The 62,301-nt window shown below is 46.7% G+C and overlaps 1 pseudogene; it reads left to right on the top strand.

Annotated features, from left to right (window-relative positions):
- Positions 1-4,844: 4,844 nt before the first annotated feature.
- LOC100770496 lies at positions 4,845-37,051 on the top strand (annotated as a pseudogene).
- The last annotated feature ends 25,250 nt before the right edge of the window (positions 37,052-62,301 follow it).

Raw genomic sequence — 62,301 nt, 5'->3', positions numbered from 1 at the left:
CACCCAGACCAGTGAGTGACTCTTCTTCTAAGTGAGCCTTCCGGGCAGCGAGCATCCCTAGAGACTCCTCATTCTTGTATTTAAATGATAGTATACACTTGCGGCCAACATCTCTACTTTCCAGAAAACGCAAAGCAATTTATTTAAGAGATGAATTCAAGCCCTTGAATAAACCACATTCAAAATCATGTTTGACTCTAAAATTCAAGAAATAAAATAAGACAGTGAATTGAGTTCTGTAGTTCTGGGTCTGTGTGTGACTCCTCCCAGGAAGACGACAAGCACGGCCTGTGAAATCAGATCCCTGGGTGACTAGCCCATCCACACCAAGCTCTGTCTCTCACAGTGGATGAAGGCAATGTATGTGATCAGTCAGCAGAAACAATCAGCAGTTTTTAAGTCATTCACTCCGCTGTGAGCAGGTCTTTGGGTGACTACAGATGGCACCACTGGGTCACCTAAAATCTATACTCTTGTTCCAGGAGAGAAGGCTCAGCACCCTCTGTAAACATGAGGACCCAAGTTCAATTCTCAGAATACATAAATTGCTCCAGCATGGTGTTAAGCCCTAGATGGGGTGGTGGAGACAGCAGGATCCTGTGGACCACTGGCCAGCCAGCCTATCTTACGTGGTGAGTTCCAAGCCAGTGAGAGTTCCTGTCAAAAACTATAGGTGGCACCTGAAAGGCAATATCAAGGCTGTCCTCTGGTCTCCACATGCCCAGGCACATAGGTGTGAGCATGCCAGTACTCACATGGGCACACACAGGGGCACACACATGCAAGAGACACACTCCAGTTAAGTCCTAGTGTCCCTGAGTTGCTTAAGAGAGGGCACCAGCATCTGATCACTAACGCCACAACAGACCCGTTAGATTCCAAACAGCATTCAGGAGGCTCTCATGTTTATCACACCTGTTTTTTTATTTCCATGGCACAGTCTGACGTCATCACATGCTAAAGATGAAAAAGGGCAAGCGGATTTTTGAATCCACCAGGATAACTTGGCTCACAAGAGTGCGGCTGCCACAATCTCAGCAAAAAGATGGAGAAGTCTTTAAGCAAACTCAAAGCTGTTTCAAATTTGACTTTAATTCAGCTCTGTAGATTTGGGGACAATGGAAGGAGAAGATGGGGTCACATCTGTTTCATGACTAGACGGGAGGAGAGGAACGCTTGGAGGGAGGCACCAGCTGAGCCCACGGATGCTGCTGTGAACAAATGCCAGGATAATCCAGGCACCAGTCAGGTCAGGTATGGTGAGGCCCAGCAGTTACTGCTTCCTCTACTATCTGGCTTCTTTAATGGTGGGCTGTGACTTGTTCATGCAGCTGAATGCAAGGACTGTGGAAAGATTGTCAACAGTAAAAGGTCTCTGGGTATGAGCAACCGAGAACTAATTAGAAATAGAATTTTCACAAGTCTAAGGCTATGTCCTGTGACTTCATGCTGGCTTTGGTTCTGAAGACAGAGCAGGTTCACTTCGCTGTGCATCTGCCAGCACACGGCCCTACACCAGCAGACACTGCCTGCAAACAAGGCTCAGACTGCAGATCGCTGCTTATCATGGACAGCACATACTGGTTTTCTGCTCCTATAGCAACGTGGTCGTTTGATTACGGAAAACGAAGACATTCAATATTTTATTCTCAGGAAGTAAGCACCAAGTCAGAGTATCATCTTGTTAGAATGTTTGATTTTTAATATTTCTATTTGAGTTAATAACTTGAGTTTCACTTAAAAAATCATTAGACAAATTTTGGTTTGGGATTAGGACAGAATTTCCAGCCATCTCCGAAGTGGCTCTAAACATACTTCTGCCATTTTGTACTATGTACTTATGCAAAGCAGAATTTTCTCAGAATTGATTATTATAAAACCAAAATATCAATAAGTTCTTTTTAAAAAAGTGGATATACTCTGCATCCTGCAGGATCAAATATTCAGCCAAGATTCAATTTCTAGGTTAGAGAAACATGCCCATCTCATCGGTATGCAAATTTGCTTTCATCTTTAATAAATGATAACCTGGCATGTATGCTAAAGAGATGTTTTAAAATAAAGTTGCTTATCATTTATTATCAGTAAATCTTCAATTTGGATACCCGGTTTATCTACCTGGAAGTTGTATGAAATTTCTCACATGAAAAGGGGTGGTGATTGGAAAGTTAAGGAGACTTTCTCTCCGAGCTGGTGAAATGGCTCAGCAGGTAAAACATCTGCTTCCCAGCCCCAGGGCACCTCCAGCCCCAGGACCCGTATGGTAGAAAGGGAGGGAGAACCAGCTTCTACAAGTTGTCTTGTGACCTCCACATGTTCAGTGTGGCATGTCACACATACAGGTGTGCACATGCACACAATAAACAAATAAATAAGAACAAGGGAAGGCCAACTCTAGGGAGATGAAAGCATTTCTACATGGAACGAAAGCTTGTGAGAAAGTACACATACAGTCCTCCTCTAAAGGCCTCTCTCTCTCTCTCTCTCTCTCTCTCTCTCTCTCTCTCTCTCTGTGTGTGTGTGTGTGTGTGTGTGTGTGTGTGTGTGTGTGTGTGTGTATGCTTGTAGAAGCCAGAGGCCACTGTCAAACATCTTCCTCATTTACTGTTCACTTTAATTTTTGAGACTTGGTTTCTACTGAACATTGAGCTCACTAGTTATGCTAAACTAGCTGGCTGGCCAGCAAGTCCAAGGATCCTCCCTGTCTCCACCTCCCCAGGTCTGGGTTAAAAGTTCATGCCTCTGCACACGGCTTTTCATGGTGTTGCTGAGGACTGAACTTGTGTCTTCATGATTGCAAGACAAGCACTTTAATGACTGAGGCATATGCCCGGCCCCGATTAAGTCCCCACTCCTGTGTTTTGGATTCATTCAGAGCTCAGCATGTCCAGAATAAACATGCACTGTCGGCTCTCTCCTGCCCTCAGCTTCCCTTCACATCAAGGGCCAGGCTTCCAAGCAGCTTCTCTGAGAATAAAACCCTGAGACTGTAAATGTCTCCCTGTCTCTGCCGTAAAAGGCCACCGCAGACTTAGCGCCCCAGACCCAACAGTTCACCTGTTTCTAGAGTTGGAAGCCATAAATCTGAAGCCATCACCCAGAAATGAAAACCAGGGATTGCTGCCACATGAACTCATGGGCATGGACTCTTTCCCATGTGTTCAGTGTCACGGACTCCGCGAATTCCTTGGCTGGCGTGTCCTTCCTCCTCTCTGCGGTCTTTTTCTTTTTTGTTTTGTTTTGTCATTGTTGTTGTTTTGAGTCAGGGTTTCTCTGTGTAGCCTTGGTTATTCTAGGACTTGCTCTGTAGACCAGGCTGACCTCAAACTCACAGAGGTCCTTCTGCCTCTGCCTCCCAAGGGCTGGGATTAAAGGTGTGCACCACCACCAGGCATCTGCAGGTTTTGCCTCCATGAATGCATCCCTTACTGCTGTGTCTTTGGTATGATGACACCCATGGTCCCACTAACAATGCCATCATGACCACTAACAATTTTGTCTGAGAAGTCCCATTTGCACTGGAAGTGAAAATGTGTCTGTGGGGCTCTTACTCAGAAAGGAGACTCTTCTGCCTTCTGTGGCTACATTCTGTCCCATGCAGATCCCCCCTGCTTCTACTAAGACCTGGTCCCATGCTCTGCATTTTGGGGACAGTGCTGTAACTTCTGCCCCTCTGTGAATTCACTTGAGCATCCCAAGTTGTAAATTAGTTGCCAAGTTGTGCAGGTGTTCCTGGGAATCAGGCAAGACTTCAAAGGCTTTGATAATGTTCCAAGCAGCCCCAGAAAACTTAGGTGGGTAGGAAGTCAGGGAGCAGGCTATTGGTGCTGCTGGCTCCTGTGGAGGGAAAGTGACCCGGGCCAGTAATTAGGGACATGGGTAGAGGGGAAAGAGACAGGATGTCGTCTTTCAGGAATAGAGGGGACACAGGAGGCATGGAGAGCAACGTTCACTTGATAGGTTCTGTGACTTTGTCAGGGCTGGCTTCTGAAGTGTCTGCTGTCATGAGGGTTGTCTTACAATCAGAGAGGAAGGGTCTTAGAGAATATTCCAGGATATGATAAATGGTGTAAGGACAGTATTAACAGGAGGACGGCCATGAAAGTCAGGGACCCTAGACTGGGTGGCATATGGGACAGAAAGGGTACATCTGGGAGAGGGCCCAGGGCTCTGACTGACTGTGGAGCCCTCGATCAGGGGTGTGATGCAGAGGACAGTCCCTGCAGCAGGGCCCAACAGTAGACTCAGCCAGATACAAAGCCCCAACACTGACTTGTCCATACACAAGCTGGGTGACCATAAAGTGTGCACACCCTGATTGTGGAGTGACCATTAGGAGGGGCTGATGGGTAGTTAGGGATTCCATGTACAAAACGCCAGGCCTGGGTGACTTTGTAGAAGACAAGCAGCCATCATTGAGTGGGGAAGTGGGGGGTGTCCCATCATCCCAACTCACACACACAAGGAAAGGGACTTTATTTTTCTATAACTCACATTATGTTGGCAACAAGCAAATATAGGAGAGATTCAATAATATTGGGTTTAGGAGTTAAGCCTACAAGCCCAGACTGATGAATGTAAGGGATAAAAAAGTCACATAATGGAGCTGGGAGACGGCTCAGTTGGTAAAGTTCCTGCCATGTGCACATGAAATCTCAAACGCTCACATGAAAGCAGGCACAGTGATGAGTGCTGTAAACCCAGCCTTTGGGGGTGTTGGGGAGGGGCAGAGTTCACTGGCTAGCTGGACTAGTTTTCTCCATTTGGTTCAGGTTCAGTGAGAGAACTTGTCTCATAAATTAAGATTCAGTCTTTCAGCTGAACTTGCCAGCAGAACTCTCACCATGGGCCACATGGTCTGAGGTCAGAGGAAGACACCAGGGTTCTGTATTTGGTATACAGGCACACGAAACATGTTGAGTGCACCCGGTTGCCTGCTGTGGACTTCGCTGAACAGCATGGCTATATTAAGTGCATCATAAAGGACACCATTCATGACCCTGGCTGTGGCGCTCCCTGGAGAAGGGCATCTCTCATGATCCCTACTTAAGAAGCAAATGGAGATGTTCATCTTTGCAGAGGGAATCCACACCAGAAAATGTGTGTTCTGCAGAAAAAAGGCCCACTCGATATCAGTAATGTTTTGCCCATGAGCACCATTGTAGAGAGACACTGTAGCCCCGCCTCCTAGTAGCCACTACAGGTGTGCCTGGCCACGCCCGTGAGGGCGTGGTCAGGGGAGGTGCAGGATGACATGGGGGGGCTGCGGGGGGGGGGATTCTTAAGGGACCTCAGACACGTGGAGAGCCCTTCTCTCTCTGGCCTTCCTAGCTTGCTGCCTCTGGGAAGGCTCTGGCTTACATTTGGCTGGTGTTTATCTGAATAAAGAAATCTTAGCCTTACGGACTATGGATCATTCTTTGAGCATGCTATACCTGGCACGCTATACACCATGCCTGAGGATACAATGGTGTGTTGTCTGGAGGAGAAGCCGGGAGAAGTTTGGCAAGCGGCACAAGCCTCCAGGAACTATATATCCACAGCCATCCCCTGTGACCCCAGAGACCAAGAAGACCCAAGTGAAGCTGCCTTCAGGATCAAAGGAGGTCATCTTCTCAACCAACAGAGCTATTGTTGGTGTGGTGGCCAGTGCGTGCAGAACTGACAAACCTAGCTTAAAGTCTGGTGGCTGTGTGTTTCACAAGTACAGAAACAGCTGGGCGTGCATACACGGCCTGGCCACAAAACTGTGGAGAATCCCTTTGGAGATGGTAACCACCAGCACATTAGCAAGCCCTGCAGTATTTGAAGAGATCCTCCTGCTGGGTACAAAGTGGGTCCCATTGCATGCACACCACAAATATGTACACACACGTGCATGCATGCAGCACGTGTTTTATAAAGCTGTCAAAAGAGAACTGGGAAACATTAATGGCTGTTTTATTACTCTTTACTCCTTTGGAGGGCCTGCCACAAAGGTCCCAGATAAATCACACAGCAGTTTATTCTTACTTATGAATGCCCAGCCTTAGCTTGGCTTATTTCTAGCCAACTATCCTTAACTTAAATTATCCCATCTACCTTTTGCCTCTGGGCTTTTTCCTTTTCTTACTTCTGTATATCTTACTTTCACTCTTACTCTGTGTCTGGCTGTGTGGTTGGGTGGCTGGACCCTGGTTTCCTCCTCTCCTCCTTTTCTCTTTCCTGATCTCTTTTCTCTCTTTTTCTCCTCCTCTTTATTCTCTCTGCCAGCCCCACCATCCTTTCTCCTGCCTTGTCACTCATCTCTTTATTAGCCTAAGCAGTTGTTTTAGACAGACACCTTCACAGATTTAAGCAAATGCAACATAAAAGAATGCAACGAATCTTTGCATCATTAAACAAATATTCCAAAGCATAAACAAATGTAACACATCTTAAAATAATGTTCTACAACAAACATAGTAACTCTTAGAAGAAATGCAGCATAGCAAGGAAGGAAAGCATGTAAGATTGACTATATCCTGGGGACTTTCCAGCGGGAAGGAGAAGCCTGGAGAGTCCCACCAAAGACAGGTTGGGTCACATTCAACATGTGAACAACAATACATGTCAGTAAGCAGTATGGTTCAAAGCTGACCCCAATGCCTAGCTGCCCTGACATGCTTCCTTGGACCTCACTGGCAGATAAAGCTGTGACCACAGAACCAAGGCAAGAGGAGGGAAGCAAGCCAAGTCCTGAAGGCTAGGAAAGTATGCTACCCTGGTACATTCTGGGAAAATCACATTACTGTATGCTTTAATGTTTAGTGTTCAGAATGTTAAAGTGGATTACCCTACTAGCCAGAGAACCTGGTTTGCACTGGCATTGTCTGTAAGTAATGCACTGTGCACTGATGAGCACTGGTTAATAATGACCAGCTCTCACCGTCTACTGAAACCTTAGGGAGCATTTAAGCCCCAACAAGTGAATCTTCATTCCCCAGGTTCTCTGCCACATCGGTGTCTCCTAAGGTTACCAGGCTTTCCTTCCTGTTTTAACCGGGAACTGAGTCTGCTTTTAGGGAGCTGAGCCCCACAGCTGTAATGTATCCAAGCAGATGTGGGACTGAAACCTGCATCAGGGCATGCGTGCTGATATGCTTGTCCCTACTGGCTTCCGGCTGTGGCTTGTGGTGCTCACCCAGGTAAGCCTGAGCCTGGCTCTTCCCGTAGCTGTCCCTTGGCCTCCCCACTAGCGAGGCCTGTCCCCCGGTGTCACCCATATATTTCTCCTAGTCTTGTGGTAGCATTCCTCCACATCCCAAGCCCGGGCTGAAGGGAGTTCAGGCATTCCACATCTCTGCTCTCACATCCTGAAGCTGGGACGGGTGCCTCCCAGGCCCAGAACGGGAAATACTGCCACCTTTCACTCTCAGTCTGCTGACTGTGAACCTCTGGGCTCCACACTGCATCTGCCCTCCACCATCAAGCAAGGAGAGCTCTTGTCGCGCCTGGAAAAAAGGCAGAATATGAGTCTGGTACAAGACACTGGCTATGCATCAACCCAGAGCTTCTGTTCTTGGGGTCCAGAAGGCTTTCAATAGCTTGAGAGCAACACCATGCATTTACAAAACCTATTTTGAACCTCAACAGCCAGGTATAGGCCTCTTTTTCAATACATTTCCCCCCTAAGAAGCCTGTTCCAAGACTCCTGTGTGAGATTTGGGACAGGTGAGCAAAACTGAGGCACAGCAAAGCATTCTAGTGAACTCTGTATTTACTCTGAGTCCTGGCACGGCAGCTATGACAGACCACTGCAGAATGGCAGTATATAGCAATGGAGGTGTGTTTGGCTCACAGCCTGCAGGTCGGCAGCGCCAAGATCAAAGAGCCACGTGTGAGGAGGGCTTCTTTCTTACATCAGAGATGATAGAACCAGAGAAGCATGAAATAGCAGAGGGAGCCGAGCTCAAGGGTTAGCACACATGACAAACCTATTCCCATAGAAGGGACAGGAATCCATGCAAAGGGGAGAGCACCTGGCCACATCACAAGGTCCCACCATCAACACTGTGGCACTGCAAATTAAGTTCCAAGCTGTCTTTGTTAGGGTTTCTGTCGACACAATGCAACACCATGACCAAAGGCAAGTTGAAGAGGAAACAGTTTATTTTGCTTACACTTCCACATCGTCATAGTTCATCACTGAAGGAAGTCAGGACAGAAAGTCAAACAGGGCAGAAACCTGGAGGCGGGAGCTGATGCAGAGGCCATGAGGAGTGCTGCTTACTGGCTTGCTCCCCATGCTTGCTCAACCTGCTTTCTTACATTACCCAGGACCACCTGCCCAGGGATGGCACCACTCATAATGGGAGGGGTCCCCACACACACAAACACTAACTTAGAAAACGCCCTACAGGCTTGCCTACAGCCCATCTTATGGAAGCATTTTCTTAACTAAGGTTCCCTCCTTGCTGATGGATCTAGCTTGTGCCAAGTTGACATAAAAATAGCCAGCACACCAACACCTGAACTTTGAGCCACCTTCAAACTAGAGCAGCAGGGTTCACACATGGGCGCCCACTTTATGCCAGTCTTTCAGCATCTGCTTCCGGCTGGGCTGTGCCCCAGAAACTGAGAAGCCTTGCATCTGTAGACCAGATACTGTAGACCAGTAAGTAGTTTTCACAATGTTCCGTCAGAACCGCCCAGAACAATTTCTAAAACATGATGCTCAGACCCTTTCTCAGCATTTTGTGGGGCTGAGCTCCATTTGTCCAAGCACTCAACAAAGGATCCCATGCCACCAAATTGGGAATCTCTTGTAGGGAAAGTTCAATTTTCTAAAAATTAGCTCTTTTACCTTTGAGTGGAAAAAAACCACCTCAATTTCTGCAAATAACGTATTATATTGCCAAAGCAGAGGAAAAAATAATAAGACTGTAAGTCAGAAAGTGTTTTGACTTTTGGCAATTTCTAAGGTTTAGAGAACTAGCCCATTTGTCAGAGATGAATGGCGTATTAATCTCCAGCCTGGCTGAGCTCCTGTTGGAGACTAACAGGTCTGTTCTAAAGGCATTCTTAGTGAGTATTGACAGGGCTTCTCAGCTTAAGATAAAAGTAATATAATTTCAAATGCAACAGAACATGGGAAAGGAGGGAAGAATGAATGTGAGAGAGTTAGACAAGGGATCCCCCCACACAGCATCATGGTCTATGCTCGGTCTTCATCTGTGCTGATGTGTATGTACACATACAAGAGCGTCAATGAAGTATGTAGGCACCCGACAGAACTCCGTCAAAAGCTCCCTTTCATGCCAAAAGGCTTCTCAATGGACTTGGGATTTTCATTTATTCGTTCATTTGTTTTTAAAGGCAGTCATAAGTTATGGGTGATGCAACTAGAAAAGCATGGGTGCAGAGCCAAAATGGAGAGTTTGTATCTCAACCAAGAACACGAGGCAGAGAGAGAGAGAGAGAGAGAGAGAGAGAGAGAGAGAGAGAGAGAGAGGTGGCTGAAGGGTTTTACTCTCAAAGAAGAAATGTGTTCCTAAATGCCCCCACCCTCAAACCCTGTAGACTTGTTGCTTTACAGGTTCTCAGCCTGTGAGTTGGGACGCTTTCATAGGATTCCTATGTCAGATACCCTGCGTATCGGATATGAACATTGCAATTCATACCAGTAGCAAAATTGCAGTTATGAAATAGCTACAAAATAATGTTATGGCTGGGCGTTACCACAGCATGAGGAACTGTGTTAAGGGTCACATTAGGAAGGCTGAGAACCACTGCCTTGCGAGGTAAGATGACTTTGCAGGTGTGACTCACTTAATGATTGTGAGATGCAAACCTCTCTTGAGTAGCTATGGACCCAGGACTTCCTGCACGCTAAGCAAGCATTCTATTAGCTAAGCGTCACCCCAGCCCACCCCAGCCCACCCCAGCCCACCCCAGCCACAATGATTAATGTTGCAGTCACATGACTTGGAGAGCCATTATAGCCAGGGCTGCAGGCTGATGGTGCAGGTGCGATTTGACATGTTCCTCATGACCTTTCCAGTGTAGAAAAGCAGAGTTCTCACGTGACCCTTTCCACATGTGCATGGGTGTCTTTACACACGACTGTGTAAGCAGATGTGGTCGGAGGTTCAATGTCCCCAACCCAATGAAAGGGGGTCAGATCAATAATGAAACCAGAGACCGGCGGAAGCCAAATGTCCACATTCCACAGGTTGGAGGAGGGCAACTGCTCACACAGTCTCTTATTTTCAAAAGCACAAATACAGTCCCCTGCTCAGAGACAGCGTGTGTATCTTCTCCCTTGGTCTCTCCACCCCCCTGCTAGGCTTGCTCCCTAGTTAACACAGGGCAAGTGTCACCTGGCCACACATGGGACCTCAAGATGGGAGGTTTTGTAATCGATTAAAAAAACTCGACCTGAATTCGCATTTGACTTTTCCTTATGTTTAATTAAGTCTAATTAAACAATGCTGACATCTTCCTGGCACCTGTGGTGCAATTACGTTAAATATTTAATGCTTGTGAAGGATTAGGCTGCGCTCCTAATCTATAGCTGCAATCTGTTTCCTCTCTGGAGTGCTTTTAATTTAGTTCTGTCTTCATAGGATGAGTTACGTGGAGGAGGAAATTGTTAAGGACTTGGGCACTGGACAAACAATCTGTGCTCCTGGACTGGAGGGTTGAGATGCCAGGCCAGTGCTGCTCACATTTGGGTTCCTGCCCAGGTGTGTGCTCCCAGGGAGAACAGCAAGGCTGAAGGCATCAAGGATCATCAGGAACCTTTGCAAGTTCCAACAAGTCACGTGCTATGGTGACTTGGATGAGAAATGTCCCCCATGGTCTTAGGCAAGTGGACACTTGGTCACCAGTTGGTGGTACTTACTGTTTAAGGAGGTTTGGGTGGTGCTGCCTTGCTGGAGGAAGTATGGCATTGAGGGTGGGCTTTAAGATTAAAAGCCTTAAACCACCTCTCTCTCTCTCTCTCTCTCTCTCTCTCTCTCTGCTTCATGTTCTTGGTTGAGATGTGAGCTCTCCACTTTGGCTCTGCACCCATGCCTACCACCCACTGCCATGCTAACCTGCCATGAACCATAAGCCCAAATAAACTCTTCCTTCCAGTTCTTTTAGGTCATGGTGTTTTATCACAGCAATGGAAAAGAAACTAAGACACCTGGGAAATAGCTGGAACTTCTGTGCATCTCTCTGTCCACTGCACAATGATAACAATAATAAACTAAACAACAATAATGATGACAGAAATAATACAAAAAATGCATCTGTAGGTCTCTATCCCTCCCTCCCCTAACTCTCCATGCTCCCATGGGAAATCAAGGCCCAGGCAACAGAGCTGAGCACCAAGTTTAAGACACTCCTGTCAAAGAATAGGCCATGGTGGTTGAGAATGTTGGTAACATGTCTTGCTCCTCCTGTGGAAGACAATATAATTCTCGTTACTCCTATGGGCAGGAAAGGCTTCTCACAGAAGAGATCCCAAGTGTCCTTCACATGGGTAGCAACTGGCACAAGACCCTGAAGATCTGAAGCTTTGCTTTGCTTCTCTAACAACATTTTAAGTGAATTCAGTAGCAAAAGGTACGTTCAGGTGGTGGCTTCCCCAGTCAGAGCCTATCATAAGTTTCCAGGTCTTTTATTTTTTTAAAAAAAAAATCTGTTTAGATTTATTTATTTTGTGTGCATGAGTGTTGCCTGAATATGTGCACCCCATTCATATAGCACCAAAGTTGTCAGAAGAGGGTATCAGATCCCCTAAAACAGGAGTTACAAGCCACCATGCGGGTGCTGGGAGCCAATCCTAGGTCCTCCGAAACAATGGCCAGTGCTCTAACCACTGAGCAATCTCCCCATCCCAAGTTCCTAGGCCTTCCTTCCTTAGTAGGATCTAGCCAATACTTCCTGCCCAGAAGCCAGACAGAACACCCAGGTATCCTGTACTTGGCACTGAGTGCCTTGTCTTCTCTCTTCATATTTGTGGGCAGAAATCAAAATGGACTCCACTCCTTCAGGCTCATCTCCAACTCCCTGGAAGAGATTCAAGATCAACCAAGACAACAAAGGATAGTTGTAGCTGCTTCGGGGTCCATCTAGGGGTGGAGACAAGGCAGGCTGAGGTAGAGGGCCAGGTACATGGGCAGGATGCAGGCTCCATCAAGAACCTGGGGACATCACCTGGAGAGAGGATGAAGCACCCAGGTTGAGGACCTGCAGGGTAGTTCAGTCCTACACAATCAAGAGGAGACTCAGGGGTAACTGCTGGGAGAATGCACCCCCACGTCAGCTGATGCCTGCTGGGCCAGCCATGAGAACACAGACCCAGCAGGCAGCTGCTCCCCCCACCTGTTGAGGAGGCCGAATGTGCTTCTGCAGGATCTGAGCCTGGTTTTCCAAAGTAACTTTCCACTTATGTAAAATTAATAGGGAGTTCATTACGAAATCCGTGTGGCTCCTTATTAAACTCTTCCTGTCACTGGAAACAGAAGGTGGAGGCTCCTTAAGCTGGGGTTTTGTTGCCCTCTAGTGAGAGAGGTCAGCATTATGTATGCAAAATTATTTTTGCCACTGCATAATTAATGTTAGCTGAGGGGGTGGGGGAGAGAATCCAGCCTCAGCTGGCTACTGATGGTGTGTGTACACCCAAGCACAAACTTCTCCCTTCCCTAGCCCATCCCCCAGCTTGACTTGGGTAACATATGGAAACCACTACTTCTCTCCTGTCACTTTTGTTCCTTGGCAGGGAAGTTGAGTTTTATATGGCTATCAACAGGCAAAGATCCAAGCATAAGGAATAAATCAACAGAGCTGATCCGAGACACAGAGCCTTAATGCATAAGTATATATTTAATGTGTCTGCCGAAAGAATGTCTAATTACCCTGTCATTGAACAAAGCGCATGTTCAACGGTGATAAATTACGCCATCCTTTACTTCTGCAAAACATATGGAGAGTTCGCAAAACCACAGAGAGATCTCTGCTCCATCCACGCAGCAGGACTAGTGGCACCCAGACCAAAGCAGAAGTGAGGAGGAGAGAGAGCTGGGGAGGACCCAAACGCTGGCTGGCTTTCAGTCCCCAACAACTGATCACTTGGGCAAGAAGCAAGCTGTCTCCAAGTGACCAGTCCTCTTCAGCAAGGGCTGTATCTGCATAATTCTTTGTTGTCAGCAGGTTCTCAGAATCTACAATCTGCTATCCTGAACTGTCCATGCCAGGAGGCTGCATTCCAACACTCAACGAGAAGCTTCCAGAAAAGGCAAAGGGGATCCCCAACACAATGCCTCTTGATCTCTCAGGTGCAAGCTCAGGCTGAGTCTTCCCAAGACTTAGTCACAGTCGTCCCTCTGCCTCTAAGAGGTGACAAGATTGGGTTACCACCAGGAGTTGGGAATTTAACAGTCCAAAGTGGAACTGCATACAGCAGGTCAATGTAACACACTATCATGTCCCTTGTGGCTGCATAAAAAGACTAACTTGGGAAGGTAATGGGGATGTGGGCCAGCCTGCCACAGACAGGTACAAGGGTGGCCTAGAGGCCATTCGGGGTGTGATGCCTAATGTGCCCTGAGCATGCTGGCTGTGAGCCTCTGTTGCTGGCATCCAACCCGACCATTTCAGTAAGCAGGTGGTCTCCTACTCATGCCTGCCTCTGTCCCCCTCCATCTCCCTGGCTGTTCTTCCCAGAACCACCTTATACCTTCTCTCTTAGATGCTGGCCATCATGGCTACCCACAAGCCCAAGGCCAGAACTTGGCATTTCATCATGTGTGTCAGAGTGGGATTGTTGTCTGCCCTGTAACCTGGGCAGGACTCGGTCCCGTCCCTTAAGGGATGAGCAGGCACGAGTCCGCACTGCCAAGGGGTCCCTAAAAGCATGCTCAGAGCAGCAGTCTGCTTCCTCGTTGGCGATTGTATTTCTTACTTCTTTGATTATGTTTGAAGTAGCACTTTTATTTACCGACACGGAAGAAAAGGCTTTACTGTGATGCCTCTGTCGTGTGTAAAATATATAGCCAGTAACATCAGCGCATTTATTTGCTTTACTGGATTGAGATCTATAGATGGAAGGGCAAATGAAAAATAAAGATAAAAATCTATTTCTGATACCAGATTGGCTCTAAAACGTCAAAGTTTTCTTTATTACTTTAGTAGCTGTGTATCCTTATTTATCTTTCTCCGTTTGTTTTCCAAGGCTCACAGGCTGGCTGGATGCTGTCGCCCTGGGTATTTGGGACTCTCTTTGCTGCTGCCGCTGGTCTTTTATCGAAGTCTTTGGGGGAAACTCTGGATTCTAGGCATGACGCAGCCTTCATCATCTTGAAATCAGAGCACCTATGACTTCCAGTGTGACACCCCTAGAAGATGAGACCCTCACAAGGCCAAACCTATGAACATTGCTTCATAGGAGTGGAAGTCATCAGACCCTTAGCTGAGATTCCAGCCACTCCCTCCTCCATCATGTGCTCATGGAAGGTATTACAGTATTTACAAGCTGGGAGACCAACTGGGACTCAAGAAGGTGAGGTTCTGGGTGATGCATTTGCCTAAGTCACTCACACTCCGGAATATGACCCATAAATCGAGTGGTTTACCAGTCCAGACCTAGGTGGAATCGTGTCTTTATTCTATTGCTGCTTTTTTAAAATCTGGGGTGGATACAGACAGATTTCCCCAGGGAAAATATCACAACAGTTTCCAAAGGCAACTGAGAGAGGAGTCAGAAAGCCCAGCAGACACCAGCACAGGCTAGCACCTGGAAGTCACGCAGCTGAACTAATGCCTCAGGCATGGTGACCCAGCACACTTTAGTAGGGCACTCTGACCATCCCAGCACCAAGCCAATGATTCTGCAAGACCAGTTAGAGTCTCGGGCAGGACAGAATCCGGTGGCCCTGGAGGAACTCTGCAGCCACTGCAATGCCTTCCAGAGCCCTGCCTGAGGTTGTCCACTGTTGCCAGCATTTGCAGTGTTGAGACTCTCCATGGCACTTCAAGATGGGTAAGTTAGTCCAGAGAGGTGGTGGAGTCACAAGTGCAGAGGGCCATAGCCTGCTAAGGCTCCTAAAAGGCTCATGGCAGGAGCAGAAGCTGTGGGGCCTCCATCCAGGCCTCATCCATGGAACCCATCACCAATGGAAGCTTCCCAGCAGCCAGATGTGGGGGATGTCTATCTGTGTATATGTTTATCTTATTGGTTGATGAATACAACACTGATGGGTCAATGGCCAGGCAGGAAACATAGGCAGGACTACTGGACTAGGAGAAGACTGGGGAGAGGGAGGCAGAGAGAGGCCATGAAGAGACACCATGCTGCCCCAGGAGTAACATGATGGATTATGGGTAAGCTATAGCCTCATGGCAATACATAGATTAATAGAAATAGGTTAATGATTAAGAGAGAGCTAGTCAGTAAGAAGCCTGAGCCATCAACCAAGCATTTTATACTTAATATAAGTCTTTGTGTGTTTATTCGGGGCAAAGCGGCTGTGGGAGCAGGTAGGACAGAAACCTCCATCTTCAGCCAGAAGAGACCATGAGTCGCCATCTTGCCATATCCCCTTCAATTGTCCCTGAATCACCGTTCTCCCAGTGTCCTTCACCAACTCAACTCTCCCTCCAGTGTCTCACCTGACAAATATCTATGCAAATCTGTTCTGAGGGGCGCAGTGGTCAGGAAGGCTCAGTTAGGGGAGACTGGCCGGTCTCAGAACTAAGAACAGCGGTGGCTCGAGTAGCACTGCAGACGTCCTTTCCCAGTCACAAATTAGGACAGGATTCTCGCTGTTCCTAGAGCTGGACATGTCTAGATACTGTGGTCATCAAGTGAGTATTGGATTCTAGGGATGCAGCTGAAGGCCTCATGGTTACAAGACAATGCTACACCCACTGATTGTCTCCCAGAAGCCCGCTCCCCTTTTGCAGAGATTTATTTATTTTACTTATACAAGTGCTTTTTGCCTGCATGTATGTATGTGCACATGCACTCCTGATTGCCACAGAGGTCAGAAGAGGGTGTTGAATGCCCTGGAACTGGAATTATGGATGGTTATAAGCCACCACGTGGGTCCTGGGAACCACCATCCTCTACAAGAGCAACAGGTGCCCTTAACCATGGTCGCATCTCTCCAGCCCCTACCAAGCCCTTTATAAACATTATTTTTTTTGTCCTGCCAGCCATATCTGGAAAGGCTCAGGAATAGGCTGTGACTGTATGTGGCCTGTGGCACCCCCACAGGAACACTGAGTGACTCTGGGTCTTCGTGGCCAGGGGCTTCCGGGGAGATGGAAGATTACATGAGCCAGTACTGAAGGGCATGGATCCTGGACTGTTGTTGTTGTTGTTGTTGTTGTTGTTGGTGGTGGTGGTGGTGGTGGTGGTGGTGGTTTGTTCACTTGTTTGCTTGGTTGGTTGGTTGGTTTGGTTTGGTTTATTTCTAAATCTTTACTTGTATAAATGGTGCATAAGCCCTGTCAACATGCCCAGTCCAATGCATGGTGGTTATTGATAGAGGTAATGTGGTTGCTAAGGGAGGCTAAGTCTTCACCCTTGAAATACAAAAGGTGAGTGAGGGACACCAGTGAATCCCAACATCTACTAGGAGTGTGACAGCCACACTCATGGTTTGGAGCAAATCATGGCTGAATATTTGGAGGGTGTGACCTTCAATCTTCAAACATTTCCCCAAAACCACTCAATGCAGAATCCCAGCTCTCTGATGTCTGTCAAACACACAGGTACCAACTCTCACCTTTGGCAGCAAAGGGGACTGACGTTCCCATCAGTCCTCAGGAGAAACAAGTCTATGGATTGGTGTTCCCAGCAACTTGCCCATAAAACCAACAATAAGACAGTTTTTAGCCCAAAATAATCACAATAAACTGTGCTTGGCATTTTTCACTCATGAAGTTGTAGGCAGGGGAATGTATTTACATTTTCTATGCCATAAATCAAAGGCAAGATAGCATTGTTCCTAATTTATCTTGCAGACTGCTTGGATGGTATCTTGCCACTGCAAATATTTTTAATATTTCTTAAAGAACGGAAGATAAACGGGTCATGAATGCCGAATGTGGCAGTTCTCTTCATACCCCAGAACTTTATTTCAAGGGACAGGCTTTCTTTTCCCTTCAGTTTCTAAGGAAAATAATATTCAAATTATGTCAAGCAAGCACTAACTGTCAACATCAAAATACTGGCTCTGCTCAAGCCTGCCTTTACAACAGGCAACACCAGCCACCGTGATCGTGAGTAGCCTGGTGCACAGAGCCCATGAATTATAAATCAAAAGGCAAAATCGTGTGTTGCTTTTCCTGGGTAGACTCAGAACAGGATACTGGGGGCCTAAGGGAAGATGAGCACTGGTGCTTTCAAAGTGGCTCACCCCCATCACACTGTTGGTTCAGCGGCACTACCTGCTTCCCAGCACCCCTCTCTGTCTGTCTGCAGTGATGCCCCTCACAGAATGCAGCCAGATGCCTAAAAATCACTTTAGCTGCAAGAAATTGTCACAAATTTGGACTCAGGTTCTTCGGACTCTGTATCCATGCAGCAGGGATTTGGCTTGAAGGAAGTCACTGCAGTCTTCATGAGGAAATTCTGATTTAGCAGACAAAACCCTCTACAAGTATAATTACTGAGGAAACAGGTATCCTGCTGAACAGTGCATGCTGTTTCTAAGCAGGTTGGGGACATTCATTTCCCTACAAATTCCTATTATATGCTAATTACCAACCATATTAACCTGTGTTTAAGTTTTATTATAGAATAATATGGCTTCTTATAATTAAAAATCTAAAACCAAAGTGTCTAAATGAAAAGTGAGGTGGTTTCTCTCTGTTGGTGCTTTTCTGTGGGTGGAGGCAGTCTGCCAACACCTGCCTGCCCTCACCAAGTACAGCTCAACTGGACTCCTCAATGATGAACTCTTGTAGAGGTCAACCTGGAAGAAACAGAGGCCCCTTAAAATCATCAGGGAGCTTCTGCTGGCACTCATGAATGGCTCAGGCCCCTTTGCGGAGTTCAGTGGCTGTGGTCAGATCACCATCTCCTGAAAGGGTGAGCTTGGCATTATCTGGAGTTTTTCTAACCTCTGAGACTATATGTTTGCCCCTTGCTATAAAGGCCTCTCAGACAAAGCAAAGAAGCTACTGGAGAGGGAAGAACACAACACTCAGTAGTCTTAGGACTGAACATCTCCAAGGGCTCCATGTGGGATGCAATGGCTTTGACAGGAAGCAACAGGAGTGAAGGGAGGGAGATCTGGAGGTTCATGAGTGACCTTTTCCTCACAGGTGTGTATGAGACACGTCCATGTGGTAGTCTTAACAAACCCTAGCCTAAAGGGTGGGGCCCTCAGCTCCATCAAAGTCTCAAGACTGAGCTTGGGTAGAAGCATCACATGGCCCCTCGCAGGGTCTCTCCCAGAGTCTCTCACATGGCCCCTTGTGGAATCTCTGGACAAGGGTGTAAATGTGAGCAGTGAAAAGCAGTCAGGCCAGTAGCCTGCAAACCACCCTAACACTCAGCCTCACCTGGTACAGGAATGGAATCTCTGCAAGATCTTTGTGGGTTCTCTCCTACAAAGATTGGCTCTTCAGAGAAACAGGGCCACACAGTTCAGGAAACCAGCTGATCTCTAGGCCTGCAGGCTAATCTGGAAGCTGGGGACCCAGGATGACAAAGACCTAAATCAGAGGCCAGAAAAATTAAGAACATGAAAAAGGCAAAATCGGGCGGGAACCATACTCTCCTGTTCCTTAGAGGGCCAAGCTTTCTGTTTGAGGCAGTCTGTTACAGAGACCTTTCCATTTAAATCCCCATCTCACTCAGAAACTCCCTCCACCTAGACATACACAGAACACTGTCTGGCCAAGTGTCCAGGTCACCCTATAATCCAGTCAAGGTGCATGGATCTCAAAGATGTTCTGTTCCCAGCGGCTGTGGTTTAGATTCATCAAGATTCATCCTTTAATCTGGGTGTGGTAGCTCATGTTTGTAATTGCAGTCCTGGAGAGGTTGAGGCAAAAGGATTACCATGAATTCAAGGCCAGCCTGGGCCACATAGCAAAACCCTGCTCTATGAACAATAAACAAACAGGCAAAAGGAACCCATAAATAACCACCTTCTAACAAACTCAGGTTAATACCTCAAGGATGACTGTGGTCCTCAGAAGCCACTGAACATGGCATGGATTGGATTTTGCCCTCCTGGGCCCACCCATCTCCTCCCTCATCTCCCATCATTTGTGAGAACCACTGGCTAGATCTGCTACCAACTCACACTGAGCAAACAGTAACAGGAGGAAACAAGACTCCCAAGGGACTGTTCAGCCCACAGCTAGAGCAAACTCTCACAGTAAGCCCTTTGCTCTAAGGGTTATGAATGTAAACTCAGGGTCATCGATGACATAGTTGGGGCTGCCTGCTCTAAGTCATGGCCACCAACCACCATGACAGGTATCTGCTAGGTTGGCCTGGTGTGTGGAGCTGAAACCTTTTCCCATTTCCAGAATGCTTTTTTCTGGACCAGGAGCATGTCTAGTAAGCAGAAGCCAACGTTGTCACCTGATTCCATGCTCAATTGCCACTACTTAAATAACTCACACATCCTGTGTCCAGTTCCAAGCCATTCCTGGCCCCCACCCGTATTGAGGAAAAGTAGGAAAGATCAGAACCTCATGCTGTCCCAAATATGATTTCTCATGTCATGCTGATGGATACTGAGCCCTTTACCGCCCCCCCACTTCCATCTGTGTAGTCTAGACACTACCTTTCTGTGTGACCCCAAATGTACATAGACAGGGAACATGCCTATAGACCGTTCCCATGAAGGTTTTAGCTCAATGTTCTGCACCCAGATAGAACTCTGTGAGCTTGTTACTCCCATCAGGCATTTAATGAGAAGCACTGAAGTTAAGTTTCGCTCTGCTTGGAAGCAGCCAGCCTCTGTTCAAGCCACAACCAGATTACCTAGAGTCCCAAGAGGTAACCCCAAGGCTGCATCTCAGAGACACAGCTGCAGAAGTGCTAGGCTTTTCCCCAGATGACTCCGCAGAAACCACCCAGCAATGGGGTACTCCACTCCTGCCCACTGCGCCAAATACCAGCAAATCCTTTTCATGTGTCTGGTTCAAACACATCATTCTGGAAGGGCCCAGCTGGATTGTAGTAGAGGCTGACTGTGTGCTGCCCAGATTGGTTGGGTTAGGTGAAGCAAGACCCCACACTGCCAACACAGTCATTGTCACTGTGGCAAAGACAAACCCTGCATGGCGTCCTTTAAGAAGGAACATGAGTTGCCCCTCCAGTTCTCTGATTGACATCTGCTGTAGTATTCAGAGAGGAAACACATCCCTCCTCTTCCACAAAACAGAGGTTTTGGTGGATGCATGTTCGCCCTGAACCAGGCCAAGCAGGTGTCCCAGCATCAGATTTATGATGCTCCTGAGGCCAGCATGGATTCGGCAGTTCCTGGGGCTGATCTCAGCTATCCAACAATGTCCCCAGAGCTTGAGGAGCAGAGAGCACACCTGCAGTTCTGAGAGGACAATGCCACTTTGCTTAAAAATGTGTTGAGTTGTAAAGGAAGAGAAACAGAAGAGAGGTGGGGGGGAGGATACCTGGCCCTCTGCCATGAGTCCTGGCAAATATAAGCCCTGAGGGTCTGTGTCTTCACCCTCCTTCCCAGCTGTTTGGCTGAGAAATGAGGAAATCAGAGAAAAGTGATGGATGACTGTCTCCATTAATACTACAATGAACTTAGCCTCCCCATTGACATCAACAAGCCCATTTGCAAGGAGGTCACCTAGACAGACCTAGAGATGCACAAAGCCCCTAGATGTGGAGAATCAGCACTTGGGTGGCCTGTGCAACCAAAATTGTGGCTGTCCTCTGAGGCTCCGTAGCATTGTTCCATGACAGCCTGTTCCTTTTACACACACACACCCACTGCAATCCTCTCCAGCCACCAGTCTGCTCATCACAGCAAGCCAGTCCTTATCTATCTACAAGGTTTCACTGGGGTTAGGTCATATGAGGGTATTCAGTCTCAGTAATAAACTTGATAGGTTCTAGAATCCCCTAGAATGTGGGCCTCAGGGCATGCCTGCTGGGCTTGTCTTGATTACATTAACTGAAGTGGGCAGTCCTGCTTGCTATGGGTGTCACCATCCCCTGGCTGGGATCACGGACTGTGTAAGTGGAGACAGGGCACTAAACAGCATCACTCTCTGCTTCCTGATTTCAGACGCATGCGGCCGGCTGCTTTAGACACCCATCACCCAGGCTTCCCACCAAGATGGACTGTACCCTTGAAAGGAGAGCAAAGGTAAACTCTTCCTCCTTTTCATGGCTTTTGTCAGAGTGTTTCGTCACAACAACAGGTAAAGTGACTAGGATGGGTCAGTTTCTGAAGGGCCAAAGGACTCCCCAGAGCCCCTGTTGCCTGTGGATAGGGACTTCCAATTTCCTCCATCCTGTCTTCCAAAGGGGCCCAAGCCACCACAGGCATCTTTACAGACAGGGGCAGATGCAAGAACACTCACACACAGGCCCCATTCTAGAAACAGTGGGCCAGTCCAAAGCAGAAGGCAGAGCCAGCTGCCTGTAGAGCCGATTGCCTGTTACAGAACTCTCACACTGGAGGGCCTAGGGTGAAATCGTCATGGTACAAGACTTCGAGTGGAGTGTGGAGATCTGTGAATGCCAAACAGCAAAGCAGACTCATCCCAGGCTACTCTCAGAAGCAAAGGAGTTATTAAAGCAGCCAGAGCACCGGGAAGATGAAGACAGAACACTCTAATATTGCTTCATGGGCTCTCAAGGACAATATTGAAGGCAATTCTCTCTGGGATAAATCAGCTCCACAGAACACCATGATACCAGGTGAAAGCAGCATCTGCCACAGAAAGCTAAATGGCATGCAAACCCCTTATTGTCCAAAAGGCCCATCTCTTTAGCAGGGCCAACTGCACTCCTGTTGTAGCAAAGAGGTTGCCTGCTCTGGTGGCATTAGGAGAAAGCTTCCTGCTCCTGTAGCATGGAAATAATTGGCCCCAGTGGAAAGTTACTCTGTACCCCTGAGTGCAGAGACCAACATTTCTCCATTGCCATTGTAAATATTTAGCTTATGTGTATGAGTGTCCACTGCCTGTATGTCTATGCACATGTGTGTGGTACTCAAGAAGGCCAGAAGAAGTCATCATACCTGGAGTTACGGACAGCTATGAGTCATTGTGTGGGTACTGGAAATACAAGGCAGGTTCTCTGCAAAAGCAGCAGCGTTTGTCACCCACAGGGCCATCTCTCCAGCCCCATGCAGACAGGGATTGAGGATGGGTGATTTACTGGAATCTGGTTCCCCTGAAACCTGTTTCAACTTCATGAATCTCCTATGGGGTGAAGCAGGTTTCAGACGCTGGCTGTGCACAGAGAGATCTTTCTGGAAAATGGGGTGTGGAGTCTACCTGGTCTGTAGCTAGCAGTTCCTTTTCCCCTGGGGAGGAAGTGTCCCCCAGGCATGTGGTCTTCTTGAAGCCTAGCCCGCCTTGCCCCCCCCCCACCGCAGTGAGCCAAGTCCTTCTCTGGGCTTCTCATTGCAACCCAAACCTGTCCCATGTCCTATCTCAAACTCTCCGCTGTGAGTATGACTCCCAGGGAAATCTGTGCCTCTAGGAATTTCAGACATTCCTTCTGGCAACTTCAAATACAATAGGCCCCCCAGACTTAGTCCTGCTCTCCCCAACATGAACAACCACCAATAGCAGGGTCTGGCCCTTTCCCCCTGTCCCCAGAAAAGGGTGTCTGCACCCCCTGGAAGGTCAGGAAGCTGAGGGTAGGCTTCTGTGCACAATGTTTGGGCTGAGGCCTCTGAGTGCACAGCCTGTGTGGTTTCCCTGGGCTGGAGGTTCTCTGCAAAGGAGGGACAAAGCAGCTGCAGACACCCAAGTGGCCTGGCCTCCTCAGATCACCTCAGTTAGTCCCGACCCGGGCGTCTCCTCCAGGACTGAGCCTTGTGTCTCCCTCCTGACTTCAAGACAATGATGGTGTCCATTCCCCACTCATACCTTAAGTCTTGAACAGGAAGATCATGGAGAGGCATGGCCGGCAGTAGCTGTCTCTACTAAGCTGACACTCAACTCCCTCTTTCTCTTTTAGCAAATAGACAAAAGGGGTGTTTAGAACTCTCAGCATCCCCATTTCTGATCGCTGAACTGGTTGTTTCCCAAGGGAGTGCAGGAAGCCGCACAGTTCCCTTCTCCAGGGAGCCATCCTCAGTCTTCTCAGAGGCTCCTGGCACAGCACATCCTATGAATTCAGCTCCTCACCTCCCTCGTAAGCTGTGTGGAAAATGCTGTTCTTTCCTTACAGGCCATGGGGTAAATGCTAGCCCAGGGCCTGGGAGGACCATGAATTTGGATTTTGTTTGGCTTTCTGATTCTTTACTTTCATTGTAAAATACTGCACATGAGCTGTAGTAAATACAGCTACTATAGATGGCCGAAAGGAAAAGCTCTCCCGTCCTCAGAGACATAGCTAAATCACGCATGTGTGGGCTTCCATACATGCCATGTTGAGTACGGTGGTATACAGAGCATGTCAGTCTCCGGCTTAGTTTCTACCTCAGCATAAACACTGTGAAATTCTCAAGAAAAACAAAAGGACCGCCTAGGGAAATGTGGCTGCCTGCCATAGGGAAGTGGGGTGCTCTCTTCCTAGAAGTGAAAGCCTCTGAGGAAGGTGACATGGAACATGAGAACATCTGCCTGGGGCATTGCTTCCAGGTGCCTGACCCCCTAAGTGCTCCACATCTGCATTCCACAAGCTGTCCCCAGATCACAAATTGTCACAATTTTCCTGACAGTACACTGAGTTGAGAAATCTTGACACCCGGTGCTTCCAAAGGTCAAGATCCCAGCCCTGAGGGGCTCGCTGGTACTGCACCCCAGCTTCCTTGCTGGAGATGGATAGCTCCTGAGAGGCAACTGCGGTTTTAGGGAAGACACTAAATCATAGCTCCTTATTTCTCACCCTGCTGAATTTATGAGCAGGTTGTAGCATGCCTTGCCTCTGAAATAGCCAATTAGAAATACAGAAAGATGATCAAGTTTGGATTTCCCAAAAGCTACATGTGTCTCCCTTCTCCTAAAAGAATAAATTATGCCAATTAGGGCTAGAAAGGCTAAAGAACAAGGTTTGAGGAGCTTAAACAGGAAATCAAGCCTTTCAAATAGGCATTTATTGATTTACTTAACCATGTGCGTTTGTGAGCCCGTGGATGTGCCTGTGCCACGCATTGTCAGCTGTCTTCCTGTCTCCTTCCTCACCTAATTTCGTTTAGCCATGTCCCTCACTGACCCCACAGTTCACCAAAACTAGCTGCAGTGAGCCCCAGGGATCCTCCTGTGCCCACCTTCCTAATGCCAGGATTATCCAGTTTTCAGTGGGTACTGGAAATAGGAACCCAGGCAAGTGCTTTAACGACTGGTCTATCTCCCCAGCCCCGAAGGATGGGAGTGGCAGAAGCAACTGGATCAAACAAAAGCCATATTGAATTTTTTCTCCTGAGCCACAAAGCCCAGATCATATGATGTTTGATATATCTGCATATGATGTTTGATATATCAACCCAGCGAGCTTTAAAAAATCACTCATTCCCTCTAATTAGCTCTCTCCAAGGCTCTGAAAGTTACGTGAGCAACATTGTATCACACTGTGTGGACAGGCTGTGTGTGGAGGTTTTGGCCACATTCTTGCATCATTATGCAGGGGACAGAAGCTGACCATTTCTGCAGCACCACAGAGTGTGCAAGTGCTCTGGCTATGTGGCTTGCTAGTTCTGAAGAGCAGGAGGCAAAAATACATAACCAAGTGTGATTTAACAGAACTGACATGCCATTTATTCAACTTTTCTTTGGAACCCTGTGTTTTCAGGCACCGACCTCATTAAAAACCCTGTGAGCAGGATGCAGTCTGGTCCCGTATATATTAATAAAATCATCGATTTTCATGGAGCCGACTCCTCGCTGGCATCGGGGAAACCCAAGAACGCTGTGTGCAAACATCGCTCATGTCAATTTCCAGTGTACCGCTGTTAATATCTAATTCCGAGAGCACAGCTTTCATAGGTAAAAATGAATTGCCGGAAGACAACACACTTGCATTCCTTGTTTCTATTTCAAAGGCACATCTTCATGGATAGTTTATCAGAATACTTCCTGAGATTCCTCCATGTTCCATATAGAACGCTGTTTGTATGTTTAGGGGTAGATGTGTTTAGAGTAAGCTTTTAATAGCAACCTAATCTGCATGGATTTAAAATGGGGTTATGTTGGGGTGTATGGGTGAAGCAGCTTCCACTGAAAAATCGGAAAGGGCAGAGGCTGCAGTCTGGAAACCCCCAGGCCTGAGCTGCTGTTGGTACTTGCAGTGGACGCTCTCCAATAGCAGCCCTGGCAATGCTGCAAGCTCACTGGACTGGGAAGTTAATAAGAACCATTCCAGGAACTAAAGCAAGGAAATTAAGGACATGTGTGGGAGAAACCAATCGTTCACTGGAATTATTGATTAAATGGTAAGTCAAGTAATATCAGCATCAAGTAAAAAAAGTGCAGCCCCAACAGGGAATAAAAAGGGGTGCATGTTGAATGCATTTACTTCAAAGGGCACCAAGCCCAGTCTAGTGAATAAATTGCTGGGTACTGCATGCAGCCCTCAGTATACGTGAAAACTAGGAGAGCAGACAGTGAGGAATCGGGGAAGAGGCAGAGAGCAGTGCCAGACACCTAGTCAGACCAGGCTTCCAGCAGCAACGCAGGGTCAACAATGCTCCAGCAGTTAGGGCACCACCCTCACGTCCAGAAGTATTTCTAAAAACCATCTAAGATTGCGCACAAATAAAGCCCACAGCATCCACAGCACGTGCTCCGTGTAACTGACCCACCGAGGAGGTGGAGGGGGAACAGCCTCAGGATTACAGGAGACAGCAGGGAGCAGGTAGGGTTTGACAAGGGCCTTTGGTGGCTCTGTAAATGGGAATGGTTAACCTTGATTGTCAGCTTGACTGGATCTGGAATTACCTGAGAGACTCATCTCCGGGGTATGGTTGCAAGGGAGCTTCTAGACGGGGTTGCTGAGGTGGGAGGAGCCACCCTGAGTATGGGCAGCAGAGTCTTATGTGCTGGGGTCCCAGGATGAATAAAAAGGAGAGAGTGCACATTCACCTCTTGCTGCTCCCCTACTGTGGATGTCATGTGACCAGCTGCTTCCCAAATGTGGATCCAGTATGGCCAGCTAACTCTTGCCACCATGACATCCCCACATCGGTGGACTACACCTTCAAATTGTGACCCAAAACAAACTCTTCCTCCCTTGAGGTGCTTTTATGAGGAATATTTTATATAGCAAAGAGGATATTACTTAATACAAACCAAACTCAGGGAAAGGATTCTTGCTTTTCATTGAAAATTAAGATCTAAGGGCCTAGTGGCCACCTTCCCACACAACAGAAGGTTGTTTGCTGTGCCTACAAGGAGTGACAGAGAAAAGAACCATCATGCACACTGTACACTGTCAAGTTTTCTTTCCTTACTGACTCGTCATGTCTGACACAGAGACAATTGAGCGTGGGAGCCTTTAGAGGAGACATCAGCGTTGACACCAGCCTCTCTTCCCTAACAGGCCAACTGGGCATCTCTGGAGCTTGGCTGGAGTGCTGGCAAGTGCAAGCGGCCTTGGCTCTGATCAGTTTGTATGCGTTGGGTGGCCTTCGTTCTATCTCATTGTAAAGACTGTATAGCGGTTGTAAGAGCCGCCGTGCTCCAAGCTGTAAGGGAGAAAATCAATTTCTCTTCTGCAGGGCTCACAATGCACCTGGAATTTTACCTGAACCAAGTAAACAAAATTGTCACCTAACTTGAATGGAGAAAGAGGTGTTAGAAAAACTCTTTATCGCTGTACTTCTGACGCTCCTATTATTATTGAAGTCTGGCTGGGTTTTTCAAGGGATGGGTTATTAAGGGGCAGCTTTAAGATGAAACCATTCTTTAGAGATTATAATAGAAACATTTTAAATTTTAAATCGGTGGCGGAAGATTGAAGCCATGCAGTTGAGAAGCTGTGATTTTTTTTCATTTTTTTCTATAAAATATCCAGCCCATTTTGGCACCTGCATTTAAGCCTTGCTGTCCAAACATAGTCTGGTAAAGAAACTGTAAGGTGAGCCAGTGACCTTGAATGTGCCGAGGTCATGGAGATCAGTTGTCTTTTTCTTTCGATGTAAGCCCATGGCACTGTACCAGGGATGCTCCCAGGAAGACACAGCTGGGGCAGTTAGAAGGCATCTCTAGCTCCTTGGATTCTAGGGCAGGAGGAAATCCAAGTCAGCACAGACTCTTGCATATGGGACAAGTAGACCTAACCCTAACCGTGAACCCTAACCCTAACCCTAACCCTAACCCTATATAGTCATCTGAATGTCTAAAGCAGTGGTTTTCAACCTATGGGCCTAGACCCCCCCCCCAAAATAATAAAGACTATCAGAAAACACAGATATTTATATTATGATTCATGAGAGTAGTAAAATGCAGTCATAAAGTAGCAATGAAAAGAATTTTATGGTCGGGGGGTCAACACACCATGAGGAACTGAATTAGGGTTCAAAGGCTTAGGAAAGCTGAGAACCACTGATCTAAAGGGAACCCTGGACAGAACCTGCTTCAGAAGTCATCCTATATCAAAGGTTACTGACATATAATTGATAAGATATGCCTTCATGCTGGGCTCCTCTGAGCACCCAGGGCATGTTGGCTGTGAGACAAGTGTGCCTCTTGATTGGCCCAGGATCCAGTCTAGTTAACAATAAAGATTAGCTCTCACTGGGGTGGGAGAGGTGACTCTGCAGTTAAGAGCACATGCTGCTCTTGCAGAGGACCCAAGTTTCTGTCCCAGGACCCATGGTGGATCACAGCCATTTGTAACTCTAGTTCCACAGGATCCAATGAACTTTCAGACTTCTGCTGGCTCCTGCATGCATGCCCATAGTCGTGCGCTCAGGCTCACACACATTCCCATAAAATAAAGTACGTGTGTGCATGTGTGTATGTGTGTGTGTGTGTGTGTGTGTGTGTGTGTGTGTGTGTTTTAACAAGATGAGACACCTCCCTAGAATTACAGTTTCTACTCACAGAAAAGATGGTGGGAATTTACTAAAATCTATAAAGACCCTAACAAATGTCTTCAGGACTCCAAGGTGCTGCGGAGGAAGCTTTTGTTTACCACAAAGAACCAATGTTGCTGCCCTTTCTGCTGACCGACCCAGGAACTAGGTGACTGAGCCTATGCCTTTACCCAAATCCCACCCAAAACATCACTCACCCTGACCACTCCCCCACCACCTGCGCCTGCAGGCTTGGAGTAGACACACCCAGGCAGGGAGGAGCTCCCTGCTCTCTGAATCTGGTAGCACCCCACTCTTCCATTCCTTTCCACCGACCGATCCTAACCCTAACCCTAACCCTAACCCTAACCCAGGAACGAGGTGAGTGAGACTCTGCCCTTACCCAACCCCCACCCAAACCATCACTCACCCTGACCACCCCGGGCCTGCGCCAGCCTGCTTGGGGTAGACACAGACAAGGAGGAGCTCCCTGAATCTGGAAACACCCCACTCTTCCATCTCTTTCCGCCAACCGATCCACAATGAGTGAGGAGACTACCGGGAGAGGCAAGACCATCCAGAGTTATGGAAATTGAATTCCTGGCCCCCACACACCACTGGGTCACAAGAGGAGATAGAGAGACCCCACCTGCACCCACTAAAAGAAGATATGGGAAGAAGACAGAATAAGATTTCACTCAACAACAGAAAGACCAATATGACACCACCAGAATCTAGGGACTCCACTCCAGCAAGATCTGAAAAGCCCAACACAGAGCATGAAGATGAGATGGACCTCAAAAATTATCTCAGCAAGATGATAGAGACCTTCAAAGAGGAAACAAAAAAATTACACGAAATGGGGGAAAAGACAAACCAAAAAATTCAAGAAATAAACAAATTTCTTAAAGAATCTAAAGAAACCCAAGAAAAAACATCCAAACAAGTGAAGGAAGTTCTTGAAACAGTTCAAAGCATGAAAGCTGAAATAGACACAATAAAGAAAACACAGAATGAGGCGATGCTGGAAATGGAAAGGCTGGAAAAATGATCAGGAAGTAAAGATGTGAGTATAACCAATAGAATTCAAGAGATGGAAGAGAGAATCTCAGCTATTGAAGACTCGCTAGAGGATTTACATTCATCAACCAAAGAAAACCTCAAGTCCAACAAATCCCTAACACAAAATATCCAGGAAATATGGGACACAGTGAAAAGACCAAACCTAAGAATAATAGGTGTAGAAGAAGGTGAAGAAACACTGCTCAAAGGTACAGAAAACATATTCAACAAAATCATAGAAGAAAACTTCCCCAACCTATGGAAGGATATGCCTATGAAAGTACAAGAAGCTTACAGGACACCAAACAGACTGGACCACAAAAAGAAGTCCCCCCGACACATAATAATCAAAACACCAAATCTACAGAATAAAGAGAAAATATTAAGAGCAGCAAAGGAAAAAGGCCAAGTAACATATAAAGGCAAACCAATCAGAATCACACCCGACTTCTCAATGGAAACTCTGAAAGCCAGAAGGTCTTGGATAGATACCCTACAAGCACTAAGGGAGCATGGATGTCAACCCAGACTACTGTACCCAGCAAAACTTTCAATCACTATAGATGGAGAAAACAAGATATTCCATGACAAAAACAGATTTAAACAATACATATCCACAAATCCAGCACTACAAAAGGTTCTGGAAGGAAAACTCCAACCCAATGAACATAACTACACTCACAAAAACACTGGAAATAGATAATCTAATTTTACCAAACACAAAAAGAAACAGGAGGGCGAAATCCACACGCAATGACACCAACAACAATAAGTCCAAATCAAAGAAGAACCAATGAACAATGGATGTTAATATCCCTAAATGTCAATGGTCTTAACTTACCCATAAAAAGATACAGGCTAACAGAATGGATACGAAGACAGAATCCATCCTTCTGCTGTTTACAAGAAACACACCTCAATTTCAAAGACAGGCGATACCTCAGAGTAAAAGGATGGGAAAAAATTTTCCAATCAAATGGGCTCAAGAAACAAGCTGGTGTAGCAATCCTAATATCTAACAAATTAGACTTTAAACTGAAAGCAATCAAAAGAGATGAAGAAGGGCATTTCATACTCATCACAGGAAAAGTCCATCAAGATGAAGTCTCAATCCTGAACATCTATGCCCCAAATACGAAAGCACCCACATTTGTAAAAGAAACATTATTAAAGCTCAAACCACACATAAAATCACACACATTTATAGTAGGAGACTTCAACACCCCCCTTACACCACTAGACAGGACCACCAGACAGAAACTTAACAAAGAAACAAAGGATCTGACAGAAGTTATGACCCAACTGGGTTTAACAGATATCTATAGAACATTCCATCCAAACACAAAAGAATATACCTTCTTCTCAGCACCACATGGAACCTTCTCAAAAATTGACCACATAGTTGGCAGCAAAGCAAACCTCCACAGTTACAAAAGAATTGAAATAACCCCCTGTATCTTATCAGACCACCATGCATTAAAGCTAGAATTCAACAACAATACGAATGCAGAAAACCTACATTCACGTGGAAAATGAATAACACCCAATTGCACCATTCCTGGGTTGAGGAAGAAATAAAAAAAAGAAATTAAAGACTTCCTAGAATTTAATGAGAATGTAGACACAACATACCCAAACTTATGGGACACCCTGAAAGCAGTGCTAAGAGGGAAGTTCATAGCACTAAGTGCCCACATGAAGAAACTGGAAGAAAGTCACATTAGAGAATTGACAGAACAACTGAAAGCATTAGAGCAAAAAGAAGCAAACACACCAAGGAGGAGTAGACGCCAGGAAATAATCAACCTGAGAGCCGAAATCAAAAAGTAGAAACTAGGAAAACAGTACAAAGAATCAATGAAACAAAGAGTTGGTTCTTTGAGAAGATCAATAAAATAGACAAATCTCTAGCCAAACTAACCAAAAGGCAGAGAGAGAGAGCATGCTAATTAACAAAATCAGAAATGAAAAGGGGGATATAACAACGGACATTGAGGAAATCCAGAGAATCTTCAGGTCATACTTTGAAAAGCTGTACTCCACAAAATTGGAAAATCTAAAGGAAATGGACAGCTTTCTAGATAAATATCACTTACCAAAATTAAATCAAGATCAGATAAACAGTTTAAATCGACCTATAACCCCTAATGAAACAGAAGCAGTCATCAAAAGCCTACCAAGCAAAAAAAGCCCAGGGCCAGATGTCTTCACTGCAGAATTCTACCAGAAATTCAAACCAGAGCTAATTCCAGTACTCCTCAAACTGTTCCGAACAATAGAAGCAGATGGGATATTGCCAAACTCTTTCTACGAGGGTACAATCACTTTGATATCCAAGCCACACAAAGATATGACTAAGAAAGAGAACTACAGACTGATATCCCTCATGAACATCGATGCTAAAATACTCAATAAAATATTGTCGAACCGAATCCAAGAACATATCAGAAAAATCATCCACCATGATCAAGTAGGCTTCATCCCAGGGATGCAAGGATGGTTCAACATATGAAAATCCATCAATGTAATCCACCAGATAAACAAACTGAAAAAGAAAAACCACATGATCATCTCACTAGACGCTGAAAAAGCCTTTGACAAAATCTGACATCCCTTCATGATAAAGATCTTGGAGAGAACAGGAATAACAGGAACATACCTAAACATGATAAACACAATATACACCAAACCAATAGCCAACATCAAACTAAATGGAGAGAAACTCAAAGCGTTTCCTCTAAAATCAGGAACAAGACAAGGCTGTCCACTCTCTCCATATCTCTTCAATATTGTACTTGAAGTTCTGGCTAGAGCAATAAGACAAGAACAGGGGATCAAAGGGATACAAATTGGAAAGGATGAAGTCAAACTTTCACTATTTGCAGACGACATGATAGTCTACATTAGTGACCCAAAAAACTCTACCAGGGAACTCCTACGGCTGATAAACACCTTCAGCAAGGTAGCAGGATACAAAATTAACTCAAAAAAATCAGTAGCCCTACTATATACAGATGATAAATCCAATGAGAAAGAAATCAGGGAAACATCACCTTTCACAATATCCACAAGCAACATAAAATATCTTGGGGTAACACTAACCAAAAAAGTGAAAGACCTGTACAATAAGAACTTTGAGACTTTAAAGAAAGAAATTAAAGAAGATACCAGAAAATGGAAAGATCTCCCATGCTCTTGGATAGGTAGAATTAACATAGTAAAAATGGCAATCCTGCCAAAAGCAATCTACAGATTCAATGCAATCCCCATCAAAATCCCAACACAGTTTTTCACAGACATTGAAAGAACAATACTCAACTTTATATGGAAAAATAAAAAACCCAGGATAGCCAAAACAACTCTTTACAATAAAGGATCTTCTGGAGGCATCACCACCCCCGACTTCAAGCTCTACTATAGAGCCATAGTTCTGAAAACAGCTTGGTATTGGCACAAAAATAGACAGACAGGCCAATGGAATCGAATTGAAAACCCTGATATTGACCCATGCACCTATGAATGCCTTATTTTTGACAAAGGTGCTAAATCTATACAATGGACAAAAGATAGCATCTTCAACAAATGGTGCTGGTACAATTGAATTCGGACATGCAGAAAATTGCAGATAGATCCATACCTGTCACCATGCACAAAACTTAAGTGCAAATGGATCAAAGATCTCAGCATAAATTCAGCCACACTGAATCTTCTAGAAGAGAAAGTGAGAATTACCCTTGAACAAATTGGCACAGGAGACCGCTTCCTGAACATTATGCCAGTAGCACAGACATTGAGATCTGCAATTAATAAATGGGACCTCCTGACACTGAGAAGCTTCTGCAAGGCAAAGGAAACAGTCAGTAGGACAAAATGATCACCCACAGAATGGGAAAAGATCTTCACTGATCCCACATCTGACAGAGGACTGATTTCCAAATATATAAGTAGCTCAAGAAGCTAGCCACCAAAACACCAAACAATGAAATTAAAAAGTGGGGTGCAGAACTAAATAGAGAATTCTCAACAGAGGAATCTGAAATGGCTGAAAGACACTTAAGGAAGTGCTCAAAATCATTGGCCATCAGAGAAATGCAACTCAACTCTGAGATACCACCTCACACCTGTCAGAATGGCTAAAATCAAAAACGCCAATGACAATCTATGCTGGAGAGGATGTGGAGAAAAAGGAACACTCCTCCATTGCTGGTGGGAGTGCAAACTTGTAAGACCACTCTGGAAATCAGTATGGCAGTTGCTCAGAAAAATGGGAATCAGTCTACCTCAAGATCCAGCTATTCCTCTCTGGAATATATACCCAAATAGTGCATGTTCATACAACAAGGACATATGTTCAACCATGTTCATTGCAGCACTATTTGTAATAGCCAGAACCTGGAAGCAACCTAGATGCCCCTCAACTGAAGAATGGATTGAGAAAATGTGGTACATTTATATAATGGAGTACTACTCAGCAGAAAAAAGCAATGGAATCTTGAAATTCGCAGGCAAATGGATGGAACTAGAAGAAACCATCCTGAGTGAGGTAACCCAGTCACAAAAAGACAAACATGGTATGTACTCACTCATATATGAATTTTAGACATAGAGCAAAGGATTACCAGCCTATAATCCTCTTCACCAAAGAAACTAGGAAACATGAAGGACTCTAAGGGATAAATGATCCCCAGGAATGGAAGTGGCATGAACTCCTGAACTAATTGGGAGCATGAGGATAGGGGGGGCAGGGAGCTGCTACAATAAGAGCAAGAGAAGAGGAGGAGAGGAGAGGAAATGGAGGGGCAGAAATATTGAGTTGGGGGAAGAATAGAGGAGAGAGAGCAGGATGAGAGATACCATATCATCTCGGACCTAAGAGGGAGCCACTATAGGTCCGAGAAGAGATCTGGAACCAGGGAGATCTCCAGAGACCTACAAGGATGACACGATCTGACAATCCAGGCAATCATGGAGAGGATAACCTAAAATCCCTCCCCCTAAAATGAGATTGATGACTTCTCTTTATGCCATCCTAGAGCCCTCATCCAGTGGCTGATGGAAGCAGAGACAGACATCCACAGATATACAGTGAGCTGAAATTGGGAATTTAGCTGAAGAGAGGGAGGAATGGAGAGTGAAGGGGTCTGTACCAGGTTGGAGAAACCCACAGGAACAATTGGCCTGAACAAGGGAGAGCACATCGACCCCAGATGCTGTTGGGGAGGCCCGTACAAGACTGATCCAGACCCCTGAACATGGATGTCAATAAGGAGGCCTCTGCACTCCAGGGAGCCTCTGGTAGTGGATTAGTATTTTTCCCTGGTGCAGGAAGGGACTTTGAGAGCCCATCCCACCTGAAGGGTTAGTTACACTCTGGCCCTGGACACATGGGGAAGGGCCCAGGCCCAGCACAGGAAGATTTGGTGGACTTTGCAGAACCCCCATTGAGGGCCCTACCCTGCCTGGGGAGTGGTGGGTGGATGGGGTGGGGGGTAGGCTGGGGGTGGGGGAGGAGGGATGGGGGTGAGGGGAGGGAGAGGGAGAAGGGACTTACATGTGAGACAAGCTTGTTCCCTAACTAGAACTAATAAATAAATTTTAAAAAAGAACCAATGTTGCCACAGGGCTGTGACACTTCCACTTTTGTGTGATGCCTCTGTGAGCTAGCCATTCTTTCAGGACAACCAGTGGTGGCTGAGAAGCCACTATTGGAGCTGGTGAGATGTTCTCTGAAACATGGAGTCCATTCATGAAAAGACCAAAAAAAAAAAAAAAAAAAACAACAACACATAACCAGAGTGCAAGGAGAGTGCTGAGGGATACCCTACCCAGTCCAGTCTGCTCCCTTTGTGGGGTGCGCTCAGTGGAAACTAGGAGAGACCAGGTGTGCAGCCTCCAGAAGAACACTGAGTCAAGCTTCTTGTGACTGACACAGTGTCTCTTCAGCTGGCTGGGTGTCAATATTAAATCCATCCAGTGTATTCAAGGGTCGGCACTGAAAAGAGCAGCAAGCCCCAAGGTACTCACCGCTCACACTCACTTGCCCAGCCAAGCGCCCACCCACTATGCTCACTCACTTATTCTGTCTGTCTCATCTGCAAATACTTGAGGCGTCCTCCTGTTGTCTTCAGAATGAGGCTTAGGCCTAGCTCTTCAGATGGTGACCTCATTCAACTAGAATGAAAGTTAACAGCTCCAAGCTTTTCTGGAAGTTGCTTGAGTCGGAAACTGAGGACTTATGTGTTGCATTAACAAAAATCCCTGCAATGAGTTATTGCTTCCTCCACATGCTTAGAGGAGTTACCTTTCACTCTGACTCTGGAATGCTCTTCTGGTCAGCCAAGGCTGTGGCCAGCCTCCCAGGTGACCAACTCATCAAGTCTAATGCTCCCAGGCCATTTTCCAAACTCCCTGCAGCCCTCTCCCAATCTTCACAAAGATGCACCATCTGCTTGCAGACACTCCAAAGGGGATGCCTGCACCGTATGGGATGTTGATCATATGTTAGCCACTTCTGCAAGCAAAGAAATATTTTGAAAGCTGCCAAGCCACCTTCTTCATCCAGCATGCATGAAAAATTCATTGGGGTTGCTATTTGTCAAGGGACTGCAAACATTTCCTCTCGTTTGTCTCAATCCTTGCTTGAATTTCGACACCCAGCTCAGAAATCCACAGGCCCCACCATTTGGAGAGCTCCTCCCCCTTCCTCTCACACCAGAGCTATCCGTCACTTACTTTCTAAGAATAGACAGGCTGCTGATGCCTTCAATTCCTTCCTTCGTCTATGCAGGTATACTATGCGGCTGGTGGACAGGATACAGTTTAGGCCAGAGAATTGGAGGAGTCTCTAGGCTCAAAAGATGAGATGGTGTAGGTCTGAGGGTGTGGCTCGATGATGGAGTACTTGGCTAGAAGACGCAAGGCCCTGGGTTCATTCCCAGCAGAGGAGTAAAAACAAGATGGTGAGAGTTCCACCCAATTCCCAGTTTGCCTCTCTTGTCTTAGGGATGCACATCTGGACACGTCAACATGCCTGCATGTTTGGCTGCTACAACACAGTTTTGTAACTTTAGAGTTGTCAATGTGGCAAGGGTCAGAGACCTTGAATAGCTATTTGAAGTATCTGTCTGAGAGAAATGGCCAACCTGGAAATATCTGGAGGGCTATGTAGTTTCTTTTCCTGTTGTTGAAAAAAAAAAAAAAAAAAAAACTCTGACAAAGGCAAGTTAAGGAATGAAGATTTTATTTTGACCCAGTTTGAGGTATCATGAGGTGGGAAATGAGTCTATCATGGCAGGGAAGTTAGGTGGAAGGAGCTTGAGGCAGCTGTTCACACTGTATCCACAGCTATTGACATTGTATCCACAGCTGTTCACACTGTATCCACAGCTATTGACATTGTATCCACAGCTGTTCACACTGTATCCCCAGCTGTTCACACTGTATCCACAGCTATTGACATTGTATCCACAGCTGTTCACACTGTATCCAGAGCTATTGACATTGTATCCACAGCTGTTCACACTGTATCCAGAGCTATTGACATTGTATCCACAGCTGTTCACACTGTATCCAGAGCTATTGACATTGTATCCACAGCTGTTCACACTGTATCCACAGCTATTGACATTGTATCCACAGCTGTTCACACTGTATCCACAGCTGTTCACACTGTATCCACAGCTATTGACATTGTATCCACAGCTGTTCACACTGTATCCACAGATATTGACATTGTATCCACAGCTGTTCACACTGTATCCACAGCTGTTCACACTGTATCCACAGCTATTGACATTGTATCCACAGCTGTTCACACTGTATCCCCAATTGGTCACATTTAACCCACAGCTGCTGCATTGTACCCATAATCAGGAAGCAAAAAGAGAGGGTAATGTTGATGCCCAGATCAATCTTTCCTTTTTATTCAGTCTGTGGCCCTAGCCCACAGTGAAAGTGGTCCTACCTACACAGTAAGTCCTCCCTTTTCAATTAACTATCTAAAAAGTCCCTCACAGACATGCCCACAGGTTTTTTTAATATATGATTATATCTGTCAGGTTGAAAAAAATTAACCCTCACATGGAGATTTATTTATTTATTACTTAGTTTATGGGAAGGAGGAGTATGTAAATGTGTACATGTGTACACATACATGTGTGTGTATGTATTTGTGAATATGTGTGTATATGTGGTGTGTGTGTGTGTGTGTGTATTTGTGAATATGTGTGTATGTGTGGTGTGTGTGTGTGTGTGTGTGTGTGTATTTGTGAATATGTGTGTATGTGTGGTGTGTGTGTGTGTGTATTTGTGAATATGTGTGTATGTGTGGTGTGTGTGTGTGTGTGTGTGTGTGTATTTGTGAATATGTGTGTATATGTGGTGTGTGTGTGTGTGTGTGTATGTGGTGTGTGTGTGTGTGTGTGTGTGTATTTGTGAATATGTGTGTATGTGTGGTGTGTGTGTGTGTGTGTATTTGTGAATATGTGTGTATATGTGGTGTGTGTGTGTGTGTGTGTGTGTGTGTGTGTGTGTGTGTGTGTGTAAGCACATATGTGTGAACATCTGAGGCCAAAGGAAAACATCCTTGATCATTCTTCACTTTGTTTCCTGAGACTGGGTCTCCCATTGAACTGGAAGCCCAAAGCTTTGGCCAGGAGACACCTCTCTCCAGTCACCAATGCTGGCATTGCAAGCACTTGCATACACGCACAAGGTTTTATCTAAGTGCTAGGGATTTGAACTTAGGTCCTCATGTTTGCAGAGCAAGTACTCTGCCCATTGAGCCATCTCCCAGTCCCATTCAGTATTTTTTAAATACCATGTTATATGGCTATTTAAGATTATATTAGAGGGCTAATTGTTGTAGCTGTAGCCATCTTGATTCAGAGCAGCTGCATTTGCTGAGAGGGATGCTCAGAAGATTGACCTTGTTAGCATTTCTGGGTGGATGGTGGAGGGCAGGGGTGGATGGTGGAGGGCAGGGGTGGATGGTGGAGGGCAGGGGTGGATGGTGGAGGGCAGGGGTGGATAGTGGAGGGCAGGGGTGGATGGTGGAGGGCAGGGGTGATGGTGGAGGGCAGGGGGTGGATGGTGGAGGGCATGGTGGGAGGGCAGGGCAGGGGTGGATGGTGGAGGGCGTGGATGGTGGAGGGCAGGGGTGGATGGTGGAGAGGGGTGGATGGTGGAGGGCAGGGGTGGATGGTGGAGGGCAGGGTGGATGGTGGAGGGCAGGGGTGGATGGGGAGGGCAGGGGTGGATGGTGGAGAACAGGGTGGATGGTGAAGGGCAGGGGTGGATGGTGGAAGATAGGGTGGATGGTTGAGGGCAGGGGTGGATGGTGGAGATGGGTGGATGGTGGAGGGCGTGGGTGGTGGAGGGCAGGGGTGGATGGTGGAGGGCAGGGGTGGGTGGTGGAGGGCAGGGGTGGGTGGTGGAGGGCAGGGGTGGATGGTGGAGGGCAGGGGTGGATGGTGGAGGATGGGGTGGGTGGTGGAGGGCAGGGGTGGGTGGTGGAGAGCAGGGTGGTCAAGAGGGCCTTCAGTCCTCACATAAGTGACAAACAGCTTTTGAGTGGAGAAGTCACCCATGGTGCAGCTGCCTGCTTGCTGCCCATCGTTCTGTAAGTGGCCCTCACCATGGCTTCTGTAGTCCAGATAACTTCGCTGGTTCAACAAGCATAACCTAGTCACTTCTCTAACTTTTGATATCCTGCATGTTTTTTTCATGTGTATCCCCAGGAAAAGATAGGCAATGGGTCATTTTTAGTTTGCCCTTTGCTCTGAAATTGACTAGAAAGTTCTGTTTGGGGGCCATAATCACTTTCCAGGGGACACTGTGATAGGACTCAGTGGATAATTGAGGGGCACCTGGGATGGCCTCAGAATAGTGTCTTTCTAAGTAGTTCAGTGCTCCTTATCCATGGGATTCTCAGTCAACTTCCACAGGAGGTCAGAGTGAGGCTCTCCCCAAACTTTCTGTCCTCCACAGTGCTTTACCCTTTCAAAGGAGCTGACCAAGAAACACGGCTCCCTCAAAGCCCCTTACACAACCACAGCTACTATTATTCCTGGTAATGGATTCCAGCATATCAAAAACCCGTGGTTCTTCCTTGTCCCATAAGACTTTAAGGGCCCTGGGAACTAAGTGGGCTTCCCTTCCCCATCTCCTGGCTGTCAGGGGTCCCTCACTCCCAGGCCAGCTTCCCTGCCTGTCAGACAAACATAATAAAAATTATGTGACTTAACACTCTTTCTGTTCTAACTGAATCTCATTTTCTACATCCTGAATAAACCATTATAATACCATCTGGGTCAGACTGGGAGGTGGCCGTCCTTTAATGCCTCCCCCATAGACTGAGTGGCCCATTCTATATGAGATAATGGCAACGAAGTCCCTGGCACATGCTGAAGGGATAATGGTTATTTAAACATGCCAGGTCTTCATGGAACAGATAAGCATTTTAATTTACATTTGTGAAAACTGGAAAGTAAGCAAAGAACAGGTGCTGCTGGGCTCCTTCCCGAGGTGTGACGCCAGAGTAGACAGATTAGGGTGGGGGACAGCATGTGGCACCTGTCACCTCCTCCTCATGCCCAGGTCTGCTGCTGGCACACATGTCCCCAGAAATGTGGAAAAGCATCAGTACAGCAGGACACATATTCATGCCCCTGCCTGGCTTTGGGTTCTCAGGGGTTTAGCCCATCCTCTCATCTCAAGACCCAAACAATCAAGTTAGGTGCTGAGGTCTCTGCTGTTCCACGGGCTTTGCCACCACCACTCTCCAGACTCGGTTCCTACCAGATCTTTGAGCTAACTGGTCTCTTCTGCCTCAGGACCTTTGCATGTCCTGTATATTATAAACCTTACAGGGACACACACACACACACACACACACACACACACACACACACACACACACACACACACACACGTCTTTCCTTTTGGGAAATCACAAAGGGATTTGTCTATTTTGACTGACGGTGCAGCTCTGATACATTTACCCACAATACAGTCCCTCTAGCTAACCTTCTCATTGGATGGATCAAGAGATTAGTCCATACCTTACTCTGAAAATTCCACTGAGCATGAAAATAGGTTTGCCTACATCACCAAGGTCAAAATACTCCCTGAAGTCACCCTCATCTCCTTGTAGCTGGATCCCTGCCCTCTGTCCTCCTGCCACAAGCCCTCTCTGAGCTCCAGGATCACATGCACTTGAACCATGTGACACCAGAATCACACCTGGAGAGATGATCTGTGGGCTCCAAAGCAAAAAGCTATCTACTCCTAGTTGAAGCCAGGGGTCTCAGCTGGGTCACAGGAGAGACTGGAACAGGGAAGCCGAGAGACGGGTTCACTGTGTCCAAGTTCTCCGGAGCAGTGGTGGAGGCCCTGAGTGTCAGCACAGGCCCTGACAATGACGTGATGACCCGTGCTGAGGCCTGTTGGGAAGTGTATGAGAGAAGAGCTGGGGTGGGGAGAGCCTGAGGAGATAGCTCAGTCAGTAACGTTCTGGATCCGCAGGCTCGAGAACATGGATTAAACTCTTAGTGAGCTCTTAAGCAGGCAGCCTTTTGTGGTTTGTAGTGCGTGCTTGTACAATTCCATGGCAGGAGAGACAAAAACAGGTGAGTCCCTAGGGTTCACTGGCCTGTCAGCCTACTGGCAAAGTCCAAGAAACTCTCCCTCCCTCCCTCCCTCCCTCCCTCCCTCCCTCCCTCCCTCCCTCCTCTCTCTCTCTCTCTCTCTCTCTCTCTCTCTCTCTCTCTCTCTCTCTCTCTCTCGTCTCATTCATATACCTGCACACACAATTGGTCAAGAAATGCAAAGTGCCCATCATGGGCTATGGAAACAGATTTAATGCCTCCTATATCTTATAGTTGTACCTATTCCACATGGGGCATTTATCCTGTAGAATGGCCCACATCCTGCAGGTGACCCCATCCTATAGAGAGCCACCTGTCCTATAGAGTACACCCTGTCCTTCTGGGTGGCTGCATTACACAATGGGTCCCAGATCTGCACGTGTAGAAGAGAATGAAGAGATACCTAGTCTGGCCATGTTTACTATGCTCAACTTTGAGCCTGTAACATTATGCCACCATCAGATTGCCATGTTAGCCACGCTATGACTACACAGGTGCGCCTCAACAAGCTCAGCCCTGCCTGCCCTGTTAAGAAGAAGCCAGGCCACCTACAACTGCCTTTGATATCCCCTGCATCTTGGTTTAACCAGGAGTAGGAGATGGCTACATCATCCAGTAACTTGAGCCAGGGAAAAAGCAGAGCCAGTACAGTACCCATTTCTGGTAGCAATGGCCCACTGTCTTTCCAGGGGTCTTTGTAGGTGTTAGAAAATGCTTATCTCAAAACCTAACATGATGCATTCAAAACCTTGTGTTCCTAATTCTATGATGTCATGTAAAGGAAGCCTAACTAGGGCTTAGGATACATGAGAAGCATGTTTTGCCTTCAAAGTGATTTTTTTCTGCTATGAATAAAACTGACCAGAGACAAAAAAAAAGAGATCTTTCTTGTAGACATTTCATGTTCAAGCCCCTCCCACTGGTCCTGCATGTCCTGGCAGGTACAGGACATGCATCTTAGACCATATTCCAACACAGTGTTCTGTGTGATAGATGCTACAAAGCCTGGCCATGCCACCTTCAAGGTTGACCAGTGACCCACTTCTGCCTTGAACAGCAAAAGGAAGGTGGCTTGACTGACTGTAGAAAGATGGTCCTGGAATAAAACATTCCCAGAAAGCCACCCTAATTTTGTTTTTGTTTAGGGTTCCTGCAGAGAGAGAGAGAGAGAGAGAGAGAGAGAGAGAGAGAGAGAGAGAGAGAGAGAAGCAATCAGTCCAGCCATGTGTGGTGACGACCAGCCCCTGGCTGAGCTATGATCCGAATGTGGGCATTTACTAGGGTTTGGAAAGCAGCTGCTATGCAAATTTACATCTCAGAACCTGGAGTCAAGGGTCAAGTGCAGCCAGCAGACTCATGCACAACACAGGTGAAACAGCTTGTAGCCAAGAGTGCACATCTTCACGTCTTCACGTCTTCACGTCTTCGAGATGGGGTGAAGGAGGCAGAACCCACTTAGCACAGACAGCTGAAGAATTCTATCTGCATCACCTCTGACTTGGTGCGTCTGGGCCAGACGTGCTGTGGTGGTGCAGATGGCCGATGCAGATGCCTTCAAACAGAAACCACCCAGAGAATGGTCACTCCTACTTGCCTCTTGACAAATTGAGCTCCCTTTTGCATGACTGAGACCTCCATCCCCTTCTAATCAAGGATTCCCACCCCACGCCAGAAAGAGAGACCTATGTGCATGGCAGCTGGCCATAGCTGCCATTGACCTTAAGCAGACAGGGCCAGCTGTCCCGTTAGCAGAGCAGAAATAGCAGGAGATCAGCCTTGTAATCTCGAGGCAGTGATGCCAAGGGTGTGGGGAAATGAGTTCTCACTCCTTGCCAAGAAGAGACCATCCGAACAGCACTTTCAGGTTATCTGTTTAGGTTGGCTTTTTAAAATTCTGCAGAGCAGTTGGGTAGCATCATTTAGAAATTAAGCTGTGCATACCATTAACCCAACAATTCCATTTCTAGAATATCCATTTACAGAAATGCTGACAAAAAAAATGAGCTAAGTCACACACACACATACACATATGGCAACCACCATGAATAGTGGAGACCCGGAAAGGAAACCACTGGGAACATTTACCAAGGCTTCTCCATTTAACTCAAGGGCATCTGCAGGACATACTTTGCACAGCCAGTTGGAGATGATAATCTAAATGACTGGCAGGTGCCCAAGTTGTTGTCAAAGTCAGCTCATCTAGCTGCAATAGCTGCACCATCAATTACATGTATTTAAGGTGCATAATGCAGTCACCAGCCCAGTCTTTACTCCTATAAACTATCTCCTCCTCCAAATTCCAATTGCCTTTCTCTCCCTGAGAAACCACTGCTCTGTCTCTGTGGGTCACCATAATCTAATTAGGCAAATGAGGTTTCATATGATGCATTCTGCTTGCACTTGGCCTGTTTATTCTGGAACCCATTCATGCTGTGTACATCAATATCTCACCCTTTTTACTGCTGAGAAATTTCTCCTTGTACTGATATACTATGAATTTAGAGCATAGTTTAATACTCTGCCCATTTAGTGAAATAATAGTAGTTCCCCCCCCCCCGCACCCCGGGTCTATGTGTTCCCCAGACAGATTCTTGGCCAGACATATAATACCATGCACATGTTTCTCCCTGCAGAGTAGTAGCCTTAAATCCAACCAGAAAGTGGTTGGTTACATCTTAACATTCATGCCACTATTGCTATTGTAGGGAGTATCTCACCATACTAATTGTTACTGTAACTCACAGGTACACAGCTGGGTAAGACTGTTGGAGACTTCTCCTTTGGCAGCCTCCTTCTGGTACTGTGAGAATCAGCCAAGAAGAAGGAAGCTTCCTGGTCAGTACCAACTTGACTTTTCCACGCCCTGTGGTCAATATGCATGGTGCCATCAGCAATAGGGTCTTCCCATCAAGTTCTAGAGAAAAAGGAAGTTTAAAAAAAACTCCCAAACCGCTTTTCAAAGCAGTTGCCCCTTTAACATCCCCATCCAAGTATGAAGACCTGGGACATGTTTCCACTAATTAATTACATTTAATTAATAATTAGTTGCTTTTAATGAACAAAATTATATGTATATATTTGTCATGCAGAACATGGTGTTTTAACATATTTAAAATGGTTCAGTAAAGCTATGGGAAAAAGGGCAAGAGAAAGCAGCTTTCAAATGTGCTTTCTATAGCATCTATAGAAAGCTAACAGTTGTGTTTGTCATCACTGGTCAGGAGAGTGTCCCTGAGTGTCCCTGCACACTCACAATGGGAGACACCAGCATAATGGGAGAGTGAACATCAATTCTCAACCACAATCGTCCTCACAGGCGCGACCAACACTGCATTTTTACTTGTGTTTGGGACAACTTTCCATGCATTTGTTACTTTTATGCATTTAAAACCTAACAGAACTTGTTGACACAGGCCTGTGATCCCAGCTACTGGGGAGGCTAAGGCAAGAGAACAATCATTTAAAGGCCAACCTGACTTAGAATAAGTTCAAGGCCAACCTGGTTAACTTAGTGAGAGCCTGCCTCAAAAAGAAAAAGGAAAAAAAAATGCAACTTGGTGGTTTAGTTCTGGCAGAGAATGCAAATGGCTGTGGTTTCAAACCTATACCACAAAACCACACACACACACACACACAAAAAAAAAAAACTGTAGATACTAGTGTGTTCAAATTTTAGCATTTGACTCAGACTTAGCCTAGGAAAGAACTCTGACGTCATCCATCTACGATTTGACTCAGTGGTCTACCTGAGCCCCAGTCCTGAGCACCTGCCTGGCAGGCCATCTGTTATTGCCTGGCCTTCTAGGCAAGGCTGTGCTGTGCCCAGCTTCCTGGTGGTCCTATGATAAGGAATCTTTGTGCCCATCAGCCCCAGAAAGGTTGAGGCAGGCCACCCTGCATCACCACTAACTCTATGAAGTAGAGGAATGTGACCAGGTGACCCTAGATGTCTATTGTAACTATAAAAGTAATTGTGGTGTTATATCTCTCAAATGGCAATTGTGTGTCCCACATGTGGTCTTTGCATGAGATTGCTTTATTAATATTTAGAACACCTGTCAACTTCCCAGCCAGGCCCTTACAAAGTTTAAAAGCAAAAATGAAGACAAAGAATACCTCAAAGACGGTCGAGTACAGAGAGCCCTTTCTGGATGTCACCATCTTGAATCTACCTCATGAGTCCCCACTTGGCATTTTTGAAAGCAATGTTACAGAGGCTGTGGGGAAAGAGGGGCATCACGGGTCTTCAGGTGAAGATCGTGATCAGACCACCAAAGGCTTGGCCTGTGGCAAGCAGAGCTTGACAAGAAGAGTGCTCCACAGAGAACTGTGCGCAGCTTTGAGAGAACCTTCGTGACAGTGCAGGGCTAATGGAAGGAAAGCCAGAAGTCTCGAAAGAGAGGAAGACAAGTGGGAGAAAAAAAACTCAAGACTCCCACTGAGTTCTTCAATCGGCAGTAACTGCACGGCTCAGCGAAAGTCGGCTGAGCAGGCGTTGCGTGAAGGAAAGGGACATACATGATCACACCTTGATGACCACGCATCACGAGGACTCCACACAGTGACTGCGCCCACTCTACAGAGGTGGAGACAAAGTCAACCTTGTGAGTCAAGTGGAAGCAAAGAGCAGGAATGTCACCTGGGTTTGTGTGACCCCCAGATGCTGCTGCTGCCATTCTGAGGGCAGTTTGAAGTGTTCCTGAGAGCTCTTCTGTGGAGATTCAGAGAAAGGTGTCTTCAAAGGAAGGAAGGTATGGCTACATGTGCAGATGGGAGGGCTTCCAAGGTGAAATAAGACCAGAGGCGCTCACCACCATGGCAGCTGCTCCACTGGTGGCTTAGAAGGTGCACAGCCAGATAGCCAAGTGAGACCACACTCCTGTAATGGAACAGCTGTAGACTGAGACAGGAAGAGCATCCAGTTTCTGCTTTGACAGTCAACCCCAGGAATGTGATGCCTCTACCTCCACAAGTAAAGAATCTAACAGGCTGCAGACAACTGTATGCCCCCCCCACACACAACATGCTTCAGACAACTGACCCCCTTTAAAAGAACTGAAGTCCCAGAGTAAAGAGAAGACCTGAAAGTTAGGGAAGAGAATTCCCTCAGCATAGGGGCCGCACTTTGGATTCCCCAGAGCATACCCTGGTAATGAAACTCAGCTCTAAAGTGTTAGCCATCCTCTTAGTTCCACCCTGTTGCCGTGACGGACACCCTGACGAAAGCAGCTTAGGGGAGGACACATTTGTTTAGCTCATAGTCTAGGCTCCAGTCATAGCAAGAAAGTCAAGGACCTCAAACAGCTACCCCCATCACACCCAGTCAGGAGCAGAGGACAGCTACAGTCCTTCCTGAGACCTGTCCCCTGTGACCTTACATCATATTGTGGGAGCACAAGGTCCTCCTCAGACCACCTAGTTTTAGTTTATATAGCATGCACATCAATCAGTCTCCACACAAACTGCTCTTCCACACTGTTCTGATCAGAGCTAAGGATGTGTTTCCATGGTGACCTAGCAATTGCCTCCCTGGAAGGGATCCAAGTCAGCCCCGCCTTCTGTGGACCTTGGCACTTCCAGAATTGTATCTGCCCCAGGGCAACTGGTTGCTGGAAAGCTAACTTGTGTGATCAAGCTGTAGGAAGGAGGGCCCATTTTCTTCTGCTCCCCGTGTACCTCAGAGGGCTTCTTCTCCACAGACTCACGTTGTCCATGACCCCCCTTGTTTCCTTATACACAAGAACCCTAGATCCAACCAGTTTATGGGTGACATGCCATAGATCCAGGTCTGTCATAAGAACATGGGGAAGACACAGAGAAAGGGATGGGTATTCTGGCTTCTTTTCACTTCCATAGTCAGTGGACCTCAAAGGCAATAAACGCATCCCTTCAGACCTATAGTGAAAAGAAAAGCAAGCGGGCATGCCAGGACACCCCAGGAAGGCACATCTCTTACATCGTGCTGTGTTTTTGAAGAGTTTTTGTTTTTGTTTTTGTTTTTTGTTTTTGTTTTTTGTTTTGTTTTTGTTTTTGTTTTTTGTTTTTTTGCCAGTATTTTGAAATCCATTGTTTAGCTTTTTTATGTTTGAGGCAAAACAGAGTCTAAGACCATGATAACGCACGGATGCAGCAATGGTGATAAATCCTAAACAGATAGAATTACCCTGTGGCCTGAAGAAGGACCATTGCCAATTAATATTGAGATTTGGCAAGTGTGCAACCTAAAGAAACAGGTAATTTATCGAGCATGGAAATTTTAGGAACAGGCCATTGTGCAGAGTTAAGCACATGTCTCCTGGAGGGAAAAGGAGATCCCATTATGAGCAACGTGGGAACTGGAAGACACTGGTTGACACTCTGTGGGTTTTCCTCCTCCAGCCTGGTTCTGGATGACCCCCATAACAAATCCTGAACCAGCTGTGTGTGGGGCTGGAGGGGCCACTGAGACTGCAGGCTGATGTGCGGCCTCAGGGCAGGCAGGTCCCGATCTTGAGAGAGCTGGCTCCCAGTGTAAGCTTGAGGACCTGCCTCGGTTCCTAGAATCCAAGTGGAAAGCTGGGTGTGTGTGGTTCGGCATGCTAACGATTGCGGTGATTGGGAGGCGAGGCGAGAGAAGAGGTTCCTGGACTCACTGGTGAGCCATTTAGCAGATGAGTGTGCTCTTGGTTCAGGAAGAGGGTCTACTCAAAAAAAAAAAAATAGTGAAGACACCTAATGTTGACCTCTGGCCTCTACACAAGCACTTGCTTACACACACACACACACACACACACACACACACACACACACACCTTGGCTAGACTACTCTTCCCAGGAGAACAGAGAACCAGCAGGCTCAGCAAGGTGAGCACCTTGAGAGAATTGTAGGTGAAATTTGCAGACAAAGGCCCAGAGAGCAAACACTGGTCCTCCAGATGTCCCTGGTAGAGCTCCACAGAGACACACTGGTCAATCACAAAGTATCTATGGGGGGGACCCTCCTGCTGCTTCCGTCAGCTCCACCTCCTACCTCGAACCTTCACAGAATTCTGAGTCATGGCCCTGCTCAGAAAGACTAATAATACAGTTGGCCCTAGGTTTGGTGGGGGAGTGGCAGGGCAGAGGAGAAGTCTCAATGGGCGCTGATCTCCACCACAACGTTACAGGGGAAGGACTTGACCTCGAGCTCCTGTGGAATATGGTAACCCTTCGCAAGTGAAGTAGAAATGTCATTCTTTCTTAGCTTTTATCCCAGATAGGATACTTTCAGTCCAGTTAGCTTCCTGGTACCAAAGCAATGGTCCATATGTATATGGTTTCAAGGCTGCCCGCTCTGCACTGAGCAACCAGTAATGGGGTGGACTCTTCAGGTTCTATTTACATGTATTAATACATCTACATACATATTTATGTAAGACATATATCAAAGAAAAGGAGGCTCTCAAGGGTAGCTAGGAGAAGCTGGAGGGAGGGAAGGAAGAGATGGAAATGATGTAATTCTATCTCAATGAAAATCATTGAAAATAAAACAGGAAGGTGAGGAGGAGTGGAAGAAGTAGGAGGAAAATGAGAAGGAAGAGAAGGAAGAGGAGGAGAAGGAGAGGAAGAGGAAGAGGAAGAGGAAGAGGAAATTATAGCCTGGAGATGGGTAGGCAGCTCAGTCTGTAAAGTGCTTTCTTTTCCAACATGAACTCAGTTTGCTTGTCATCTGGTGCTAGATAGGTGGAGATAGGCAGAGTCCTGAGGCTTGATAGCCAGCCAGCCAAGTCTCCTTGATTAGTTACAACTTTCTGTCTCTGTCTCTGTCTCTGTCTCTCTCTCTTTCACACACACACACACACACACACACACACACACACACACACACAAACTAAACAGTGGCCTGTTTGAGCTGTGCCTGAAACCCTGTTCCTTTCAGGAACATTGAATCAGGGCTCTGGTATCCAAGACAAGAGCTCTAAGGGTGGAGCTGGTTGCCTGGAGAGTATTAATCTTCCTGCATCAGTCATTCCAGCAGAAGGATATGGTGAGAACTGGCCCTGGCGAGACACTTCTGAGGCCCTTCACAGCCTGTGTGCAAATGGAAGGACCAGCAATGGCCATGATGTCCACCCACATGCTCACTCCCTGGCAGACGGCGCTCCCGTCCTTTCCTAGCAACAGAAGTGATTCCAGAAGTCGACTCCCGACAAGTCCCATTCAAACAGCTGTTTTCTTCATGATTGACTCTTTTCTGAGTAAACCCTCCAGAATCAAGCCGCTTGAACGGTAATTTCCCCGATCATCACTGGGTTTTCTCATCTGTGCAGCTGTGGTATTGAACCACTGTGATATCGACTGCCTGGCACGGTGAACGCTGGTTCGCTTCCCACCGTCATTGTGCCTTCACAGGGTTTCTTCCTTCAGTTTTGTGGGCTGAATGCTCCAGTTTTGAGGGAGGGGTTTCCTTTCATCCTCTTTCTTTTCTTCTTGCTTCCTTCATTCCTTTCTTTCTCTTTATGTCTCTCCGTCTCTCTCTTTCCCTCTTTCTCCTCTGTCTCTTTCCTTCTTACTCTCTCTTTCTCTCCCTCTCTTTTTTGTACAGATAATAGAGTAGATGTTTCCACTGTAAAATTAAATACTTTAAAATTTTAAAACATGGCTTGACCGTCTCAATAAGCTGACAGGAGCCCGTGTACTGACAAGACTTTGTCTCAGCGGCCAGTAGATCATCTAAGTAACATTGGATCAACACACAGGATCCTCTTTAAGAATTAGATTTAAATGGAAAATTGGAAATGGTGGTGACTGCTGTTCTTAGCATGTCCAGGTACATACACCAATGGTTTCACATAAATTACGTGACCTCTGAGTCTTCCATCTGGGGCTCTGACTTGAAAGTCATCCCTGCGGGATCAGAGACCTCTGGAGACCAGGGGATTCTGGAGCCAGAATCCTGGCCCCTGGAGTGGGGCTGGCATAGGGGCTGGAAGTGTGCACCAGGGAGGCCAGATGGGGCCACACTGTCAATTTTCCTGGTCATCCGCTGACTCTGCACCCCCATTTGCTAGCTTGAGCTTTCAAACTATTGGCCCCCAGCTTACCTTAGAGAAACTCTATCAGCTCAAACAATAGGAGTCACTCACATTGCACTGAGCCCTCACCCCAGCAGGGATGACAGACTACAGTGCAGAAAAAGAGAAGCCGGCTGGAGAAGAGGAGAGAACAAAGGGAAGAGAGGGCTGTGTCTCTTGACTTCCCTGTCTCCACTCTGTCTCCACGAGGTCCAGCCCATGCCATGACTTCTGATCAAGGCTTCTGATCCCCGATTCCCATCAGAGCTCCTGTGTCCTGTTCTACATTCCAAGATGCAGTCAACAGCACAGGTCTGACCTGCTTGCCTGACATCCAGGACTCAGCTACAGACCTGGCATGGGGTGGCTCAGCCAAGGATCCCAGGTGTGCTCAGGGGCATGTGTAATAATTATGCTCATAGACATTTAGGGCAGTGTGACTAGCTCAGTGTCACAGAGAGTGAAGCCTCTTTTTTAACATTGAAATTGTATGTGCTTAATTGTGAAGCCTCAACAGAGAGTCTCCTCTTTTTGTCTTTTAGTAAGGGAACCATCAAGGCTCCAGTAAGATACTCAGTGGTCCTCTGCACCCTTGAATCTTCCTGAGTTCTGAGTTCTGGTCTATTTAAGAGCCCCAGAGATCCCTGAGTTTGACCAGACATCTGCAGAAAGGGAGGGGAGATGGGGCTGGTACATCTTGCCTCCAGAAGTCTCTCTAAATGCTTTGGAAGTCACAACAAGGGTGGACATTGTGTTGATTGGAACGAGAATGGGACAATTAAGCAAACAGCCACAGGTCCAGAGTGATACTGAAAACACGAAGTCCCTGCTAAGCTTTCAAAGCCAGCTGGGAGCAGAGATGGGATGGGAGATTTGTGCGCCTCGGTTCTAAGACCACAAGTCACTGGCTGGTTAATAGGAAAGCTAGGTCTACACAGTAGGGGGTTGACTGTTCCACCCCATGCCGGTGACAAGCAGCCAACGCTGCGTCTCATCATAGACACATGGGAATGGGTAGATGAATCACCATCAAGGCCACGGTGATGAAACGCATCCCTGGTGACCCCCATGCCAGCCCATGCCTGGACTTGGCTGAGTTCATCAGTGGGCATCACAGCCTTGATTCTCTCAACAAAAAGGAGGTTTGAGCATCACAGAGGAGGCAACTCCTGCTATTTCCTCAACCTCCAAGATCTGTGCATATATGCAATTGTGAACCTCCTTCAAGAGGACAGGAAGCTGGCCCTGAAATATCCCACACAGGATCTCTCCCCACCCTGTGCACAAATCAGAATTCTCTATAGGACAGATGGACAGAAGGAATTAATTAGCTTGACTTTGCTGATTCAGGCCCATCAGTCCAGCAATGACTGTCTGCACACTGCAGAGGCTCCAGTCCTGGCGGCTGCTCAGCCCCTGAGGCTGGATGGCTCAGAAGCCTCTCTCTCGGGTAGGAGGTCTGGAGGAGTCCTGTAAAGACACAGTCTTAGTCCATGTTAGAAGGCCTGATGCCATTGAAGGGTGACGTCGGGTGTGGCATCAACAGAGCAGATGTGCTCACCAACAACAGGGGAAGGCAGACAGGCAAAGCAGCAACCATTCCTGCAGACCGCACCAGAAGGTGCCATTCAGTCTGGGGAGGTTCTTCTCCCTTAAGTGGAACCTTCTAAAACGTACTCTCAAGAGACACACTCGGAGGCACATCTCCTAGTGGATCCCAGAGCCACCTGACATCCAAGACTAACCACTCACACCATGCCATCCTGTCCTCCACCCTCAAAAGCTAAGTTTCAACAAATGTCCTCCCATATCCTTCACAGCATTCATGGATCATGTGTGTCAGTGATTCCAGCCACTTACCAACATGCTGAGACTTCCTCATGCTGAATGAGCAGTGTGAGCCTGTGAGCAGTGTGAGCCTGTGAATGGCCAAGTCACTCTCTGTGCACAGGAACTCTGCAGCTGTCCATCACCCATGAGAGGTACAGCCAAGAGGACTCTGTCACTGGATGAATGCTTCTAAAAGCGCCACTTGGAACTTAGCATTTACTTTCCACGGAAAAGAAAGAGTGCACTCATTTTCCTGCTGGAAATTACCAGGTCTTTATTCTGTTTAACCAATAACACCTTCTGGGCTCTTGGAAATTATATTCAGTCAAAGATCAAGCAGTTGTTCCTTTGTCCCAACAGAAAACTGTAAACTACCATTGGGTCTGCAGAGCCCAGGCTCGGTCAATGCCAGACAATAATGACAATAATTGCAGCCACCAAACTCACTGCCACCCAGAACAGCCAGGTCTGTGCCCTCAAATGGGAAGCTGTTCCTGCACCCTTCCCCCCTCCCTCCCTCCCTCCGGCTTTCTTTTGTAGACTAATTTACCTTCTTTATTTCCCACTCCCCAAACCACACCCTTGCTTACAGCTTTTCAGCTTCTTCTAATAAATGTCAGCTTCACCACCAGCTCCTAGGCTTTCCATTTGGCCACATGTTTGATTTGGACAATGGAAAGTGTGGTAGATGGGATGGTATGTCAGTTCTTAGCCTGGGACAGGAGTTTAAAATGGCCAAGCAGAGCCAGAGGAGACTATTAAACAACCCGAATCAACACACAGACACATGGGAAGTCAGGACTCTGTGTGTGTGTGTGTGTGTGTGTGTGTGTGTGTGTGTACCTATTCATGTGTATGAGCACATTTATAAGCAGGTAAACATGCATGTCTGTGTACGTATGTGTGTGCACATGTATAGAGTTCAGACATTGGGTTTCTTCCTTGGTAGCTTCTCCCTTCCTTTTTGGATTATTTATTTGGTTGGTTGGTTGATTGGTTGGTTGGAATTTTTCTTTACAAAAAAGTCTACACAGCTAGGACTTAACTATCTTCTCAGCCCTCATGATCTAATTTTCATGTGTAGCTGAGATTTTTGTGGTCACTTGTTTGTGGCAACAGCAGGTGAAGACAACCTCCCCAGGGATTTCTTTGCCTGTCACTCATCTTCAGAGGCAGGCGTTTGCAAAATGAGCATGGGCGGTGTGAGCCCTATCCAACATAAGCCTGCATTTCACAAATAAAATCCCCTCCATTTCTCCAAATTGCAACCTGATCCCTGGTCCCAGGTTCTAGCCACTCGAACATAATGAATGGTGGCTTTGCCTGTCTGATGTATACTCAGTCCTGTGGTTACAGCTAAACATTTACAAAGAAGACAGCAGTGAGAGGGTGGAGCCTCTAGACCACCCACAGCTGAGACAGCCCGATGCTAAGAACCCCACTTATGCCTTTACCAACGTCTTTCCCCACACTGTCACCGAGAGCTCCTCTCTGCTCCCATGCTTACATCTCTAGCCACGTGCTGTGACCTCAGGAATTGGGCAGTGTCCCCTCCCACCATCCCTGCATCAGGACCACATCTCCTAGCATCACAAGACCAGCAAGGTTCTCTCTACTCTGGAACCCAGCATGCTCTGGGGCTTTGGCTGCCTGACCTGGCAATTATCTGAAACAGGAAATGTGGCCATTTCTCCAGAATCTGGCAGTGACTCTTCCCGGATGGATCACCTTCTGTCTTCCCTCACCTCTCCAGCCTCCAGGTGGATCACCGGGTATGGTCTCTTATCCCAACCTGTGGCCAGCCTGGAGCTTTGGACTTTAGAACACAAAGCCAGAAAGCACTTCTGAGACATCAAGCTCTGGTGTGAGAATTCTCACAGAGAGGAGCCACAGGTGACCTAAGAACACTAATGGAGCAAAGGTCTTCACAGGGCAGAGGACCCTTCCCAACTCACCCCTGCGACCAGCGTGGCTGGCAGCAAATCCTCGCCACAGCACAATGAAAAAGCTCGACATGAAACTCTCTCGTGAAGGGTTTTCAAATCTTAATATAAAAATTGCTTACAGCCAAATGCAAGTAAACTCAGTGGTGTGATGTGTGGGAAAGGACTGCCCAACTGTGACCAGCTGAGGCGATCCCTGGAATTCATGTTTGGTTTCGTTTCTGAGGCTCCGCTAATGGAATACACCAAATCAGTAAGAAGAAAAAAAAACAAACAAACCTGTAAGATCCTCTCAATGAACACGGGAGCTTCCACCAAGATTTAGCCTTCAGGACAGGAACACAGGAACAGGAGTGGGAACTGGAGACACTTGTTTGGATTGATAAAGGACTTCTCGGCCAAGGTGGCTCATCAGAAGCCAAGCGAAGGAAACTGAGGCATCCCTCCTCTGCTCTCACAGATTCTCCCCACTTTGCACTGGGGGATGATGCCCAAGCAATCAAACAAGAAAACCAAATGCATGATTTCTAGGTCTGAAAAACCTCTCTTCTTGAAGATAACATAATTTGTATATTCAAATCCTAAGAAACCAGAAATCACAGAATTAATAAATTATGTAATCTAGTATACAAAATATAAACTTGGCACCAGAAACACATTTCATTTTTATGCAGTGACAAGAAACATATCAATACAAAAGTGAGAAGATGTTTCCATTCTTAATACCACTGGAGTGGTTTAAAAAAGATGCAAAAAACATATAAACGTGTTTTAACCAAAATATTTGCGATATAAGCATCATGAGCACAACAAAACAATATCAGAAGAAATCAGGAAGACTCACATGAGTAGACCCTGCAACCTCAGACTTACAGACTCGCCTTTGCTAGGAAGCTACTGCTTCCAGCACACCTGCTACCAGAGTCTAATTCTTTTTTCTTTAGTAACTGGCACTAAACCACAGATGACATTTTAAGGAACCCAGAATTACCAAAAGAAAGAAAGACACTATTCTTTTTGAGACGGGCAGGAAGTTAAGTTCAGTGCTCAACAGGTAGAAGTACCTGCTAGACAATCTTACAGCCTGAGCTTGATTCCAGGAACCTGACCTAAGAAGTACACGATGAGGTGCTGCATACCTGTAGCTTCCACACTCAGGGCAGTCGACCCACCTAGAAGCCAGTGGGCAGCTAGCGGTGGGATGCATGAAGCAGAAATTGTGGGTGACTGAAACTCACTCCCAAAACTGTCCTCTGACCTTCCATGCTCTCTCTCTGTTCTCTCTCTCTCTCTCTCTCTCTCTCTCTCTCTCTCTCTCTCTCTCATACATACATACATACACACACACACACACACACACACACACACACACACACACACACACTAAATCAAAAAGCTGACAGTAGTCAGCAGAGCCCCAGAGAGTAGTATAGGGAGGAGGGGAAAGGGGTATCCTTGGCAAGTATCACATCCGGGAAGAAGTAGGCCATGTTCCAAGGCATCATGGGGTCAGCATAACTAAGTCACTCCAAGACCAACTGGAAAGAAGAAAACAAGGGTGGAGGACTAGCATGTTACCCTGACACAACTTGCTCCCGAGCTGCTGGCATCAGAATAGTCAGCACTGGCATGGAACGGATTGCCCGTGAGTAGAGCCTAGCCACCACGGCCAGCTCACCAACAGCCAGACACCAACACAGTCCAATGAGGACAGAACTTAAGTGGTGGCAAGACACCTGGACACCGTGTAGTAGGATGAATCTGGACTTTTCCACACAATGAATAAAAAAATTAACTCAAAAAGGAAAAAATCTAAATAAACAAGTTGAAACTGCGAAACTCTGAGGGGGGAAGAAGTGAAAATCCTCATAACTTACTCTAGACAGTGACTCCTCAGATTTGACGCAATAGGAAAATTGACATGAAGAGACATGGATGAACCCACATCAAAAACACCCCCAAAATTATGCTCCAAATGACTACAAGGAAATTGTAAAGGTTTCACAAGAGACAGAGAGAGAGAAAGAGAGATCATGGGTAAGTCGGGACTAGCATCTAAATGATACAAAGAGCTATTATAATTCAGTAGTAAAAAGGCAAATGATTCAATTTAGAAACTGGCAAACTATATGAATAGACAGTGTCCAAAAAGAAGACACATGAATGGCAACAGCCCACGAAAAGGCTCTCCGTGTCTTCAGCCACCAGGAAAATGCCAGTCAGCCTCTCAGAGAGACACCGGGTGCTCACAGAGCCGGAGCTGACCGGGAGAGACACGAACCCTCACACAATACCCGTGCAGACTTAAAACAGAAGCTATGGAGAAAACCATTCCTTTGGCCCCTCAAATGGTCAGCCATTGACTTATTTATGAACCAGCCATTAATTCAATTCCTAGATGTCCTATGTAAACACGGAGATGAAAACATTTACCCAATACAGAGGTGCCTGTGTTCAGAGCAGTGCTTCTCATGTCAGACAAAAACAGAGACAACAAAATGAAGGAATAAATTGCAGTATAGCCACATGATAGGATAGTAGGTCCACAACTAAGGCAGTAAAGAGCATAACCCTGCTGCCACACACATGAACTGCCCCAGTGTTTCTGTGTGAACACATCATGAAATCTCCAGGAATGCCCAGCCTACAGAAATAGACATGAGGGTGTGCCCGAGAGGAGGCCCAGCTGTTAGAGTATTGCTGCTCTTGCAGAAGACACAAGTTTAGTTCCCAGTGCCAATGGTGGGAGGCTAAGAACCTCCTGTAGCTGTAGCTCCAGGACATCCAACATCCCTTCTAGTTTCCATGGGTGCCATGCTCAGATGCATGTGTGCACACACGATTTAAAAATAAAACTCATATTTAAAAAGACAGAGGGCAGAGTGATGGCTGCTGAGAGCTTGGCATTGTGGCTCAGAGACTGAGTGTGAAGGCTAAGGGGCTCTTGGGATAGTAAAAGCATTTAAAATGGACTGTAATGTTGGATCAGAACTCTAAGTGAACTAAAGCCAAGGAGTGGGCAGTGTACTAAACCTCAAAGCCACAGGGAAAGAGATGTTGGGTAGGGGCTGTGTTGATATCTGGAGGGAGGATTATGCTGCTGTCTAGAGTGGGGGATGCATTGATACCTGGAATGAAAGATCTCTGTTGGTATCTGGAATGGAGGGAACTGTGTTGATATCTGCAGTGGAGGCCATGTTGTATCTCCAGTGGGGGCAGTGTTGATATCAGGAGTGGGGGCTGTGTAGATATTGGGAGGGGAGACCATGCTGATACCTGGAGTGGGGGCCACGTTGCTCTCATCAATGCTGTTCTGATCAGAGAGTTTCCATAGCAGATGAGAGCGTAGTCGCCCCTACTTAGTTCTGTTTTTCTCTGCTGAAGGATGGAGGCCATGAGGATCAAACTGAAAACAGAAGGGTATCACCAACCCCAGCAGCGCCTTTGGGTCCTGAGATGTCACTATCAACACTGTGGGGTCCATAGGGCAGGGGTATTGGCTTATTTATTTATTTTTATTAGAACATATGTTCCAGTGTAACAGCAACAGCCAGACAAATAAAAAAGCCAATTATTAAGTTTAATTGGCCAAATTTCTCTACCGTCCATCCTGATCTCAGATGGAGATTTTAATTAACTAATTAGAAGTGTTGTGTGCCATAGTTTTATTAGCAGCCTCTTTAATGAGCAGGCTAACATGATACGTGTTACATTTGTTGGTTTGTTTCACTCATCCATCTCAGTGTCACTCAGTGATGACAACAGAACTCTTAGCAGCTAAGTCTTAGAATTCCGGGGAATTTCAAGAAACAAAGAGGATGTAGGAACCCCACTCAAGGGACAAGCACGTGGCCAGGTGGATGTGTGCCACCTTGGCTTCGTGTACGACATTCCTGTGAGTCACTGGTGCTAGGTGATCCCGTAGATTATTCACTTGAGGACTAAAAGTCCCACACTGCTAAAAGGGCAATGCAGGAAAATCAGTGAGGATGGTGACTGGTGCCGGCACAGGGCCAGGAGCAGGAGCGCCCCTCTAGTCTACTTGGACAAGTTGGTAATTCATGGGGTGCTGAGTCAGGCGTTCAGGGAGGCGTGACAGCATAAGAGGGTGAAAGTCTGGTCCTGTGCTAAGCACTACTTATTGTGTACACAGAAAGCATTCTAAGGATAAAACTAAAAGAACAGACCTGTCTCCTGGTAACGACATTGCACTTCAGAAAGAACGTAAAACACCCAGGGCTCAAACGATCACAGGGACTCTCCAGATGAAATTGACCTGAGGGCATGCCTTTCGTTAATTGGTGTGGGAAAATCCAGCTTGAAAGGGTAGCTCATTCCCTGGGCTGTATAGGTGAGTGCTAGCATGCACGCATGTGTCTGTTCATTTTAGATGTGATGTGACTACTGACAGCTCCTGCCTCTGTGTCTCCGCTGAAATGATGACGGGCTGTGACCTGAAAATGTGAGCTAAAATGAACCCTTCCTCCCCTAAGTCACAGCAACAGAAGAGACACCAGGAGGCCCGGAACTGAAGACTGATGGCATTCCTCAGTCGTCACACAGGTGCTGATGTCTCCTCCATTGCTCATGGTGGTGACTCGATTCCTTTGTCTAAGAGTATGTCTTTCTTTACTGTCTGTTGCTGTAACAAGACACTGACCAAAATAAACTTGGAGAAGGAAGGTGTTTGTCTTGCTCACACGTCCAGGTAACGGTCCATCATATAAAGCAATGAGAAAGGGGCCGTTGAGGAAGGGTGCTTACTGGCTCGTCCCTCATGGCTTGCTCAGCTTGCACTCTTGTCCAACCTGCAACCACCAGCCCAGGGTTGGCATTGCCCATAGTGGACTGGACCCTCCCACACAAATCATGACTCAAGAAAATGCCCCACGGGTCAGCCCAATAAAAGGAATTCCTCAGTTGACATTTCCTCTTCCCAGGCAACTCCATTTGTGTCAAGTTGATAAAAACTAACCGGCACAGGATTTCTCACTGTCCATTTGGAAAGGGAGTGACTCTGATTTGCTTCTACAGTGGTCAGAACAGCACTAGCAAGGACAGCTCAAAGCCATGTGCAAGCCTTTTGCTGGTGGGCAGCTGTGTGAGCTCAGCCCACAGCACTGAACTTTGGGATCACAGATTTCCAGGGCACGTTTTCTCTCTCAAATCTTCCTCTAGGTCTGACTGGACCAGTTCACTGAGCAGACCCTTGAGGGGAAACTCAGCACTTTACCTATCTGGGGGGACTTACCACTGTGGAGAGGTTCTGAGCTCCAGCCTTTCTTGCCTGTTCCTGCCACTGCTCTGGGTTCCCAGCATCCATCAGTGCTGTCCTCCAAGGAGAACTTACTTTCTCTCCAGGAATCATGCATTTTAAAGGGGTGTTTTTCTCATCGACATCTGGGGCTGCTTTCAGTACAGTTTGTCATATCTCGCTCATCACTGCCAGAGGCATCCTTTCTAATAGCTGCATAAAATTCCACATTATAAATGTCCCAATTTTTAATCCTTGATGGATGGATAGTCAGTTTGTTTCTGGACTATTTTGTTTGTTTTTAATACCAAAAGAATCTTGGGCATGCATATTCATGAGCCTGTGCTCTCGTTTCTAAAGGATCAGTTCAGATATGAGAACGTCTGTCTCCCAGGTGTGTTTTGGGAAGACACCTTTACACAGGCTGATAGACTCACAGCATCTGACAATCTCCTTATTCATCCCCCATCCCCCACTTGTTACTCCTGAAACCTTACATTATATGCTATTTGCAAAATGGGTACAATACACACTTGAGTGTCCATGGAGGTAGGTACAATGCAAGTCCACACACATTCACACACATAAACACACACGCACATACAAACACCCACCTGTGTGTACACACTGAAACACACCAAACAAAAATACATGGATACACATGCATGCACACACACAAAGACACCTTCGAGCACAGAAAACACACATGTGCTCACACAAAGGTGCAGATTTGCACACCATCTCACGGATCTGTTTGGCTCCCAGCTGTTGGGGTACTTTATTGTTGAACATATGGATGATCAGGTCCTTGGAAGCAGACATCCCTGGGTGAGGTGATTACGATGTTAAAGTTCTCACCATACAAACATCACGAACACAGTTCAGATGTCCACCCAGACCCCCTCAGAAACCTGTGTAGATCCTGGATGCGTATGCTGACTGGGCTCTAATTCCACCCTCAGAAGGGGACACTGGATCTCCAGGACAAACTGACTAATGAGGGTAAGCCTATTGGTTAGAGCTAGGTTTGACAGAAAGACCCTGAGTGATGATGAATAAGGTGGAGAGCAATCAACAGTGACTATGGATGCCAACCTCAGATACACACACAGAGAGACACACACACACAGAGAGATACACAGATACACAGAATCACAAATACACACAGAGAGAGTCACACACAGAGATACACACCACACACAGATACACAGAGACATACACACAGATACACACACACACACACAGAGATACACAGAGACATACACACAGATACACACAAACACACACACACAGAGATACACAGAGACATACACACAGATACACACAAACACACACACACACACACAGATACACAGAATCACAAATACACACACACAGAGACACACACACAGATACACACCACACACAGATACACAGAGACATACACACAGATACACACACACACACACAGATACACAGAAACACACATACACACACACACACACACACACATACACACACACATAGAGATACACAGAAACACACATACACACAGAGAGATGCACACAGAGATACACAGACACACAGACACACACACACACACACACACAGAGACATACACATACACACCACACACAGAGATACACATAGATACACACACATACACACTACACACACAGACACATACATACAGATACACACAGACACACACAGAGAAACACACAGATACACACACACACACGCACACACACACACACACACACACACACACACACACACACACACGAAAAATGGGAGACAAGCAACCCTCCACCTGCCCAATCAAAGCACCACTGTGTCCCCGCCCCTGTTGACAGTTATAAGACCTGATCTTGCAATATGAAATGATTTACATAGCCAATTTTTCCAATTGTCTCATTAACTGTTTTATGACTGTTTTAATTTTTTTAATCCAGGAGAAAATTCAGAGTAATTAAGGGTCAGAAATCCCTTTGGTTAGAAGATCCCCTTAATCCCCCTGGATCCAGAGTAGCTCCCTAGACTTCACTTGTGTTTCCTGCCCAGGCCCTGATCTCCTGGTACCTCCTGGGGCCCCTTAATTGTGCTTATGTGATCTGATCCTGGATAATCATTTTTCATCATGCAACGGCCCCTTGGCTGGGCAGTCCGTTGGGGTTTGTGAAGTCACCATGTCTCTTTGTTCATCTCTGAAGCTTGATCACTGGACTCGGGAAGTGCCTGTCTGCTGCCTCCTCGCTTATTAAGCTCTCCTTTGCCCTCGGTAATTAATAAGTAATCCATGACACTGGAGCGCTTGGTGTGGACAACGTCTCCAGCAGGCGCCTTCATCCTGCGCTGCGAGCATCCATTGATGTCCTCGCCCCAGCCAGTTCTGATCACTGTGGTTGGGAAGTGACAACTTAACATGTATTTTATCCCTCTTCCTTCAGTGGCTGATTATGTTAAATTTATTATTTTTTAGGAAGAAAAGAGTTTTTTAATGTTCCTGACTTCAAACTCCTGTCTCTTTGATTGATTAGGAGTTGGTTGGTAGACTGGCTGGCTAAGTTTGGGTGTGCACATGGAATGTGTTCCCCTTATTTGATGGAGTAAATACTCATCTTCCTTTCCATGCCAAAAAAAAAAAAATACCTTGGGTCTGGGTCACTGTGGTCTCATGCAGCCAGCTCTGCTGTCCCATTGCCCTCTCTGTTTCTGGTATTCCCAGTTTGGGGACACATGGTCTGCTCCGTACCCTTCCTGCCCTTCCCCTGAAGTCTGGAGATCTCCTGGATGCCTAATGCCCTCTGGCATGGAACGGCTCAGGAAGCCAGAATATTGCCCTTCTATGCATCATTCTTCCCTTGACTTCAGTGGCTGCATCCCACAGCCCCTCTCCTGCAACCGGCTGAGTGTGGGCCTCCTCTGGGAAGAGGGGCCTTGCTCCTGTCTGGTCTTGCCTGGCACAGTTAAGCCTCTTCTAGCTTCTCAGGTAACTTCACTCACCCCAGTGTCGGAGACGGTGAGGTGATTCCCAAGCCAGCACCCAGCTTCCCAGGCTTGCAACGTCACCTTCCTTCTCTGACACCTGATATCTCTCTCAAGTCACTAAATTCTGCCCAACCTGACCCAGAAATGGCGCAGTGTTTATTTTCCCCTCCACCTCCCTCTGCCTGAACCAGCACCAGCTCCCGTCTCCACAGTTGCCTGACATTGTGATAGAACTGCCTCTCCAGAAAGCCCAAGACTGCAGATGTATCCCTTGGGCACACCACTTTCGCCTGGGGAACACCATAGCTCCTGCCCAGCTGTCCGTGTTCTCTCTACAGAGGGTAAGCTGCACCATCATGTCACCTCCATGGGGATGGGATGACAGGCTCAAGAAGGCTCCTCTGTGCTTTTCTCCCT

Source organism: Cricetulus griseus, chromosome 6 (assembly GCF_003668045.3).
Source record: "Cricetulus griseus strain 17A/GY chromosome 6, alternate assembly CriGri-PICRH-1.0, whole genome shotgun sequence".
NCBI lineage: Eukaryota > Metazoa > Chordata > Mammalia > Rodentia > Cricetidae > Cricetulus > Cricetulus griseus.
The sequence above is the reverse complement of the archived record's forward strand: the minus strand, read 5'-3'. Positions and strand labels throughout refer to the sequence as shown.